The sequence below is a fragment of the Anser anser genome, assembly GCF_964211835.1.
Source record: "Anser anser genome assembly, contig: HAP1_SCAFFOLD_66, whole genome shotgun sequence".
Taxonomy (NCBI): domain Eukaryota; kingdom Metazoa; phylum Chordata; class Aves; order Anseriformes; family Anatidae; genus Anser; species Anser anser.
Window position 1 is genome coordinate 346,328 of NW_028153466.1, and position 60,948 is coordinate 407,275.

Here is a 60,948-nt window from a genome sequence, read left to right on the forward strand (position 1 = left end):
GTGCACTCTCTGGACTCACCGCACTGCATCCCCAGTGGTGCCAGTGCACTCTCTGGACTCACTGCATTGCATCCCCAGTGGTGCCAGTGCACTCTCTGGACTCACTGCAGTGCATCCCCAGTGGTGCCAGTGCACTCTCTGGAGTCTCTGCAGTGCATCCCCAGTGGTGCCAGTGCACTCTGTGGACTCACTGTACTGCATCCCCAGTGGTGCCAGTGCACTCTCTGGACTCACTGCAGTACATCCCCAATGGTGCCAGTGTACTCTCTGCACTCACTGCAGTGCATCCCCAGTGGTGCCAGTGCACTCTCTGGACTCACTGCAGTCCATCCCCAGTGGTGCCAGTGCACTCTCTGGACTCACTGCACTGCATCCCCAGTGGTGCCAGTGCACTCTCTGGACTAAGTGAACTGCATCCCCAATTGATCCAGTGCACTCTCTGGACTCACTGCACTGCATCACCAGTGGTGCCAGTGCACTCTCTGGACTCACTGCAGTGCATCCCCAGTGGTGCCAGTGCACTCTCTGGACTCACTGTACTGCATCCACAGTGGTGCCAGTGCACTCTCTGGACTCACCGCACTGCATCCAGAGTGGTGCAAGTGCACTCTCTGGACTCACTGCACTGCATTCCCAGTGGTGCCAGTGCACTCTCTGGACTCACTGCACTGCATCCCCAGTGGTGCCAGTGCACTCTCTGGACTCACTGCAGTGCATCCCCAGTGATGCCAGTGCACTCTCTGGACTCACTGCACTGCATCCCCAGTGGTGCCAGTGCACTCTCTGGACTCACTGCAGTGCATCCCCAGTGGTGCCAGTGCACTCTCTGGACTCACTGCACTGCATCCCCAGTGGTGCCAGTGCACTCTCTGGACTCACTGCACTGCATCCCCAGTGGTGCCAGTGCACTCTGTAGAGTCAATGCAGTGCATCCCCAGTGGTGCCAGTGCACTCTATGGACTCACTGTACTGCATCCCCAGTGGTGCCAGTGCACTCTCTGGACTCACTGCACTGCATCCCCAGTGGTGCCAGTGCACTCTCTGGAGTCACTGTACTGCATCCCCAGTGGTGCCAGTGCACTCTATGGACTCACTGCACTGCATCCCCAGTGGTGCCAGGTCACTCTCTGGAGTCACTGTACTGCATCCCCAGTGGTGCCAGTGCACTCTATGGACTCACTGCACTGCATACCCAGTGGTGCCAGTGCACTCTGTGGACTCACTGTACTGCATCCCCAGTGGTGCCAGTGCACTCTCTGGACTCACTGCACTGCATCCCCAGTGGTGCCAGTGCACTCTCTGGAGGCATAGCAGTGCATCCCCAGTGGTGCCAGTGCACTCTGTGGACTCACTGTACTGCATCCCCAGTGGCACCAGTGCACTCTCTGGACTCACCGCACTGCATCCAGAGTGGTGCCAGTGCACTCTCTGGACTCACTGCACTGCATCCCCAGTGGTGCCAGTGCACTCTCTGGACTCACAGCACTGCATCCCCAGTGGTGCCAGTGCACTCTCTGTAGTCATTGCGCTGCATCCCCAGTGGTGCCAGTGCAATCTCTGGACTCACTGCACTGCATCACCAGTGGGGCCAGTGCACTCTCTGGACTCACTGCAGTGCATCCCCAGTGGGGCCAGTGCACTCTATGGAGTCACTGCAGTGCATCCCCAGTGGTGCCAGTGCACTCTCTGGACTCACTGCACTGCATCCCCAGTGGTGCCAGTGCACTCTGTGGACTCACTGCACTACATCTCCAGTGGTGCCAGTGCACTATCTGGACTCACTGCACTGCATCCCCAGTGCTGACAGTGCACTCTCTGGACTCACTGCACTGCATCCCCAGTGCTGACAGTGCACTCTCTGGACACACTGCAGTGCATCCCCAGTGGTGCCAGTGTACTCTCTGGACTCACTGCACTGCATCCCCAGTGGTGCCAGTGCACTCTCTGGAGTCTCTGCAGTGCATCACCAGTGGTGCCAGTGCACTCTCTGGACTCACTGTACTGCATCCCCAGTGGTGCCAGTGCACTCTCTGGACTCACTGCAGTACATCCCCAATGGTGCCAGTGTACTCTCTGCACTCACTGCAGTGCATCCCCAGTGGTGCCAGTGCACTCTCTGGACTCACTGCAGTGCATCCCCAGTGGTGCCAGTGCACTCTCTGGACTAACTGAACTGCATCCCCTATTGATCCAGTGCACTCTCTGGAGTCACTGCACTGCATCCCCAGTGGTGCCAGTGCACTCTCTGGAGTTACTGCAGTGCATCCCCAGTGGTGCCAGTGCACTCTGTGGACTCACTGTACTGCATCCACAGTGGTGCCAGTGCACTCTCTGGACTCACCGCACTGCATCCAGAGTGGTGCCAGTGCACTCTCTGGAGTCACTGCAGTGCATCCCCAGTGGTGCCAGTGCACTCTCTGGACTAACCGCACTGCATCCCCAGTGGTGCCAGTGCACTCTCTGGACTCACTGCAGTGCATCCCCAGTGGTGCCAGTGCACTCTCTGGACTTACAGCACTGCATCCCCAGTGGTTCCAGTGCACTCTCTGGACTCACTGCGCTGAATCCCCAGTAGTGCCAGTGCACTCTGTGGACTCACTGCTCTGCATCCCCAGTGGTGCCAGTGCACTCTGTGGAGTCACTGCAGTGCTTCCCCAGTGGTGCCAGTGCACTCTCTGGACTCACTGCTCTGCATCCCCAGTGGTGCCAGTGCACTCTCTGGAGTCACTGCAGTGCTTCCCCAGTGGTGCCAGTGCACTCTCTAGAGTCACTGCAGTGCATCCACAGTGGTGCCAGCGCACTCTCTGGAGTCTCTGCAGTGCATCCCCAGTGGTGCCAGTGCACTCTGTGGACTCACTGTACTGCATCCCCAGTGGTGCCAGTGCACTCTCTGGACTCACTGCACTGCATCCCCAGTGGTGCCAGTGCACTCTCTGCACTCACTGCAGTGCATCCCCAGTGGTGCCAGTGCACTCTCTGGACTCACTGCAGTGCATCCCCAGTAGTGCCAGTTCACTCTCTGGAGTCACTGTACTGCATCCCCAGTGGTGCCAGTGCACTCTCTGGACTAACTGAACTGCATCCCCAATTGATCCAGAGCACTCTCTGGACTCACTGCACTGCATCCAGAGTGGTGCCAGTGCACTCTCTGGACTCACTGCAGTGCATCCCCAGTGGTGCCAGTGCTCTCTCTGGACTCACTGCACTGCATCCCCAGTGGTGCCAGTGCACTCTGTGGACTCACTGCACTGCATCCCCAGTGGTGCCAGTGCACTCTCTGTAGTCATTGCGCTGCATCCCCAGTGGTACCAGTGCACTCTCTGGACTCACTGCACTGCATCCCCAGTGGGGCCAGTGCACTCTCAGGAGCCATTTCAGTGCATCCCCAGTGGTGCCAGTGCACTCTATGGACTCACTGCAGTGCATCCCCAGTGGTGCCAGTGCACTCTCTGGACTCACTGCAGTGCATCCCCAGTGGTGCCAGTGCACTCTCTGGACTCACTGCACTGCATCCCCAGTGGTGCCAGTGCACTCTCTGGACTCACTGCAGTGCATCCCCAGTGGTGCCAGTGCACTCTCTGGACTCACTGCACTGCATCCCCAGTTGTTCCAGTGCACTCTCTGGAGTCTCTGCAGTGCATCCCCAGTGGTGCCAGTGCACTCTGTGGACTCACTGTACTGCATCCCCAGTGGTGCCAGTGCACTCTCTGGACTCACTGCAGTACATCACCAATGGTGCCAGTGTACTCTCTGCACTCACTGCAGTGCATCCCCAGTGGTGCCAGTGCACTCTCTGGACTCACTGCAGTGCATCCCCAGTGGTGCCAGTTCACTCTCTGGAGTCACTGTACTGCATCCCCAGTGGTGCCAGTGCACTCTCTGTGGACTCACTGCACTGCATCCCCAGTGGTGCCAGTGCACTCTCTGGACTCACTGCACTGCATCCCCAGTGGTGCCAGTGCACTCTGTGGACTCACTGTACTGCATCCACAGTGGTGCCAGTGCACTCTCTGGACTCACGGCACTGCATCCAGAGTGGTGCCAGTGCATTCTCTAGAGTCACTGCAGTGCATCCCCAGTGGTGCCAGTGCACTCTCTGGACTCACTGCAGTGCATCCCCAGTGGTGCCAGTGCACTCTCTGGAGTCACTGCAGTGCATCCCCAGTGGTGCCAGTGCACTCTCTGGACTCACTGCACTGCATCCCCAGTGGTGCCAGTGCACTCTCTGGACTCACCGCACTGCATCCAGAGTGGTGCCAGTGCACTCTCTGGACTCACTGAAGTGCATCCCCAGTGGTGCCAGTGCACTCTCTGGACTCACTGCAGTGCATCCCCCGTGGTGCCAGTTCACTCCCTGGAGTCACTGCACTGCATCCCCAGTGGTGCCAGTGCACTCTCTGGACTCACTGCACTGCATCCCTAGTGGTGCCAGTGCACTCTCTGGACTCACTGCTCTGCATCCCCAGTGGTGCCAGTGCACTCTCTGGACTCACTGCACTGCATCCCCAGTGGTGCCAGTGCACTCTCTGCACTCACTGCAGTGCATCCCCAGTGGAGCCAGTGCACTCTCTGCACTCACTGCAGTGCATCCCCAGTGGTGCCAGTGCACTCTCTGGACTCACTGCACTGCATCCCCAGTGGTGCCAGTGCACTCTCTGGAGTCTCTGCAGTGCATCCCCAATTTTGCCAGTGTACTATCTGCACTCACTGCAGTGCATCCCCAGTGGTGCCAGTGCACTCTCTGGACTCACTGCAGTGCATCCCCAGTGGTGCCAGTTCACTCTCTGGAGTCACTGTACTGCATCCCCAGTGGTGCCAGTGCACTCTCTGGACTCACTGCACTGCATCCCCAGTGGTGCCAGTGCACTCTCTGGACTCACTGCAGTGCATCCCCAGTGGTGGCAGTGCACTCTGTGGACTCACTGTACTGCATCCACAGTGGTGCAAGTGCACTCTCTGGACTCACCGCACTGCATCCAGAGTGGTGCCAGTGCACTCTCTGGACTCACTGCACTGCATCCCCAGTGGTGCCAGTGCTCTCTCTGGACTCACTGCACTGCATCCCCAGTGGTGCCAGTGCACTCTCTGGACTCACTGCACTGCATCACCAGTGGTGCCAGTGCACTCTCTGGACTCACTGCAGTGCATCCCCAGTGGTGCCAGTGCACTCTCTGGACTCACTGCACTGCATCCCCAGTGGTGCCAATGCACTCTCTAGAGTCACTGCAGTGCATCCCCAGTGGTGCCAGTGCACTCTCTGGACTCACTGCACTGCATCCCCAGTGGTGCCAGTGCACTCTCTGGAGTCACTGCACTGCATCCCCAGTGGTGCCAGTGCACTCTCTGGACTCACTGCAGTGCATCCCCAGTGGTGCCAGTGCACTCTCTGGACTTACAGCACTGCATCCCCATTTGGTGCCAGTGCACTCTCTGGACTCACTGCGCTGCATCCCCAGTGGTGCCAGTGCACTCTCTAGACTCACTGCACTGCATCCCCAGTGGTGCCAGTGCACTCTCTGTAGTCATTGCGCTGCATCCCAAGTGGTGCCAGGGCACTCTGTGGACTCACTGCACTGCATCCCCAGTGGTGCCAGTGCACTCTCTGGAGTCACTGCAGTGCTTCCCCAGTGGTGCCAGTGCACTCTCTGGACTCACTGCACTGCATCCCCATTGGTGCCGGTGCACTCTCTAGAGTCACTGCAGTGCATCCCCAGTGGTGCCAGTGCACTCTCTGGAGTCTCTGCAGTGCATCTCCAGTGGTGCCAGTGCACTCTCTGGAGTCTCTGCAGTGCATCCCCAGTGGTGCCAGTGCACTCTGTGGACTCACTGTACTGCATCCCCAGTGGTGCCAGTGCACTCTCTGGACTCACTGCACTGCATCACCAGTGGTGCCATTGCACTCTCTGGAGTCACTGCACTGCATCCCCAGTGGTGCCAGTGCACTCTCTGGACTCACTGCACTGCATCCCCAGTGGTGCCAGTGCACTCTCTGGAGTCTCTGCAGTGCATCCCCAGTGGTGCCAGTGCACTCTCTGGACTCACTGTACTGCATCCCCAGGGTGCCAGTGCACTCTCTGGACTCACCGCACTGCATCCAGAGTGGTGCCAGTGCACTCTCTGGACTCACCGCACTGCATCCAGAGTGGTGCCAGTGCACTCTCTGGACTCACTGCAGTGCTTTCCCAGTGGTGCCAGTGCACTCTCTGGACTCACTGCACTGCATCCCCATTGGTGCCGGTGCACTCTCTAGAGTCACTGCAGTGCATCCCCAGTGGTGCCAGTGCACTCTCTGGACTCTCTGCAGTGCATCTCCAGTGGTGCCAGTGCACTCTCTGGACTCGCTGCACTGCATCCCCAGTGGTGCCAGTGCACTCTGTGGACTCACTGTACTGCATCCCCAGTGGTGCCAGTGCACTCTCTGGACTCACTGCACTGCATCCCCAGTGGTGCCATTGCACTCTCTGGAGTCACTGCACTGCATCCCCAGTGGTGCCAGTGCACTCTCTGGACTCACTGCACTGCATCCCCAGTGGTGCCAGTGCACTCTCTGGAGTCTCTGCAGTGCATCCCCAGTGGTGCCAGTGCACTCTGTGGACTCACTGTACTGCATCCCCAGGGTTCCAGTGCACTCTCTGGACTCACCGCACTGCATCCAGAGTGGTGCCAGTGCACTCTCTGGACTCACCGCACTGCATCCCAAGTGGTGCCAGTGCACTCTCTGGACTCACAGCACTGCATCCCCAGTGGTGCCAGTGCACTCTCTGTAGTCATTGCGCTGCATCCCCAGTGGTGCCACTGCACTCTCTGGACTCACTGCACTGCATCCCCAGTGGGGCCAGTGCACTCTCTGGACTCACTGCACTGCATCCCCAGTGGGGCCAGTGCACTCTCTGGACTCACTGCACTGCATCCCCAGTGGGGCCAGTGCACTCTATGGACTCACTGCAGTGCATCCCCAGTGGTGCCAGTGCACTCTCTGGACTCACTGCAGTGCATCGGCAGTGGTGCCAATTCACTCTCTGGACTCACTGCACTGCATCCCCAAGGTGCAAGTGCACTCTCTGGACTCACTACACTGCATCCCCAGTGGTGCCAGTGCACTCTCTGGACTCACTGCAGTGCATCCCCAGTGGTGCCAGTGCACTCTGTGGACTCACTGTACTGCATCCCCAGTGGTGCCAGTGCACTCTCTGGACTCACTGCACTGCATCACCAGTGGTGCCAGTGCACTCTCTGGAGTCACTGCACTGCATCCCCAGTGGTTCCAGTGCACTCTCTGGACTCACTGCACTGCATCCCCAGAGGTGTCAGTGCACTCTCTGGATTCACTGCACTGCATCCCCAGTGGTGCCAGTGCACTCTCTGGAGTCTCTGCAGTGCATCCCCAGTGGTGCCAGTGCACTCTCTGGACTCACTGCACTGCATCCCCAGTGGTGCCAGTGCACTCTCTGGACTAACTGAACTGCATCCCCAATTGATCCAGTGCACTCTCTGGACTCACTGCACTGCATCCCCAGTGGTGCCAGTGCACTCTCTGGAGTCACTGCAGTGCATCCCCCGTGCTGCCAGTGCACTCTCTGGACTCACTGCACTGCATCACCAGTGGTGCCAGTGCACTCTCTGGAGTCACTGCAGTGCATCCCCAGTGGTGCCAGTGTACTCTGTGGACTCACTGCACTGCATCCACAGTGGTGCCAGTGCACTCTCTGGACTCACCGCACTGCATCCAGAGTGGTGCCAGTGCACTCTCTGGACTCACTGCACTGCATTCCCAGTGGTGCCAGTGCACTCTCTGGACTAACTGTACTGCATCCCCAATTGATCCAGTGCACTCTCTGGACTCACTGCACTGCATCCCCAGTGGTGCCAGTGCACTCTCTGGACTCACTGCACTGCATCCCCAGTGGTGCCAGTGCTCTCTCTGGACTCACTGCACTGCATCCCCAGTGGTGCCAGTGCACTCTCTGGACTCACTGCACTGCATCACCAGTGGTGCCAGTGCACTCTCTGGACTCACTGCAGTGCATCCCCAGTGGTGCCAGTGCACTCTCTGGACTCACTGCACTGCATCCCCAGTGGTGCCAGTGCACTCTCTAGAGTCACTGCAGTGCATCCCCAGTGGTGCCAGTGCACGCTCTGGACTCACTGCACTGCATCCCCAGTGGTGCCAGTGCACTCTCTGGAGTTACTCCACTGCATCCCCAGTGGTGCCAGTGCACTCTCTGGACTCACCGCACTGAATCCCCAGTGGTGCCAGTGCACTCTCTGTAGTCATTGCGCTGCATCCCCAGTGGTACCAGTGCACTCTATGGACTCACTGCACTGCATCCCCAGTGGGGCCAGTGCACTCTCAGGAGTCATTTCAGTGCATCCCCAGTGGTGCCAGTGCACTCTCTGGACTCACTGCAGTGCATCCCCAGTGGTGCCAGTGCACTCTCTGGACTCACTGCAGTGCATCCCCAGTGGTACCAATGCACTCTCTGGACTCACTGCACTGCATCCCCAGTGGTGCCAGTGCACTCTCTGCACTCACTACACTGCATCCCCAGTGGTGCCAGTGCACTCTCTGGACTCACTGCACTGCATCTCCAGTGGTGCCAGTGCACTCTCTGGACTCACTGCACTGCATCCACAGTGGTGCCAGTGCACTATCTGGACTCACTGCACTGCAACCCCAGTGCTGACAGTGCACTCTCTGGACTCACTGCACTGCATCCCCAGTGGTGTTAGTGCACTCTCTGGACTCACTGCAGTGCATCCCCAGTGGTGCCAGTGCACTCTCTGGACTCACTGCACTGCATCCCCAGTGGTGCCAGTGCACTCTCTGGAGTCTCTGCAGTGCATCCCCAGTGGTGCCAGTGCACTCTGTGGACTCACTGTACTGCATCCCCAGTGGTGCCAGTGCACTCTCTGGACTCACTGCAGTACATCCCCAATGGTGCCAGTGTACTCTCTGCACTCACTGCACTGCATCCCCAGTGGTGCCAGTGCACTCTCTGGACTCACTGCACTGCATCCCCAGTGGTGCCAGTTCACTCTCTGGAGTCACTGTACTGCATCCCCAGTGGTACCAGTGCACTCTCTGGACTCACTGCACTGCATCCCCAGTGGTGCCAGTGCACTCTCTGGACTCACTGCACTGCATCCCCAGTGGTGGCAGTGCACTCTGTGGACTCACTGTACTGCATCCACAGTGGTGCAAGTGCACTCTCTGGACTCACCGCACTGCATCCAGAGTGGTGCCAGTGCACTCTCTGGACTCACTGCACTGCATTCCCCGTGGTGCCACTGCACTCTCTGGACTCACTGCAGTGCATCCCCAGTGGTGCCAGTGCACTCTCTGGAGTCATTTCAGTGCATCCTCAGTGGTGCCAGTGCTCTCTCTGGACTCACTGCACTGCATCCCCAGTGGTGCCAGTGCACTCTCTGGACTCACTGCACTGCATCACCAGTGGTGCCAGTGCACTCTCTGGACTCACTGCAGTGCATCCCCAGTGGTGCCAGTGCACTCTCTGGACTCACTGCAGTGCATCCACAGTGGTGCCAGTGCACTCTCTGGACTTACAGCACTGCATCCCCAGTGGTGCCAGTGCACTCTCTGGACTCACTGTACTGCATCCCCAGTGGTGCCAGTGCACTCTCTGTAGTCATTGCGCTGCATCCCCAGTGGTGCCAGTGCACTCTCTGGACTCACTGCAGTGCATTCCCAGTGGTGCCAGTGCACTCTCTGGACTTACAGCACTGCATCCCCATTTGGTGCCAGTGCACTCTCTGGACTCACTGCGCTGCATCCCCAGTGGTGCCAGTGCACTCTCTGGACTCACTGCACTGCATCCCCAGTGGTGCCAGTGCACTCTCTGTAGTTTTTGCGCTGCATCCCCAGTGGTGCCAGGGCACTCTGTGGACTCACTGCACTGCATCCCCAGTGGTGCCAGTGCACTCTCTGGAGTCACTGCAGTGCTTCCCCAGTGGTGCCAGTGCACTCTCTGGACTCACTGCACTGCATCCCCATTGGTGCCGGTGCACTCTCTAGAGTCACTGCAGTGCATCCCCAGTGGTGCCAGTGCACTCTCTGGAGTCTCTGCAGTGCATCTCCAGTGGTGCCAGTGCACTCTCTGGAGTCTCTGCAGTGCATCACCAGTGGTGCCAGTGCACTCTGTGGACTCACTGTACTGCATCCCCAGTGGTGCCAGTGCACTCTCTGGACTCACTGCACTGCATCCCCAGTGGTGCCAGTGCACTCTCTGGAGTCACTGCACTGCATCCCCAGTGGTGCCAGTGCACTCTCTGGACTCACTGCACTGCATCCCCAGTGGTGCCAGTGCACTCTCTGGAGTCTCTGCAGTGCATCCCCAGTGGTGCCAGTGCACTCTGTGGACTCACTGTACTGCATCCCCAGGGTGCCAGTGCACTCTCTGGACTCACCGCACTGCATCCAGAGTGGTGCCAGTGCACTCTCTGGACTCACCGCACTGCATCCAGAGTGGTGCCAGTGCACTCTCTGGACTCACTGCAGTGCTTTCCCAGTGGTGCCAGTGCACTCTCTGGACTCACTGCACTGCATCCCCATTGGTGCCGGTGCACTCTCTAGAGTCACTGCAGTGCATCCCCAGTGGTGCCAGTGCACTCTCTGGACTCTCTGCAGTGCATCTCCAGTGGTGCCAGTACACTCTCTGGACTCGCTGCACTGCATCCCCAGTGGTGCCAGTGCACTCTGTGGACTCACTGTACTGCATCCCCAGGGTGCCAGTGCACTCTCTGGACTCACCGCACTGCATCCCCAGTGGTGCCAGTGCACTCTCTGGACTCACTGCAGTGCATCCCCAGTGGTGCCAGTGCACTCTCTGGACTCACTGCAGTGCATCCCCAGTGGTGCCAGTGCACTCTCTGGACTCACTGCACTGCATCCCCAGTGGTGCCAGTGCACTCTATGGACTCACTGCAGTGCATCCCCAGTGGTGCCAGTGCACTCTCTGGACTCACTGCAGTGCATCCCCAGTGGTGCCAATTCACTCTCTGGACTCACTGCACTGCATCCCCAAGGTGCAAGTGCACTCTCTGGACTCACTACACTGCATCCCCAGTGGTGCCAGTGCACTCTCTGGACTCACTGCAGTGCATCCCCAGTGGTGCCAGTGCACTCTCTGGACTCACTGCACTACATCCCCAGTGGTGCCAGTGCACTCTCTGGACTCACTGCACTGCATCACCAGTGGTGCCAGTGCACTCTCTGGAGTCACTGCACTGCATCCCCAGTGGTTCCAGTGCACTCTCTGGACTCACTGCACTGCATCCCCAGAGGTGTCAGTGCACTCTCTGGACTCACTGCACTACATCCCCAGTGGTGCCAGTGCACTCTCTGGAGTCTCTGCAGTGCATCCCCAGTGGTGCCAGTGCACTCTCTGGACTCACTGCACTGCATCCCCAGTGGTGCCAGTGCACTCTCTGGACTCACTGCAGTACATCCCCAATGGTGCCAGTGTACTCTCTGCACTCACTGCAGTGCATCCCCAGTGGTGCCAGTGCACTCTCTGGACTCACTGCACTGCATCCCCAGTGGTGCCAGTTCACTCTCTGGAGTCACTGTACTGCATCCCCAGTGGTGCCAGTGCACTCTCTGGACTCACTGCAGTGCATCCCCAGTGGTGCCAGTGCACTCTCTGGACTAACTGAACTGCATCCCCAGTTGATCCAGTGCACTCTCTGGACTCACTGCACTGCATCCCCAGTGGTGCCAGTGCACTCTCTGGAGTCACTGCAGTGCATCCCCCGTGCTGCCAGTGCACTCTCTGGACTCACAGCACTGCATCACCAGTGGTGACAGTGCACTCTCTGGAGTCACTGCAGTGCATCCCCAGTGGTGCCAGTGTACTCTGTGGACTCACTGTACTGCATCCACAGTGGTGCCAGTGCACTCTCTGGACTCACCGCACTGCATCCAGAGTGGTGCCAGTGCACTCTCTGGACTCACTGCACTGCATCCCCAGAGGTGCCAGTGCACTCTCTGGACTCACTGCACTACATCCCCAGTGGTGCCAGTGCACTCTCTGGAGTCTCTGCAGTGCATCCCCAGTGGTGCCAGTGCACTCTCTGGACTCACTGTACTGCATCCCCAGTGGTGCCAGTGCACTCTCTGGACTCACTGCAGTACATCCCCAATGGTGCCAGTGTACTCTCTGAACTCACTGCAGTGCATCCCCAGTGGTGCCAGTGCACTCTCTGGACTCACTGCAGTGCATCCCCAGTGGTGCCAGTTCACTCTCTGGAGTCACTGTACTGCATCCCCAGTGGTGCCAGTGCACTCTCTGGACTCACTGCAGTGCATCCCCAGTGGTGCCAGTGCACTCTCTGGACTAACTGAACTGCATCCCCAATTGATCCAGTGCACTCTCTGGACTCACTGCACTGCATCCCCAGTGGTGCCAGTGCACTCTCTGGAGTCACTGCAGTGCATCCCCAGTGCTGCCAGTGCACTCTCTGGACTCACTGCACTGCATCCCCAGTGGTGCCAGTGCACTCTCTGGAATCACTGCAGTGCATCCCCAGTGGTGCCAGTGTACTCTGTGGACTCACTGTACTGCATCCCCAGTGGTGCCAGTGCACTCTCTGGACTCACCGCACTGCATCCAGAGTGGTGCCAGTGCACTCTCTGGACTCACTGCACTGCATTCCCAGTGGTGCCAGTGCACTCTCTGGACTAACTGTACTGCATCCCCAATTGATCCAGTGCACTCTCTGGACTCACTGCACTGCATCCCCAGTGGTGCCAGTGCACTCTCTGGACTCACTGCACTGCATCCACAGTGGTGCCAGTGCTCTCTCTGGACTCACTGCACTGCATCCCCAGTGGTGCCAGTGCACTCTCTGGACTCACTGCACTGCATCACCAGTGGTGCTAGTGCACTCTCTGGACTCACTGCAGTGCATCCCCAGTGGTGCCAGTGCACTCTCTGGACTCACTGCACTGCATCCCCAGTGGTGCCAGTGCACGCTCTGGACTCACTGCACTGCATCCCCAGTGGTGCCAGTGCACTCTCTGGAGTTACTCCACCGCATCCCCAGTGGTGCCAGTGCACTCTCTGGACTCACCGCACTGCATCCCCAGTGGTGCCAGTGCACTCTCTGTAGTCATTGCGCTGCATCCCCAGTGGTACCAGTGCACTCTATGGACTCACTGCACTGCATCCCCAGTGGGGCCAGTGCACTCTCAGGAGTCATTTCAGTGCATCCCCAGTGGTGCCAGTCCACTCTCTGGACTCACTGCAGTGCATCCCCAGTGGTGCCAGTGCACTCTCTGGACTCACTGCAGTGCATCCCCTGTGGTACCATTGCACTCTCTGGACTCACTACACTGCATCCCCAGTGGTGCCAGTGCACTCTCTGGACTCACTGCACTGCATCTCCAGTGGTGCCAGTGCACTCTCTGGACTCACAGCAGTGCATTCCCAGTGGTGCCAGTGCACTCTCTGGACTCACTGCACTGCATCCACAGTGGTGCCAGTGCACTATCTGGACTCACTGCACTGCAACCCCAGTGCTGACAGTGCACTCTCTGGACTCACTGCACTGCATCCCCAGTGGTGTTAGTGCACTCTCTGGACTCACTGCAGTGCATCCCCAGTGGTGCCAGTGCACTCTCTGGACTCACTGCACTGCATCCCCAGTGGTGCCAGTGCACTCTCTGGAGTCTCTGCAGTGCATCCCCAGTGGTGCCAGTGCACTCTGTGGACTCACTGTACTGCATCCCCAGTGGTGCCAGTGCACTCTGTGGACTCACTGCAGTACATCCCCAATGGTGCCAGTGTACTCTCTGCACTCACTGCAGTGCATCCCCAGTGGTGCCAGTGCACTCTCTGGACTCACTGCACTGCATCCCCAGTGGTGCCAGTTCACTCTCTGGAGTCACTGTACTGCATCCCCAGTGGTGCCAGTGCACTCTCTGGACTCACTGCAGTGCATCCCCAGTGGTGCCAGTTCACTCTCTGGAGTCACTGTACTGCATCCCCAGTGGTGCCAGTGCACTCTCTGGACTCACTGCACTGCATCCCCAGTGGTGCCAGTGCACTCTCTGGACTCACTGCACTGCATCCCCAGTGGTGCCAGTGCACTCTGTGGACTCACTGTACTGCATTCCCAGTGGTGCCAGTGCACTCTCTGGACTCACCGCACTGCATCCAGAGTGGTGCCAGTGCACTCTCTAGAGTCACTGCAGTGCATCCCCAGTGGTGCCAGTGCACTCTCTGGACTCACTGCAGTGCATCACCAGTGGTGCCAGTGCACTCTCTGGAGTCACTGCACTGCATCCCCAGTGGTGCCAGTGCACTCTGTGGACTCACTGCAGTGCATCCCCAGTGGTGCCAGTGCACTCTCTGGACTCACCGCACTGCATCCAGAGTGGTGCCAGTGCACTCTCTGGACTCACTGCACTGCATCCCCAGTGGTGCCAGTGCACTCTCTGGACTCACTGCACTGCATCCCCAGTGGTGCCAGTGCACTCTATGTAGTCATTGCGCTGCATCCCCAGTGGTGCCAGTGCACTCTCTGGACTCACTGCATTGCATCCCCAGTGGTGCCAGTGCACTCTCTGGACTCACTGCAGTGCATCCCCAGTGCTGACAGTGCACTCTCTGGACTCACTGCACTGCATCCCCAGTGGTGCCAGTGCACTCTCTGGACTCACTGCAGTGCATCCCCAGTGGTGCCAGTGCACTCTCTGGACTCACTGCACTGCATCCCCAGTGGTGCCAGTGCACTCTCTGGAGTCTCTGCAGTGCATCCCCAGTGGTGCCAGTGCACTCTCTGGACTCACTGCACTACATCCCCAGTGGTGCCAGTGCACTCTCTGGACTCACTGCACTGCATCACCAGTGGTGCCAGTGCACTCTCTGGAGTCACTGCACTGCATCCCCAGTGGTTCCAGTGCACTCTCTGGACTCACTGCACTGCATCCCCAGAGGTGTCAGTGCACTCTCTGGACTCACTGCACTACATCCCCAGTGGTGCCAGTGCACTCTCTGGAGTCTCTGCAGTGCATCCCCAGTGGTGCCAGTGCACTCTCTGGACTCACTGCACTGCATCCCCAGTGGTGCCAGTGCACTCTCTGGACTCACTGCAGTACATCCCCAATGGTGCCAGTGTACTCTCTGCACTCACTGCAGTGCATCCCCAGTGGTGCCAGTGCACTCTCTGGACTCACTGCAGTGCATCCCCAGTGGTGCCAGTTCACTCTCTGGAGTCACTGTACTGCATCCCCAGTGGTGCCAGTGCACTCTCTGGACTCACTGCAGTGCATCCCCAGTGGTGCCAGTGCACTCTCTGGACTAACTGAACTGCATCCCCAATTGATCCAGTGCACTCTCTGGACTCACTGCACTGCATCCCCAGTGGTGCCAGTGCACTCTCTGGACTCACTGCAGTGCATCCCCCGTGCTGCCAGTGCACTCTCTGGACTCACTGCACTGCATCACCAGTGGTGCCAGTGCACTCTCTGGAGTCACTGCAGTGCATCCCCAGTGGTGCCAGTGTACTCTGTGGACTCACTGTACTGCATCCACAGTGGTGCCAGTGCACTCTCTGGACTCACCGCACTGCATCCAGAGTGGTGCCAGTGCACTCTCTGGACTCACTACACTGCATCCCCAGAGGTGCCAGTGCACTCTCTGGACTCACTGCACTACATCCCCAGTGGTGCCAGTGCACTCTCTGGAGTCTCTGCAGTGCATCCCCAGTGGTGCCAGTACACTCTCTGGACTCACTGTACTGCATCCCCAGTGGTGCCAGTGCACTCTCTGGACTCACTGCAGTACATCCCCAATGGTGCCAGTGTACTCTCTGAACTCACTGCAGTGCATCCCCAGTGGTGCCAGTGCACTCTCTGGACTCACTGCAGTGCATCCCCAGTGGTGCCAGTTCACTCTCTGGAGTCACTGTACTGCATCCCCAGTGGTGCCAGTGCACTCTCTGGACTCACTGCAGTGCATCCCCAGTGGTGCCAGTGCACTCTCTGGACTAACTGAACTGCATCCCCAATTGATCCAGTGCACTCTCTGGACTCACTGCACTGCATCCCCAGTGGTGCCAGTGCACTCTCTGGAGTCACTGCAGTGCATCCCCAGTGCTGCCAGTGCACTCTCTGGACTCACTGCACTGCATCCCCAGTGGTGCCAGTGCACTCTCTGGAATCACTGCAGTGCATCCCCAGTGGTGCCAGTGTACTCTGTGGACTCACTGTACTGCATCCCCAGTGGTGCCAGTGCACTCTCTGGACTCACCGCACTGCATCCAGGGTGGTGCCAGTGCACTCTCTGGACTCACTGCACTGCATTCCCAGTGGTGCCAGTGCACTCTCTGGACTAACTGTACTGCATCCCCAATTGATCCAGTGCACTCTCTGGACTCACTGCACTGCATCCCCAGTGGTGCCAGTGCACTCTCTGGACTCACTGCACTGCATCCCCAGTGGTGCCAGTGCTCTCTCTGGACTCACTGCACTGCATCCCCAGTGGTGCCAGTGCACTCTCTGGACTCACTGCACTGCATCCCCAGTGGTGCCAGTGCACTCTCTAGAGTCACTGCAGTGCATCCCCAGTGGTGCCAGTGCACGCTCTGGACTCACTGCACTGCATCCCCAGTGGTGCCAGTGCACTCTCTGGAGTTACTCCACTGCATCCCCAGTGGTGCCAGTGCACTCTCTGGACTCACCGCACTGCATCCCCAGTGGTGCCAGTGCACTCTCTGGAGTTACTCCACTGCATCCCCAGTGGTGCCAGTGCACTCTCTGGACTCACCGCACTGCATCCCCAGTGGTGCCAGTGCACTCTCTGTAGTCATTGCGCTGCATCCCCAGTGGTACCAGTGCACTCTATGGACTCACTGCACTGCATCCCCAGTGGGGCCAGTGCACTCTCAGGAGTCATTTCAGTGCATCCCCAGTGGTGCCAGTCCACTCTCTGGACTCACTGCAGTGCATCCCCAGTGGTGCCAGTGCACTCTCTGGACTCACTGCAGTGCATCCCCTGTGGTACCAATGCACTCTCTGGACTCACTGCACTGCATCCCCAAGGTGCCAGTGCACTCTCTGCACTCACTACACTGCATCCCCAGTGGTGCCAGTGCACTCTCTGGACTCACTGCACTGCATCTCCAGTGGTGCCAGTGCACTCTCTGGACTCACAGCAGTGCATTCCCAGTGGTGCCAGTGCACTCTCTGGACTCACTGCACTGCATCTCCAGTGGTGCCAGTGCACTCTCTGGACTCACAGCAGTGCATTCCCAGTGGTGCCAGTGCACTCTCTGGACTCACTGCACTGCATCCACAGTGGTGCCAGTGCACTATCTGGACTCACTGCACTGCAACCCCAGTGCTGACAGTGCACTCTCTGGACTCACTGCACTGCATCCCCAGTGGTGCCAGTGCTCTCTCTGGACTCACTGCAGTGCATCCCCAGTGGTGCCAGTGCACTCTCTGGACTCACTGCAGTGCATCCCCAGTGGTGCCAGTGCACTCTCTGGAGTCTCTGCAGTGCATCCCCAGTGGTGCCAGTGCACTCTGTGGACTCACTGTACTGCATCCCCAGTGGTGCCAGTGCACTCTCTGGACTCACTGCAGTACATCCCCAATGGTGCCAGTGTACTCTCTGCACTCACTGCACTGCATCCCCAGTGGTGCCAGTGCACTCTCTGGACTCACTGCACTGCATCCCCAGTGGTGCCAGTTCACTCTCTGGAGTCACTGTACTGCATCCCCAGTGGTGCCAGTGCACTCTCTGGACTCATTGCAGTGCATCCCCAGTGGTGCCAGTTCACTCTCTGGAGTCACTGTACTGCATCCCCAGTGGTGCCAGTGCACTCTCTGGACTCACTGCACTGCATCCCCAGTGGTGCCAGTGCACTCTCTGGACTCACTGCACTGCATCCCCAGTGGTGCCAGTGCACTCTGTGGACTCACTGTACTGCATTCCCAGTGGTGCCAGTGCACTCTCTGGACTCACCGCACTGCATCCAGAGTGGTGCCAGTGCACTCTCTAGAGTCACTGCAGTGCATCCCCAGTGGTGCCAGTGCACTCTCTGGACTCACTGCAGTGCATCACCAGTGGTGCCAGTGCACTCTCTGGAGTCACTGCAGTGCATCCCCAGTGGTGCCAGTGCACTCTGTGGACTCACTGCAGTGCATCCCCAGTGGTGCCAGTGCACTCTCTGGACTCACCGCACTGCATCCAGAGTGGTGCCAGTGCACTCTCTGGACTCACTGCACTGCATCCCCAGTGGTGCCAGTGCACTCTCTGGACTCACTGCACTGCATCCCCAGTGGTACCAGTGCACTCTATGTAGTCATTGCGCTGCATCCCCAGTGGTGCCAGTGCACTCTCTGGACTCACTGCATTGCATCCCCAGTGGTGCCAGTGCACTCTCTGGACTCACTGCAGTGCATCCCCAGTGGTGCCAGTGCACTCTCTGGACTCACTGCACTGCATCCCCAGTGGTGCCAGTGCACTCTCTGGACTCACTGCACTGCATCCCCAGTGGTGCCAGTGCACTCTCTGGACTCACTGCACTGCATCCCCAGTGGTGCCAGTGCACTCTCTGGAGTCTCTGCAGTGCATCCCCAGTGGTGCCAGTGCACTCTCTGGACTCACTGTACTGCATCCCCAGTGGTGCCAGTGCACTCTCTGGACTCACTGCAGTGCATCCCCAGTGGTGCCATTGCACTCTCTGGACTCACTGCAGTACATCCCCAATGGTGCCAGTGTACTCTCTGCACTCACTGCAGTGCATCTCCAGTGGTGCCAGTGCACTCTCTGGACTCACTGCAGTCCATCCCCAGTGGTGCCAGTGCACTCACTGGAGTCACTGTACTGCATCCCCAGTGGTGCCAGTGCACTCTCTGGACTCACTGCACTGCATCCCCAGTGGTGCCAGTGCACTCTCTGGACTAAGTGAACTGCATCCCCAATTGATCCAGTGCACTCTCTGGACTCACTGCACTGCATCACCAGTGGTGCCAGTGCACTCTCTGGAGTCACTGCAGTGCATCCCCAGTGGTGCCAGTGCACTCTGTGGACTCGCTGTACTGCATCCACAGTGGTGTCAGTGCACTCTCTGGACTCACCGCACTGCATCCAGAGTGGTGCCAGTGCACTCTCTGGACTCACTGCACTACATCCCCAGTGGTGCCGGTGCACTCTCTACAGTCACTGCAGTGCATTTCCAGTGGTGCCAGTGCACTCTCTGGAGTCTCTCCAGTGCATCCCCAGTGGTGCCAGTGCACTCTATGGACTCACTGTACTGCATCCCCAGTGGTGCCAGTGCACTCTCTGGACTCACTGCACTGCATCCCCAGTGGTGCCAGTGCACTCTCTGGACTCACTGCAGTACATCCCCAATGGTGCCAGTGTACTCTCTGCACTCACTGCAGTGCATCCCCAGTGGTGCCAGTGCACTCTCTGGACTCACTGCAGTGCATCCCCAGTGGTAACAGTTCACTCTCTGGACTCACTGCACTGCATCCCCAGTGGTGCCAGTGCACTCTATGGACTCACTGCAGTGCAACCCCAGTGGTGCCAGTGCACTCTGTGGACTCACTGTACTGCATCCCCAGTGGTGCCAGTGCACTCTCTGTAGTCATTGCGCTGCATCCCCAGTGGTGCCAGTGCACTCTCTGGAGGCATAGCAGTGCATCCCCAGTGGTGCCAGTGCACTCTCTGGACTCACTGCAGTGCATCCCCAGTGGTGCCAGTGCACTCTCTGGACTCACTGCAGTGCATCCCCAGTGGTGCCAGTGCACTCTCTGGACTCACTGCAGTGCATCCCCAGTGGTGCCAGTGCACTCTCTGGACTCACTGCAGTGCATCCCCAGTGGTGCCAGTGCGCTCTCTGGACTCACAGCACTGCATCCCCAGTGGTGCCAGTGCACTCTCTGTAGTCATTGCGCTGCATCCCCAGTGGTGCCAGTGCAATCTCTGGACTCACTGCACTGCATCCCCAGTGGGGCCAGTGCACTTTCTGGACTCACTGCAGTGCATCCCCAGTGGTGCCAGTGCACTCTATGGACTCACTGCAGTGCATCCCAAGTGGTGCCAGTGCACTCTCTGGACTCACTGCACTGCATCCCCAGTGCTGACAGTGCACTCTCTGGACTCACTGCACTACATCCCCAGTGGTGCCAGTGCACTATCTGGACTCACTGCACTGCATCCCCAGTGGTGCCAGTGCACTCTCTGGACTCACTGCACTGCATCCCCAGTGGTGCCAGTGCACTCTCTGGAGTCTCTGCAGTGCATCCCCAGTGGTGCCAGTGCACTCTGTGGACTCACTGTACTGCATCCCCAGTGGTGCCAGTGCACTCTCTGGACTCACTGCAGTACATCCCCAGTGGTGCCAGTGTACTCTCTGCACTCACTGCAGTGCATCCCCAGTGGTGCCAGTGCACTCTCTGGACTAACTGCACTGCATCCCCAGTGGTGCCAGTGCACTCTCTGGACTAACTGAACTGCATCCCCAATTGATCCAGTGCACTCTCTGGAGTCACTGCACTGCATCCCCAGTGGTGCCAGTGCACTCTCTGGAGTTACTGCAGTGCATCCCCAGTGGTGCCAGTGCACTCTGTGGACTCACTGTACTGCATCCACAGTGGTGCCAGTGCACTCTCTGGAGTCACCGCACTGCATCCAGAGTGGTGCCAGTGCACTCTCTGGACTCACTGCACTGCATCCCCAGTGGTGCCAGTGCACTCTCTGGACTCACTGCAGTGCATCCCCAGTGGTGCCAGTGCGCTCTCTGGACTCACTGCAGTGCATCCCCAGTGGTGCCAGTGCACTCTCTGGACTCACTGCACTGCATCCCCAGTGGTGCCAGTGCACTCTCTGCACTCACTGCACTGCATCCCTAGTGGTGCCAGTGCACTCTCTGGACTCACTCCACTGCATCCCCAGTGGTGCCAGTGCACTCTCTGGACTAACTGAACTGCATCCCCAATTGATCCAGTGCACTCTCTGGACTCACTGCACTGCATCCCCAGTGGTGCCAGTGCACTCTCTTTAGTCTCTGCAGTGCATCTCCAGTGGTGCCAGTGCACTCTCTGGACTCACTGCACTGCATCCCCAGTGGTGCCAGTGCACTCTCTGGACTAACTGAACTGCATCCCCAATTGATCCAGTGCACTCTCTGGACTCACTGCACTGCATCCCCAGTGGTGCCAGTGCACTCTCTGGAGTCACTGCAGTGCATCCCCAGTGGTCCCAGTGCACTCTGTGGACTCACTGTACTGCATCCACAGTGGTGCCAGTGCACTCTCTGGACTCACCGCACTGCATCCCCAGTGGTGCCAGTGCACTCTCTGGACTCACTGCACTGCATTCCCAGTGGTGCCAGTGCACTCTCTGGACTCACTGCAGTGCATCCCCAGTGGTGCCAGTGCACTCTCTGGACTCACTGCACTGCATCCCCAGTGGTGCCAGTACTCTCTCTGGACTCACAGCACTGCATCCCCAGTGGTGCCAGTGCACTCTCTGGACTCACTGCACTGCATCACCAGTGGTGCCAGTGCACTCTCTGGACTCACTGCACTGCATCCCCAGTGGTGCCAGTGCACTCTCTGGACTCACTGCACTGCATCACCAGTGGTGCCAGTGCACTCTCTGGAGTCACTGCACTGCATCCCCAGTGGTGCCAGTGCACTCTCTGGACTCACTGCACTGCATCCCCAGTGGTGCCAGTGCACTCTCTGGACTTACAGCACTGCATCCCCATTGGTGCCAGTGCACTCTCTGGACTCACTGCGCTGCATCCCCAGTGGTGCCAGTGCACTCTCTGGACTCACTGCAGTGCATCCCCAGTGGTGCCAGTGCACTCTCTGTAGTCATTGCGCTGCATCCCCAGTGGTGCCAGGGCACTCTCTGGACTCACTGCACTGCATCACCAGTGGTGCCAGTGCGCTCTCTGGAGTCACTGCAGTGCTTCCCCAGTGGTGCCAGTGCACTCTCTGGACTCACTGCACTGCATCCCCAGTGGTGCCGGTGCACTCTCTAGAGTCACTGCAGTGCATCCCCAGTGGTGCCAGTGCACTCTCTGCAGTCTCTGCAGTGCATCTCCAGTGGTGCCAGGGCACTCTCTGGACTCACCGCACTGCATCCAGAGTGGTGCCAGTGCACTCTCTGGACTCACTGCAGTGCATCCCCAGTGGTGCCAGTGCACTCTCTGGACTCACTGCAGTGCATCCCCAGTGGTGCCAGTGCACTCTCTGGACTCACTGCAGTACATCCCCAATGGTGCCAGTGTACTCTCTGGACTCACTGCAGTGCATCCCCAGTGGTGCCAGTGCACTCTCTGGACTCACTGCAGTGCATCCCCAGTGGTGCCAGTTCACTCTCTGGAGTCACTGCAGTGCATCCCCAGTGGTGCCAGTGCACTCTCTGGACTCACTGCACTGCATCCCCAGTGGTGCCAGTGCACTCTCTGGACTCACTGCACTGCATCCCCAGTGGTGCCAGTGCACTCTCTGGACTCACTGCACTGCATCCCCAGTGGTGCCAGTGCACTCTCTGGAGGCACTGCACTGCATCCCCAGTGGTGCCAGTGCACTCTGTGGACTCACTGAACTGCATCCCCAGTGGTGCCAGTGCACTCTCTGGACTCACCGTACTGCATCCAGAGTGGTACCAGTGCGCTCTCTGGAGTCACTGCAGTGCTTCCCCAGTGGTGCCAGTGCACTCTCTGGACTCACTGCACTGCATCCCCAGTGGTGCCGGTACACTCTCTAGAGTCACTGCAGTGCATCCCCAGTGGTGCCAGTGCACTCTCTGGACTCACTGCAGTGCATCCCCTGTGGTGCCAATGCACTCTCTGGACTCACTGCACTGCATCCCCAAGGTGCCAGTGCACTCTCTGCACTCACTACACTGCATCCCCAGTGGTGCCAGTGCACTCTCTGGACTCACTGCACTGCATCCCCAGTGGTGCCAGTGCACTCTCTGGACTGACAGCAGTGCATTCCCAGTGGTGCCAGTGCACTCTCTGGACTCACTGCACTGCATCCCCAGTGGTGCCAGTGCACTATCTGGACTCAATGCACTGCATCCCCAGTGGTGCCAGTTCACTCTCTGGACTCACTGCACTGCATCCCCAGTGGTGCCAGTGCACTCTCTGGACTCACTGCAGTGCATCCCCAGTGGTGCCAGTGCACTCTCTGGACTCATTGCACTGCATCCCCAGTGGTGCCAGTGCACTCTCTGGAGTCTCTGCAGTGCATCCCCGGTGGTTCCAGTGCACTCTGTGGACTCACTGTACTGCATACCCAGTGGTGCCAGTGCACTCTCTGGACTCACTGCAGTACATCCCCAATGGTGCCAGTGTACTCTCTGCACTCACTGCAGTGCATCCCCAGTGGTGCCAGTGCACTCTCTGGACTCACTGCAGTGCATCCCCAGTGGTGCCAGTTCACTCTCTGGAGTCACTGTACTGCATCCCCAGTGGTGCCAGTGCACTCTCTGGACTCACTGCACTGCATCCCCAGTGGTGCCAGTGCACTCTCTGGACTCACTGCACTGCATCCCCAGTGGTGCCAGTGCACTCTGTGGACTCACTGTACTGCATCCACAGTGGTGCCAGTGCACTCTCTAGAGTCACTGCAGTGCATCCCCAGTGGTGCCAGTGCACTCTCTGGACTCACTGCACTGCATCCCCAGTGCTGACAGTGCACTCTCTGGAGTCACTGCTCTGCATCCCCAGTGGTGCCAGTGCACTCTGTGGACTCACTGCACTGCATCCCCAGTGGTGCCAGTGCACTCTCTGGACTCACCGCACTGCATCCCCAGTGGTGCCAGTGCACTCTCTGGACTCACTGCAGTGCATCCCCAGTGGTGCCAGTGCACTCTCTGGACTCACTGCAGTGCATCCCCCGTGGTGCCAGTGCACTCTCTGGAGTCACTGCACTGCATCCCCAGTGGTGCCAGTGCACTCTCTGGACTCACTGCACTGCATCCCCAGTGGGGCCAGTGCACTCTATGTAGTCATTGCGCTGCATACCCAGTGGTGCCAGTGCACTCTCTGGACTCACTGCACTGCATCCCCAGTGGTGCCAGTGCACTCTCTGGACTCACTGCAGTGCATCCCCAGTGGTGCCAGTGCACTCTCTGGACTCACTGCACTGCATCCCCAGTGGTGCCAGTGCACTCTCTGGACTCACTGCAGTGCATCCCCAGTGGTGCCAGTGCACTCTCTGGACTCCCTGCACTGCATCCCCAGTGGTGCCAGTGCACTCTCTGGACTCACAGCAGTGCATCCCCAGTGGTGCCAGTGCACTCTCTGGACTCACTGCAGTGCATCCCCAGTGGTGCCAGTGCACTCTCTGGACTCACTGCACTGCATCCCCAGTGGTGCCAGTGCACTCTCTGGAGTCTCTGCAGTGCATCCCCAGTGGTGCCAGTGCACTCTGTGGACTCACTGTACTGCATCCCCAGTGGTGCCAGTGCACTCTCTGGACTCACAGCACTGCATCCCCAGTGGTGCCATTGCACTCTCTGGACTCACTGCAGTACATCCCCAATTGTGCCAGTGTACTCTCTGCACTCACTGCAGTGCATCCCCAGTGGTGCCAGTGCACTCTCTGGACTCACTGCACTGCATCCCCAGTGGTGCCAGTGCACTCTCTGGAGTCTCTGCAGTGCATCTCCAGTGGTGCCAGTGCACTCTCTGGACTCACTGCACTGCATCCCCAGTGGTGCCAGTGCACTCTCTGGACTAACTGAACTGCATCCCCAATTGATCCAGTGCACTCTCTGGACTCACTGCACTGCATCCCCAGTGGTGCCAGTGCACTCTCTGGACTCACTGCAGTGCATCCCCAGTGGTCCCAGTGCACTCTGTGGACTCACTGCACTGCATCCCCAGTGGTGCCAGTACTCTCTCTGGACTCACAGCACTGCATCCCCAGTGGTGCCAGTGCACTCTCTGGACTCACTGCACTGCATCCCCAGTGGTGCCAGTGCACTCTCTGGACTCACTGCACTGCATCCCCAGTGGTGCCAGTGCACTCTCTGTAGTCATTGCGCTGCATCCCCAGTGGTGCCAGTGCACTCTCTGGACTCACTGCACTGCATCACCAGTGGTGCCAGTGCACTCTCTGGAGTCACTGCAGTGCTTCCCCAGTGGTACCAGTGCACTCTCTGGACTCACTGCACTGCATCCCCAGTGGTGCCAGTGCACTCTCTGCAGTCTCTGCAGTGCATCTCCAGTGGTGCCAGGGCACTCTCTGGACTCACCGCACTGCATCCAGAGTGGTGCCAGTGCACTCTCTGGACTCACTGCACTGCATCCCCAGTGGTGCCAGTGCACTCTCTGGACTCACTGCAGTGCATCCCCAGTGGTGCCAGTGCACTCTCTGGACTCACTGCAGTACATCCCCAATGGTGCCAGTGTACTCTCTGGACTCACTGCAGTGCATCCCCAGTGGTGCCAGTGCACTCTCTGGACTCACTGCAGTGCATCCCCAGTGGTGCCAGTTCACTCTCTGGAGTCACTGCAGTGCATCCCCAGTGGTGCCAGTGCACTCTCTGGACTCACTGCACTGCATCCCCAGTGGTGCCAGTGCACTCTCTGGAGTCACTGCACTGCATCCCCAGTGGTGCCAGTGCACTCTCTGGACTCACTGCACTGCATCCCCAGTGGTGCCAGTGCACTCTCTGGAGGCACTGCAGTGCTTCCCCCGTGGTGCCAGTGCACTCTCTGGAGTCACTGTACTGCATCCCCAGGGTGCCAGTGCACTCTCTGGACTCACCGTACTGCATCCAGAGTGGTACCAGTGCGCTCTCTGGAGTCACTGCAGTGCTTCCCCAGTGGTGCCAGTGCACTCTCTGGACTCACTGCACTGCATCCCCAGTGGTGCCGGTACACTCTCTAGAGTTACTGCAGTGCATCCCCAGTGGTGCCAGTGCACTCTCTGGAGTCTCTGCAGTGCATCTCCAGTGGTGCCAGGGCACTCTCTGGACTCACTGCACTGCATCCCCAGTGGTGCCAGTGCACTCTCTGGACTCACTGCACTGCATCCCAAGTGGTGCCAGTGCACTCTGTGGACTCACTGTACTGCATCCCCAGTGGTGCCAGTGCACTCTCTGGACTCACTGCACTGCATCCCCAGTGGTGCCAGTGCACTCTCTGGAGTCACTGCACTGCATCCCCAGTGGTGTCAGTGCACTCTCTGGACTCACTGCACTGCATCCCCAGTGGTGCCAGTGCACTCTCTGGAGGCACTGCAGTGCATCCCCAGTGGTGCCAGTGCACTCTGTGGACTCACTGTACTGCATCCCCAGGGTGCCAGTGCACTCTCTGGACTCACCGCACTGCATCCAGAGTGGTGCCAGTGCACTCTCTGGACTCACTGCACTGCATCCCCAGTGGTGCCAGTGCACTCTCTGGACTCACTGCACTGCATCCCCAGTGGTGCCAGTGCACTCTCTGGACTCACTGCACTGCATCCCAAGTGGTGCCAGTGTACTCTCTGGACTCACAGCACTGCATCCCCAGTGGTGCCAGTGCACTCTCTGTAGTCATTGCGCTGCATCCCCAGTGGTGCCAGTGCAATCTCTGGACTCACTGCACTGCATCCCCAGTGGGGCCAGTGCACTCTCTGGAGTCACTGCACTGCATCCCCAGTGGTGCCAGTGCACTCTCTGGACTCACTGCACTGCATCCCCAGTGGTGCCAGTGCACTCTCTGGACTCACTGCAGTGCATCCCCAGTGGTGCCAATTCACTCTCTGGACTCACTGCACTGCATCCCCAGTGGTGCTAGTGCACTCTCTGCACTCACTGCAGTGCATCCCCAGTGGTGCCAGTGCACTCTCTGGACTCACTGCACTACATCCCCAGTGCTGCCAGTGCACTATCTGGACTCACTGCACTGCATCCCCAGTGCTGACAGTGCATTCTCTAGACTCACTGCACTGCATCCCCAGTGGTGCCAGTGCACTCTCTGGACTAAGTGAACTGCATCCCCAATTGATCCAGTGCACTCTCTGGACTCACTGCACTGCATTCCCAGTGGTGCCAGTGCACTCTCTGGACTCACTGCAGTGCATCCCCAGTGGTCCCAGTGCACTCTGTGGACTCACTGTACTGCATCCACAGTGGTGCCAGTGCACTCTCTGGACTCACCGCACTGCATCCAGAGTGGTGCCAGTGCACTCTCTGGACTCACTGCACTGCATCCCCACTGGTGCCTTTGCACTCTCTGGTCTCACTGCACTGCATCCCCATAAGTTCAAACGCTGCTTTATTTATTTATTTAAATGCCATTTTTCTTATTTAGAAGGATTTCCATAGGGTGACAGGCCTTTAATGACACTCACGACTCAGAAACATTTGCCGATGCAGTCAAACGGTGTCTATTAACGCGATGCACTGAAGTTAATTGGTATTAAAAATGAGCCAAAACCAAAGGCAAGTATCTGCGTGTCCAGCAGAATGACAGCGATCATCACCATTTGATCAACCTTCCCTGTGAGGTCTATCTGCAAGTTACTTTGAGGTAGTGCTAGAAAGAAGCGGTTAGTCCAGAGCATCCCTGCAAAAAGAAACATGCACGGCTTAAGTACCATTTACTCTTTTGGTATCCTTTTAAGTACTTTTTACCCGTTTCGGACTCCTGCCTTTTCCCGGCTCACTGATGACAGCATTAGTAGCCCCTCAAGCTACTGTCCTACAGCCTTTCCCATCAGTGAAGAGATAGGAAAAACCCCACTACTTCTTGGAAGAGAAAACCAGCAGGTTTTTGAATAAAAGCACTCTCTGTTGCAGCTAGGTACAACGAAAAGAGTTTATGAAATCATTACGGGACATTCTTGTAGAAAACTTCCTCAAGCTTGGAAGAAAAAAAAACATTTCAGCTAAGTAAAACAGAAAATAACTGGAAGAAGTGAAGTCTGGTGGTGTTGGAAAAGTTGCTTCAAAGACTTGTTTAATTAAAAAGAAGGAAAAAAGCAAGTTCCTACTGCAATCCCATCTTTGTCAAACTGATGGCGGGCACCAGTACGATGTGTTCAGCTAACACAGGCTGGAAGTTGTAACTGCAGCTGTGAAGTTTACCCAGTAAAAAGACTCCGCAAAGCATTGTAGCAGTTCCGATGCAATCACTGCTTCCTGAATTTGTGACTCACGGTTAACACGGCAGTACAGGAAGAAGTCTGGCATTCACTGTGCTCTTACGGTAAAGAATCTGCACTGCGCACACCATCCCAAGCCAGGTATGCGCTCCTAACAGGAAAGGACGATAGGCTGATAAGTCTCAGCAGAGGGAAAAAGACATCAGAGAACTACTTTATAACAGCAGCACGCGGGCTGCAACCAACGTTCTCTTCCTCTCATCATTTTCATTTCTGTGGACTCCAAGAGAATACACTCCCAACATTTTTCAGCTCTGGAGAACAAACAGCCCAACCAATCTCATTCACTGAACTACAAAACTGGTATTTTCACTATCTAGTCCGGAAAAGGAGGCGCACGTCTCTAACGTACAGTGTAGAGACCTTGTTAATAGGCAAAGTCTGCATAAAATAGGTGGCCACAGCCTGATTTTCTGACGTTCAGGGCCTTGGGTCACACACCACCACAGCATCAGACTTAATGAAGTCACCAATCTATGTGGGCCCCTCGTTACACAGGTCACATGTTATGGACCAACCTCTCAAAGGCCAAAAACCAGCACTGATACTGCCGGGCCAACACATATCTGTAGCATCCCATTTCTGGGTGACAACACAATGAATGTTTCCACAAAGTACTCGATGCAACCTAACTACTGTGTTTGGTGATGCAAAGCAAGCCGTGTCAAAGCAGCGTAGCACCCAGGCACATTCCTGGAAGATGTTTTGCTGCTCACGTTGAAGAAAATAGATAAAAAAATCCTGTGCAGTTTGCACTTCTGAGCTCAAGTACCACAGCTATGCACTACAATTGAAGTGGCATCAAAGCTTGTAAGGTTTTGAAGCTTCAGCACTGCCATCCAAATTCAAGGAGGCTGCATCTATTATCTTGAATTTGCCCCAGCTCAGTCCCCTGAAACAATTCCATAGACACGTACAAGCAACCCTTTTCCCACCCAGATTCTTTGCTTCATCTATTGCACCTCTACCTTGTGTCATATTCTTATTAATCTGCCCCTCAAAAGACTCCCTGGCTCACACAAAGAAGCAACCCAACAAATCCCTGTTCCCAGCCACGTTGCTTTCATGCTTTGGGAAGAGTTAACTGCAACAGCTCTAACTGTGATGCCACCTCACCCCCTCCACCTATGTGAGGTTCTTTGCCTTCTGTCTCCTCCTACGTCTACACCTGCACTAGAACCAGGAAGAATGTGCTTCCTACAATACTCCAAGAGCCTCTTCTGTTTCAGGATGTCATCATTTCAATTCAGGACTGAAAGTATTCCTAGCAAAAACCCAACAGCTAATAGCTAACAGAAGCAGTTGCTGGTGATCAGCTACAAGTAACCTGGAAGTACTGAGGAGTCACAAAAGAGAATTTGCATTACATTTAAGAACAGCATGCAGCTTAGGACCACTGCTTTCACTGACTACACTAAGCCATAAAAAAGAATTGGATTCTTACCTGCCATCACAGCAATTATGGTTTATGTTGCCCCCAAAACACACACGGCAGTACCAGAACTGTGTCAACTAGCTTTAACAGCTTCCCCAGCTATTAAGTACAGTAATTTCTGCTTCCTTTTTTTTCTTGGAGGAATATTCTTTTGTTTCCAGCCTCACTTACTTATTATACACACTGTTAATTAGCAACTATTTCTCCATACTCATAGGGTTATGGAGTCCCTATGACTGGAAAAGACTCTGTACCCTTCAAGATAAAGAACAGCATAAAGGCAGCAACTCGCAAGACTGCTCTAGCTTAAAGCAAAGCTTTCCTCATTGCTCTCATCTCCTTTGACTTGAGTACTGTCATCCTTCTACCAGAGCTTTAAAAACTTCATTACCACGAATGAAGGAAGACCAGAGCAATCAGAGAGGGTAGCAGAGGGTATAACTTAAGGAGCTGTTACTAGGATTTTTTTGTTGTTCCTGGTGGACTATTTTTCTCCTTGCCAGCAAGGAGGGAAAACCAGCAAGTTGTTTTCTCCAAGATTTTTTTTTTTTTAGGTTTAAGAACACGGATTATGTTGTAGCAATTTCTTCGCTGTAAAACGTCAGCTGAGAAGTCTAACAGTAAGAAGGGCAAGGGAAAACTGAATGCTGATGCAGAGAGTGCCAGCAGACATCATCCTCATTCCACGGGATGTTTGTAGCTATGGCAGTTGAAGTCTACACTTCCATATGCTTAACATACCCTATTTATAAGCCAATTTTAGCTGACCTAGCATGTATCAGTAGTACAGTTAGAGCCAGCAGCCTGCAGGAAAAAGTGGGCACAGGTGTTTCCATAGCAAGGCCTGTGAGTGTCTCCCATACATACTTCCAGTCTACGCAAGCACATGAAAGGCTTGGCTTGTCGCTTACCTAAGGAACCAGGAAAACAAGGGGAAGCTAGATTTTGCTTGTGTCCTAATGCCCATATAAAAATAAAGACAGATGAAATACCCTTACTACCTTGTTAAATTCCATAAGCCGGAAGAGAACGTGCTGTACACAGGTACAAGTAAAATCTCTTGCTGGCAGGTTTGCAGAAACAAATTTTTTATTTACACAGGCAAGTCTATCTTTAGACCCCATTTACCTCTTTACATTTCTCGAATATTTACATGACTTCATGATGCTCCAAGAAGGGAGTGATGAACAAAAAGATTACAGAAACTGTCAAAAGCATAGCAAAAAAAACCCAACCTATCATTGTGCTTTAAAACTTATGAGCTAGAATAATGTAGAAGAAATGTAGTTTTAGCACTTTGGTCCTAACGGTCATGCTCTAGAAGACACTTAAATAGCAGAGGGGATTTCAGAAGTGACCGTATCCAGAGGTTGCCAGTGACAATTCATGAGTGAATCGTAGAGTTCTTCGCTTGTCTCCGTGAATTGTCTGTTCATTTCATCAACATCCAAGTAGAGCTGTGGATCTGAAAATAAAAGCCTGGTAAGTCCAAGTATCAAATCTGAGGCATGCACACAAAAAAACTTCATGTGAAATGGCTAATAAAATGTATTTTAAGCTAAGTGTAATAAGCTATTAGATCTACTAATTTTAGTGAGGTATTTAGTCCTCTAAAATTTTGAGCCTCACAACTCCAACTTTTGGGAATTTGTATATTAGAAGGCTGGGACTAGAACTGTCTTTCAAGATAAAGACAAAGACAATGTTTAAGATAGTAAAGATAACGTTTAAGGATAATCAGCCATGAAACCCTCCCAAGAGTCATTTAATTCACTTCTACGGCAATACACGTTACATAGGATAGTTTCTAAACACTAACACAAAATGCCTCCACGTGAGGTACTTTGCAAACCTTCCAGGACACAAATATGTTTTGTACCGTATTTGTAAGTGCAAGCTGAATCCTCCTTTTGGAATCTGCAACATAAGCTTTTACCTCAGGGTGGAGAACAAAGCTTTTGCATATTACTGAGTTTCTAATATAAAATCTGTTTAGCGGAACCAATACAAAGAACAAAATTCTGTCTTAGACCATTTTCAAATGGGAATGAAGGCACAGGTACAAGAAACCTGCTGCGAAGCATTGACAGTGTCCCGTTTTACTTGATGCGGTCAGTGTATGCTGTATCAGCTTTAAAACCCCAGCTGATTGCAGATCAACCCCACAGAGGTTTGACCTCAGCTGAACTTTCAAGATGTTCTTCATCCAGTAGAGGTTGGCTTGTATTGTTAAAAGGCACAAGGATGGCTAAACTCAAGTGACAATGATAGAACCCTTATTACCGTCAGTAATTAGGTCATCACCGATTGCAGTCATAACTGAAGATTCCTGAAAGACAGAAAAGGCTAAGTTTAATCATAACTCATTTCAGAAAGCATCACAGATTCAAAGTGCTGCAGTCTCAACCCATTCCTTCTTCCTACAACTACAAGGATAGATGGCATTTTATCTACTTATTTTTAGAAGAAAGCCAATATTACAGTACAGGTTGGAAGGGACCTCCGGAGGTCACAACTAATACATTGACCACGATAAGACCACTTACAACAACTGTTTAATTTGCTTTAAGCAAAGCAAATCAGAAGAACAGGAACAGAAGAAGCGTACGCAATTATGCTGTCAAAACCATTCTTTGGTATGCGTGAACAAATAATGGTGTATAAATCACTAATTCTATGGATTTACTATTTAAGCACTTAAATACAAACACCTCTGAATGGAATCTGCTCTTTTAACTTCACACTAAGCAGAAAGCATGTTTTCAACTTCGGATTCTTTTTGCTGATTCACACAAATCTGTACAACATATTATCTGTGAAATATTTTCTTTACAGCAAGCGTGCACTATCTTTACCTCAAAAACAGCTGGAGCCATTAAAGAATCTCCTAAAGAGCAGTCTCCAACAGCTTGCATGCTGTCATAGGGAGCATAGGAGCTGTAGTTGTAGTCAGCGTAAGCATCGTAACTCCGCTGCGAGTAGTAGTTCTGGTAATCTTGGCAATAAGCATTATAGTTGTATGACTGGTACCGCTGCAATTCTGCTTTCAGTCTGAAACATGAGAAGTTGCATACAGTCAGAGAACAAGAGACTGTAAACCCAGTTCTGAACTTAAACAATTTGTCAGCTTACATACTTCAAAACTTAAAAGGAAGCTTTCCTAAACAGTCACCTAAGTGACAGCTTAAGTCACAGCTCAAAACCTCATTTCTATAGAAGCAAGCATCCTCACCTTTGCCAATACCAGAAGGAATTGTTCTCATGGATTAACTCCAGAGCCTTGACATGGTTACCTGTACACATCAAGTATTTTTAGCGTTGGCATAAGCAAGCTGCTGCTAAGTCTCTGTGCTTTGCTAAAGACTGATTTAAGACCAGAGACATTTATCAAGCACAGCTGCTTTAAAGATGCAGTCTTAACCCTTCTATCTTTTGTTTGGTTAATTAATAGATCTTATTTCCAGAAAGAAGTGAATGGAGTCAGATTATCCATTTCCATTGGTTCTTAAGAAGAAAGGGCCTGCTGATTAGATTTCACTACTTTCCCTTTCAAGATTTTCTCAGGGGCAGCTTCAGACTAATGACAAGAACCAAGACAAGTGCTATCTGTACTAAAACTGAGGTACACTGCATAAAGAACATTCAGATAACCCAGCTGCATATTCAAAAAAATCCGCTGTTTAGACTTGTCTTCACTGATTCTGTACAGGCAGACCTCCTGTGTCTGCAGTGCCCAGTTTCTCTCACTTGAATTGGGGATGCAGAGAAGTGAGTTCTATGCTTTTGGGGAAGAATACAAGCTGAAGGCATTCTGAAATAGCTTCCAAACTCAGCAAACATGAGGGACAAACTAATCCAATGGCTGGGTATTTCAATGCTAAGAGAGCACGGTACTCAGCCATTCAGAAACGTATTACTGATGTGTATTTTAATACCTACATTTGTTTCAATACTGCAAAGCTACACAAGTTCTAATAAAGAGGTAATCCATTGTCTTGTTACTGTAGTAAACAAACAGAAGATACATCATCTTAGGTCTTCTGCTTCCAACTGCACTCTTCCTACATACAGTTGTGTAGGGAAGGAAAATCTGAAAATACTGTTGACGTTCTTCTGGATAGCCGAAGCAAGAAAACATGTTTGTGGCTTATTCCTGTTTTCAAAATAAAACAATATTAATTTAATCAAAAAATTTTGGCAAAGAAGTTTGGACAGTGCTCTCTTGGAGAAGAGCATTTCCATTCTAAAGCAGAAGGAGGCAACATTTGCAGAATTATGCTAGGTAAACAGAAACAGAAGTGTCATTTTTTACTATTTAACAGAACACACAAGCTAACCTCATGAACATACTGAAATTGTTTATATGAAGTCCTGTTTTGTCAGTATCCTGGATCAAAGTTCATCAAATTTGGTATCAATTCTTTAACCGTTCATAGACCTGAATTGCCTTAAATAAGTGATAGAACTGAGCCGGTAGAGTAAGAAACCCTCTCAGGAAGTGCTAAGCTTTAAACTCCCCATTGCCCTAAGCTCATGAAAAGCAAAGAATAGCATTCTAAACCTGTTCTAGTAATAACGCCTTTGGCTTTCTCCCTGCGTTCCCATTTTTCCCCCCCACTTCTTTCCTGTCAACCCACTGTAAAACTAGTTATGTGCTTCTCTCAAACTAGAGGGAAAGCTCTAAGAACAAGAACTCCCTAGCATATAAAACCACTTCTTGTCCCTTCTACCTTATGCAGGCCCAAACCTGAAAATATTTACCAATGCATTCAGCTTTGCTACTGTTGAGAAACAAGGCTGGTTACAATGGCAGCTAAGCCCAAGTTGCGCTGTCTGGCTAGACTTAACAGTTGGATTCCCCCAGCCATCCTGAAGCAGGTTGATGAATCCAGGGAGTCAAAACATAGGACTTCTGCATTTCTGGTTTTGTAGACTGCATCCTGTGTACAGCCACTACAGCAAGGGCCACAGACTTTCCAAAGGCAGAGCTACAAGAATCTGATTATTTAGAATAACTGTATCAATGCACAACTCCTTGGTTACCTTTTAGAAATTCCTATGCTCAGCCGGATTCCTTTTCCCCCCAGACCTGGTGCGTTCTGGCAGTCTTGCAGTGCCCTCATCTGATCACCTTGCTCACCAAATCTGACATAGGCATACCCTCTACTATTTTCAAAAGGGAGAAAACCAATTCTAGTATGCATAACAGTTACAAAGCTAACGAATTCAGTTTCTGTCTTCTACAAAAAACAGAAGATAGCAGCTACTATAGCTTCTATTATTTAAGCAACCTCTCTGGCATGTGCACGTGCACAGAAAAGGCTTTCACCAAATTAAAAAACTTGGGCCAGAAGCAAAAAGCTTATTCCTTGGTAGCATTAAGATGCAACTCACTGAGAGCCAGCAAAACAATACATTTTAAGTGCTCTCTGCGTAAGTAATCAGATTCCATATTTCTGCATATACAGCAGTTAATCAGTTAGCACTAACCCACTCCTTTTGGAGCCACAAACTTTATTGGTCACAAACACCAAGAGCTGGCTGTAATTATCTGAACCAGTATTAACCGGTACCTCTGAACTCTTCAAACAAAAATATCTTTCAGGTGCTCTTAGAAGAACAACATCAATTGCCTGCAACAATTTGATGGCTTTGCTAAACGGAGCACTGAAAAGCACAGTGGTACAGTTTCTTTTGTAGCCTGTTCAGAAATTATAGCCCCGTGCCTACAGCTTCAAATCAGGCCAAGCTTACCAGCCCAACTCTTACAGCTTAAGTTCACTGCACTCGAATGCCTTCAAGACGTGCTTTTAGGAGCCATGGAGAAGAACCCTCTGGTAAGACCACCATTATAAAGTACTGAGTGTTGTTTTACACTTAAAATAGAACTATCTGTTACAGTCATTCATCAGCTTTCCCTAGGCTGCTGCTCTCTCACTACTGAATGTGATCCTGCTCTCAGTTTCCCACTAACTTTTTCCCCCAGCGGTTATGGCCTCTTTTCATCTATGACACTTTTAAGGGACTACACCGTGTTGAAAAATGCTGGTTAACATTTCCTTTTACACAAGGTGCCTCATCGAATTTTCCTGACTAAACCAAACCCCAGAACCTTAACTAGAAGAGGAAGCACACAAACACACACGCCTCCCTGGCCACCATATCTCCCCAAAACATATCTGTTCAGTAACAGACCAACTGTAAGAATACTGCGATTAAAATCAGTATAGCTCTATACACTGCTTTTGTTCGGGATTACTAGCTAATGTCCTTTCCCTTACCCCTTCTGGAATTAATACTGAATTCTGTACTCCAAAACGTGGTTCTTAAGTCATACAAATGACATTTAACAATCAGAATTTTTCCACACAGTGATCCTCAATAAAAACTTCAATCCTCTACTGCAGTCTTTCAACAAATTAAAGGAATACAAAACTGGCTAATAACTGTTCAGTGATTTTTGGACCTTTGTAGCACTAGAGTAACAGCAGTACACTCTGCAGCATAGTTGCAAGTACGTGGGAATAAGATACTCTCTCTCATCTCTTTTTTTCTCTGAAAAGTGTGAGGCCTCTATTTCACCCTACTAAAGATTTTACCACCAACTGTACTGCTAGCATTGAGACACTACAACTTCTGTGCTTGTATGAGATGCAGGACAGGTTCCTTAAGGTGTCGCAATTTTTTGTCTAAACCTAGTGTTGAGATCAAAAAAGGGATTGCTACTAATTGCGTACGTATCAATAACCAGGACAGAAGACATGCTGCATATAGGAATTAAACTTTTTCTAAAGCTCTAGTACATGAACATATCAAATCCCGCAGATTTTTTCTAGTATGGTTTCAGAGGTCTTACTTGATGGACATAAGCGCACAAGTGAAGACAAAAGATATTCTGTTTACCTGAAGTACTGGTTTGGACCCCAAATGAAAAAGCTGGCTTTGCTTGCTCAGGTTCCTTCTCTGATGGTTTAACGAAACTGAAGTTGAACATAGGTTTTGCTGTGCTCTCTTCTTTTGTACGCTCGGACTTCCCAACTGAAAAGATAGGCTGTGTCTTTGACTCTTCAGTGTCAGCTTTCTTTCCAAACACTAACGGAGCAGCAGTAGTGACAGAATCCTGCTTCTCTTCTGTCCTTCCCAAAGTAAACTGTGAGGCAGCTGCAGACTCTGCACCTGAACACTCTGAGTGAACACCGAATGTAAATGATGGCAAGGCAGCATTTTGTGGACGCAGTCGCAGTACCAAAACCTGCAGAAATAAGTGAATGTCAAGTCCGTAACCCACGGTGTATCTGCAGTACATGAAGGTTTGAACTACATTCTAGTCCTGATCTTTCCAGTCAAAACTGTTTAAAAAACAACCCACCAAACAGTAAAACAAACAAGAAAACCCCATGCTTCCTCTCTACATAAAACTTTTCACAATTGTGTTTTCTGCCCACCACCTGGCTTTAAAAAGTATACGAACTTCTTTGAAAGATCATGTTTTTAGTCTGAACTCCAAATGAACAACGTGTAGGGCATGTAAAGAACAAGCACGTCATTAATGAAAGCTTTTCTCTAAAAAGGATAAACTTATTCTTGGGGAAAAGTGTGGAAACAGATGTTATCTAGGCAATATTCCTACAGGAAAAACGAATAATTTTGCCACACCTCAAAGGAAAAAATAATTGTGCTTAACAGGTAAGAAATAAAAAAAATCAGAGCAAACCAAAAAATAAATCACAGAATATGCATCCTCGTTTTAATCATTAAGGATTACCTTTGAGCTCTGCTTTGGTGCTTGGCTTTGCACTTTCACAGGCTACACACTTCGTGGCCTCTGCTTTGTTTTGAACCAAGCAGGTCTCCCAATCCCAGCTTCCTTCAGGATTCTTGAATTTGTCTAAATCCAGAAATTCTCCAGAAGGAGCAGAAAATGGAGATGCACTGCTACTGGTCACAGGTGTTGGACCCTCTGTGAGACAAACAAGACAGTTAACCATCCTGTTTGAACATGAACTATAAAATGAACATTAACTTTTAAATTTGATTTGTCAAATCCCACAGAAATGTTCAAAACTACTCCGCAACTCCCACCCCGCCCCTGAAAAAAATAAAAGCCACCAAAAACCCACAAAGAAACAAACAAACAAACAAAAAAACCAGAGTGGAACTCAAAGCTTCCAAACAACACACAACTCTGTTCAGCACACAAGCTTCTGCTGCTGTTGACCACAGTGTAACCTCCATAAAGAGGCCTGACAGGTGCCTTTTAAAAAAAAGGTGCCTTTTAAGAGAGAAGCAGAAGATAACGCTTCAAATTCAAAACCGGAAAGACAAGAATGGCTCTTCCCTTCCACAGCACACGCAGAAAACTTTTATCCTAGTATTACTTGCATCGCTCTTCCTCTTGACAAGTGCAACGTAACCGTGCAATTCACTGCACCATGGTCACAGTAAACCCCTCATTTCCAAAATTCCTCCTTGCAATGGCAAGAGCCTCAGACAAAGATGCCGACTGACCGCTCAGAGGTTGGAAGTCCAAGAGAATCAACTCTGTCTGAAATCCATTATCTTACCTCAGGAAATTTCAGTCTTACCGCACAGGATGATTACAAAAGCCCGGTCTAGTCCATCTTAATTTGTTTCTTCCACGATATATTTGCACAGGTGTTTTTCGATGTAATGGCATGTTAAATGACATTTAGAGTCAAAGTTAGAATTAGAATCGTATTTTAAAAACAATACAACCACGCTCAAAATCAATTACGGTCACACACAATGGGAAACAACCCAGTACTGCCCTGAAGAAGTTACCCAGCGGGTCACTCGCTTTCTTGAAGCCTACCACTGACCTTCATAGGCATCTCTCTGCTTTAGCTTAAGACTAGTTAAGACTACACTGTCTTGAAATCTGGCTTCACATCTCCCCTCAATTACATACAAACGGTGAGTAGAGGCATTTTGGACACATTCTGTAATTTTTTTTACTTATTTTTTGAAAGAGAAAAACACTAATTTTTAACTCTTTCTATGGAGTTCTCATTTTCGCCAGTGAAAAATCACTATGTTGTTTTTAAATTAAGTCACCCACTTCAGCCATCTTCCCTCACCAGCTGCAAAGCCGGGGGTATCTGCATTGATCCAGCTCCGTACTAATACATTTCACAATCAGTTCAATTTATGCGACAGGCTGGAACCTGGGCTGAGACCTCTGAAGTGCCTGTAAACCAATCCTGCAGACAGCCGCTAATCCATCAACCGTACCTGGGAATCGTGTTGCTTAAAATATTCCATATATGCAACGTACTTTTATTCTGTACAAGATTCACAGAGGCTAGGATGGAAACAACAGGAAAAAAAGGACCATACCTGGTTTCTCAGACTGACAGGCTACACATTTGTTATCTTCCGTCTTATTTGGTACAAGGCATATTCCACAGTCCCAAGAGCCTTTCGCCTTCTTAAATTTGTCTCCAAAGCCCAGAGTGGCTGTTGTGTCAGTGCTGCTCGAGGAGGATGTCACTGTCACCGAGCTGTCTGTGACCACTGGTCATGTCAGAGCAGGCATTACTCCCGTTCCAGGTTTTGGTGTCTCACATGCTATACATTTTGTAGCTTCCGGTTTGTTTTGGACAAGACATGTATCGCAATCCCACGTTCCAGGTACTGTTTTGAATTTGTCTCCAAAGCCCAGCATCCCTGCTGGGGGCGCTGCTGGCTTTGAGGTGTCGCATTGACTTGAACTTACTGTCTGTTTCATACTCTCAACTGTTGACGCTTTAGTAGCTTGACAAGTTACACATTTGTCCTTTATGTCTTTGTTTTGCAGAAAAGGGTCACATGTATCAGATTGCCAGTACGATGCTTGTTTAGAAGTCTCTTTACCTGCAGAAAAAGTTGTTATTGCAGGCCTAGTATAAACCACTGTGCTTGTTGTAGGTTGTGCAGACGTAGAAGAGCGTGTTTTCAACAATCCAAAGTCTAGGAAGCAAGAAAAAAAAGTCTTCCTGTTAGCGCAGCACCTCACTACATGTAACTAAGTGACTTTACTAGAGGGCAAAAATTTCAACTCAGGTGCCAATGGTTACAACTAGACATTCAGACCGAGCGCAACAGGAAGTCCCCAGAAATCTTATCTAAACGGATGAAATTTCATCTGCTGCACTGGGTCACAACAGAACATTTCGTTAAAGCTTCATTTAACTCTTTGTTTCCAAGCAAGCTTTAAATCAACATTTTCACTGGTCGATACAAGTACAAACAGACAGTAGCTGACTGAAATCTGACAGTCCAACGTGGAATGGAAATAATATAATTTGATTAAGACGCGATGCCCAATCGAATCAAATTTCTAAAGCTCCTCCTTCCGTAGCAGATGACTCAAATCTACTCCAGTAACTGTACAGAAGTTTGTACTCGGAGCAGCAATCCGTACGGTATTTTCCCACAGATGCTGAATATTAATTAAATAATAAAAACTCAAGACAATTGAACAACTGTCTAATTTTCTATAATCTTTTTCAAAATGCATCGGACACAGGACAACTCCTTATTTAAAAGGTGGCAATTTTAACAGAAAAGACAAGCTACTAATACAGAAAGACTAAAGGAAATGCATCTTAAACAGCAGCTCAAGTTGCTTGTAAATCTACCTTGAACATAGTTGTTTTGTGGTTTGTTTGTTGGTTTTTTTTTAGTCAAAAATGAAGTCTTTGAACAATGTGGATTTCGATTCTGCTTCTTTTAAACCGATAAAGAAAGTGAATGTCACTTCACTCAGAGGTCTTTCCTTAAACAAAATGCACAATGTATTTTCTCTCACTTAGCTCTTTCCAGTAGAGAAATGTGCTGCCTTCTTCACAAGTATGTAAGTTAGAAGACTTTTGGGAAAAGATCAAATTCAATAAAGCCCTTTTTCTTAAAAGATATCTTTTCCACAGACACACTTTATGAAACTGTTGAAAACAATTGCAATTGCTTAAAAACAAAATTCAGAAAAGGGTTTTTAACGTAAAACACTCCACTTCTGTTTGCAGTTTAAATTTTAATCCACAGGAGCCATTGTAAGCTAAGGCCCAAAGATTCGCAGCTTTCGCCATGTATTTGGAACTGAAGCTCTTTCCTATTCTTTCTTCACCTGGGCTGAAGGTGGGACAGGAGTGTTGAGCTTTACAAACATTTCCTTTTCAATTCCACAAATTGTATTTACTTAAAATGAAACGCCGATTATCTGGCTAATTCTCTTAGTACCTCATTTACAATTACATCCTAACACGTAAAGGAGATGCAACCCATCTGCTTTTCATCTTGCAGTTTTACTTCCAGCAACAAACACCACTTAGAATAGAAGGGGGCAGATGCACCCTAACAAACGCAGCGCTTAATGTAATGCTCTCCTACATTCATATTTATAGCAGATACTCTATTAACCATAAGTCGTGTGTTGGTTTTTTTTTAATAAAAAATGCTAGCGTATTTTTTGCAGCATCTTTTTAAAAGGAGTTCATTATCTCACCAGGATTTTTTAGAACGTCTAAGACGCTTCCTTCCTTTAAGACGTGGGCAGTGGTGAAGGGACCACCAGCAAAATCTTTGACCTCCTCTTTCTGTGTGTTGATGTTGGTTGAGGTGGTGGTGTCTTTTGAAACAAAAGAAAACAAAACCAGCTTTCACAATGTGACCTAGTTAGAGCAGATTATACTCACTTTTGTTAGAAACAAGAATTTCCAGCTTTCATGCTTCTCACATAAGAATCTTCACAAATTCTACTTACTTTGCAATGCTTTATGATTACAAGCAAAACAAAAAGCAACAAAACAAAACAAAAATTATAAAAGCAGATCTGTCACTGGAAAAATACTGCAGAAGTCCAACACTGCCTGGAATTGCTAGCATGCGCAGACAGGACAGATTGAAGATTTAATAAAGAAAAAAAGGAAAATCAGCACTTCAGATCTGAAGTGCTAAAGTTTCAGTTACCTAGGGTAAGAAAGGGCGTCACTGGAGTACCACTGGGTCCAGAAAGTTCTGCCGATTTTACAACGGGAACACTAAATGTAAACCCAATCTGCTATGAACAAGAGAGGTTTTTCAGATTCTCAAGCCACAGGAACTTCAATCGAATGCACACACAAAACCAAATCTGAAAGCTGCTCTTCACATTTGTAGCACGCATGCTGAATGACAAATTATAAGCCAGAAGCCTACATACTTTTCTCCATCAAGGCAGATTCTGCTTTAGTGTTCTGCAACAGCCTACTAAATGCCTAAGAAAAAAAGTCAAGCTCCTTTATTATTTTACTTACAGAAGACGTAGGTAGCACTTCTGCCTCAGTAGATTTCACAACTGGAGATGAAAACGCGAACTCAGGACTGCTAACAGTACTTGTTGGTCGTATCTGTATTTTCAAAAGAATTAAAGGTTTATATTTAAGAGCAACAACTACCTGAATTCACTACCCAACAGAAGTCCCGCAGTGACGTCGAAAAACCTGATGTTTGAGTTATTTTGCAGATAAAAGTAATAATAAAACACAGGGAAGTTTCCAAGTGGGTATAGGACAATATCTTCAAAACCAAATTCCAGAAACTGAGAGGAAAAGCTGGAGATGCTACTTAGGTCTAAATGCACGGAAAAGCAAGCCAGGAAGCTGAAGAACGGCAAACTCAGCCCAATGATACTCCAAGAACTTCAGCAAACACCTCAACATGTTAAAGCAGCTGTCTACTTCAAACCGTACAAAAAATATTTCAAGTACTCTGGAACAGATTAATGTTTATTTTATTGCAATAATATGCCAATTATTGCACCCTAGGCTCATTCTATGTGAGGCTCATATGACCACGTTACCTCTAATTTAATAACTTAAATAAAGTTGTGGTTTAACCATTGCAGGCAACTAAGCACCACACAGCCACTCGCTCACTCCCTCCAAGTGGAACAGGGAAAAGAACTGGAAATAAAGAAGTAAAGTTGTTAAATTTGAGGTAGCATTAATGACTCATCGCATGTAATGGCTACCTGGAAAGACAAATGCCATAACCCTGTACATACTCCCCACTCCTTCCCCTTCTTTCCCCCAGCATTTATTGCTGAGCACGATGCTAAATGGTGTGGAATATCCCTTCGGTCCTCTGGGCTCCGCTGTCCTGGCTGAGTGCCCTCCCAGCCTCTTGTGCATCCCCGACCTCCTCGCTGGCAGGGCAGCGTGAGACACAGAAAAGGACTTGTCACTGTGTAAGCACTGCTCAGCAACAGCTAAAACACCAGTGCCTTACCAACACTGTTTTGCTCACAAATCTGCAACACAGCATCATCTACTACGAAGAAAATTAACTCTACCCCTGCCCAAACCACTATAAATAACTTGGCATAAAGTCCACACCCCCCTTCCCCCGCAGACTTCCACAGCATTTGAAGCAGTTATACAATCACGTTAAATGGGAGTTGGCAGGCTCTAAGACTGAGAGAAGCAGAATCAAAACATTTATGCCTTTTTCCCCAAACTGGCATACAACCCCAATTCATTCAGCTGCGTAGAAACTAATATTTGTTAGTTTCATGAGCACCACAGAAAAAGTCAACTCGCAATAAAGCAGTATACTCATTGTAAACATTATTTATAGCATAAAGATTTACCTTGCCCGCCGCCGTCGCTGCTGCATCTGCCATGCCTGCCGCCTCCGTTGAATTTGCCACGCTTGTCGTTGCCACTGTTGACTTTGCCTTGTCCTTTGTCATCAGCAGATATGGCATGCCCGCCGCCATTATTGGATATGTCAAGCCTGAGGGCACTGTTGAACACGTTATGCCTGACGTCGCCGTTGTATATATCATGTCCTCCACCTCCTCCTCTGATAGATCTGTCAAGTCCTCCACCTCCGATGGATCTGTCATGCCCTCCACCTCTGATGGATCTGTCATGCCCTCCACCTCTGATGGATTTGCCATGCCCGTCGCAGCTGCTGGAGTTGCCGTGCTCATTGCTGCTGTTGAAACAGCGCTCGGTGACGCTGAGACAGCGCTACTACCAACGAAACTAGAATTGAACTGAGGCAGCGATGCAGCACTGATGGGTAGGGGTATGTTCGGTAGCACTGGTTCCTCCACTTCCTAAAGTTGCAAATTTTAATTTTTCTTATACAAGACATACTACTTTCTCACCCCATCCCACCCAATTTATTAACAAAATTAAATAGAACAAAAATCCATACAAATTAAGAGAAAGCAAGTTTCCAGAAGAAATCCCGATCTCCCCACCTCTGTCTACCACGTCATTTTAATTTATGGCAGGCCTGCTTCCACATTATACTCTATTCAACAACTGTACAGCAAGAACACTGAAAGTTAACTCAAAACCTGTGCAGAACAGAGACGCACAGATCACATTTTTTTTCTTTCTTTTCTATACTTTAGTCATCAAAGCTCTAGAGAAGCATCATCCTTTCTAACTACCCTCGCATGGCTTCAATTAAGAGTACACTCTCAAGACAAGTGAGAAAGTGTTCCTCTTGCAAAATTAGGCAGGATAGCTGCCAAAGTTTCTAAAGTCATTACAGCAGTGAACGTGGAAAAAGGTAATGTTTAAAGAAGCAGGTAGGTTCAACAACCAAACTAAACACAAAAAGCACCAAAGAAAGTCAGACTAGCAGCACTGAAGATTGTGTTCTGGTAAATACAGTCTATACCATGTATCAGGATGCAAATATAAAAATCAGAAAACAGCCTCTTAACAACTTCAATTTTCATCCCTGCCACTTACTTTATTTGATTACTAAGATTGGATGAGTTATGTTTTAAATGGCATAGAAAATCTGACCAAAATTTGTACAGTACTATCATGATCTACTTAGAAATGACTAGGCAGGGATGTAAGTTGGTACTACTGATATTCAGTGCATCCTGTAGCTTACATCTGTTTCACAGTTTTGATTTGAAAAGTTTATGGAACTTTTGATATTTGGACCATTATTTTATTTGCGTTACAGGAATAAACAACAGTGTTTACGATTTCTTTATATTGCATCATCCAGAAGTCCCATTTAATGATTTGAAACTTAAATTAACTTAAATACTTAATATTAACTTAATATTAATTAAATACTTAATGTTAACGTAAATACTTAAATTAACTTACAGGCAGCTTATATAACATCCAATAAAAGAAAAAATAATCTGAATATTCATGGTCATAGTTTTATGGAATAGATTTTTCCTATTAAAATGAGAAAAAAACTCTCTCACAATGAGTTTGGTGAGTATCAAAAACTGAGTCATCGTTAGCAGACATGCAGAATGCTCTCTTCTACTACTCTTTTTCACACTCTTGGCCTGTATCTTTCTGTATGACTCAAATATGAAACCAAAAATTAAGCTTTTTTTTTTCTTTTTATACTTGGCACTCGTTTCAAGTATCATTCCTGTAGAAAAACTATACAAACCTTCACCAAAACATTACTTCTCTTCTTAGGACTCATTCATTCAATTGCTAACGAGAAATGTTATAGTTTGAAGAATCTCCAAGGTAAGAGAATTAAAAATTTCAAAATTACATAAGCAAAGTTCAGGTATTCAAACACAGGAAATCAATTGGAGCCTGCTCTGAAACCCACAAGAAAACAAAAACAATGCAAAAATAAAGCGGTATTGTTATAATTTACTATGATGCAATAAAACTGACACACTTAGCTAGTTACTTCAGTAAGCTCAGTGACAGCAATTAATTTAAGAGTCACTTACCTGTTCTTGTACAGCTCTTGATAAATAGTGTATTCCTCTTTCCCTTCTCATTTTGCCGCCTCCGCTACTCACTCCTGAAGACAGACCACTGGACGCAGCAGTACTGAATTTGTAGCTGGTCACATTGCTAGCACACGACAGTACAGAAGTTGGGGGAAACAAGAGAAAAAAAACTTACCAGCCAAATTTTTTTTTCAAGATATTAGAGCTGTTATTAGTCCTAGAATTGAAACCTGCTGATCAGAAAAAAACTAAAGCTGTCTCACAAGTTGCTAAACGCTGGTAAATACTTGATGTTCTAAATAGGAAAAACTTTATTAACAGCAGCAATGAAAAGGACATACATAAGTGCACCGTTCACATGGGAACAATGACTAAGCCAGAAGACCTGAAATAGAAGAGCTGATTTAGATTGTTATTTTCCAGTGCTTCCTTTAAATAGGACTGGTTCTCTGATTCTGCGATGCACGTGTATCTTTTGCAGGGATATAAAAGAACAGCTCACAAAAATACAGAAAGAGTGCACATATGCACACATACACATGGGAAACACTGCCAACAGCTCTGATAGAATAGGGACGCCTCAGACTTGTGTGGCAAGGTAATATGGCCTAAGCTTCAGAAGCAGCTCTGGCTTTCATGTGGCCATCAGCAGGAACAGCAGAGGTGTTTGGGTATGCCAACATTCCAGAAGTCTTTTCAGACATGAATACAGATCCCTTTTGTAAGGCATACAAAGGCGTTTTTCTGGTACTTAAAAAAGCCTAGCTCAAAACCAGAAAGATATCCTAATCCAAGAGCAAATGGGGAAAAAATAACCCAAACCAGAAGTGGAATAGGGAATAACTCTAACAAAAGTACTATGGCAAGAAAATGAAGTATGCCTGGAAAAACCGTGACATCAAAGCTTATCTTGCAGCCAATCAGTCAGTCAGTACAGAAGTGCATTAGATCGCACTGGAAGACACCAGGTCAAACTCCCACAATACTGAGGAGGAGAACTGGTCTAAACTTGTCAAATACTTGACAACAGCCTGCTTAGCACTGTAACTGCATAGAGGAAGACAGATCCCTAAGGCATATGCTCAGACTTTTCACTAATCCGAACTGTCAATCCATTAGAATTCTGAAAAAAGTCTTACATCAAAATAGATCTTCATTCAGACAACTATCGCTTGCCCATAACAGCCCATATTCCTCTTTCTGTTAACACCTGTGAGCTTCAAGGGGGCAAAGACAGTTGTCAGCCTTCAAGCAAGTCTAATCTACAATTGGACTCAGGATATAAAATATATATATATATACACACACACGCATAGATATATAGCATTGGTGGGCCAGAGATTTACTGAGTATTCCAACTCAACTGTCCAAAGGGACTCTTGCCAGCAGATCAGTGTGGTGCTCCTGCTCCAGAACATGGCACCCAACAGAGACCAGCATCACAAAAAACACTACCACCACTACCTACTCTACAAACAAAAGGTAGGGCACTGCAATAAACTTTGTGAACGAAATCAAAAGCAGTATGAGTTTGCTCTATCTCCTTCCTAAATGGAGAAGTAGAAAGGAGTTCTAACAGAGACAATTTAGAACAGTTTGAAAAAAACATAATTAAAACCCAGCACCTGATTGCACCTGTACCAGAACCTTAAAGCCAGTCGCTTCCACCCCTAAAAAGGTGGTTGTTGTGAAGTCCAACTTTTAGATGCCAAAACAAAGTGTTGAGTTCTTTCTGCAAGCCAAAGAATGCCCATGGTCACATAAGAATTGCTTGGCAGATGAGCATAGAGTCAACAAAATTCCCTGCTACTGTTCTTTGAAAAGAGCGACCCCCTAAAAACCGAGTGCAAAGTCTCTTAACTCAAGCATTATTACCCAAAACACCATTTGCCCAGAAGGAAAAGCCATCAATATTATCTGGAGGATAACTCATTTGACCTAATCCAAGAAAGCAGTGTAACACAAAGCAGTCTCCTCAAGAAGAAATTCAATTAATTCTGCTGGATTTTTTTTATTTTAGAGATGAGTTAGCATTTGGCCTCAAATGATTCTAAAGAACACATGGTCTTCATGTGAACTCAAAGCAGACAATTAACTTCATCATGAAAGGAGTATTAAAAAAAAGAATAATAAATCATAAATCTTCCTCCATGTTTTTGCTTAAAAAATAAAGAAAAAAACACATCAATAAACATCCTCCTGAACTGTAACTCACTTCCCCTACTTCACCTTCTAAAGAATGCTTCAGAAAGAATCATCCCATTAGGACAGAGCTTTCAAACTGCAAGCAATTAAATAGCTAAAACTAATAGCTTTTCCCCTAGGGAACATTAGGAGGGACAAATTATTTTGTTATAAGTAAACTGAGTTATAAACCATGAAATATCTGTCAAAGCAAAATTTGTAACGCTACAGATTTAGTCAAACTACAAAATGAGCCATATTTCCTGTAGAAGGAAAAAATTAGGCCTCCAATAGCAAAGATCCTTTCTGTGGATACAGCATTATAACGTGCCTCGTTTCCCATCTTCGTATCCTACTCAGAAGATAAACTTGGGATAAAAAGTGGTGTATCAGTACTTTTATTCTTGCTCATCTTCCTTCCTTTCATAAAAACAACAATTTTCTCAAAGTTATATTGATCTTCAAACACAATCCAGACTTTGCAGCTGCCTCAAAATACAAAATTTTCATTGGATTTCCCATTCCTTTTACTGAGAACTGTCACCACCTTTCAGGTGCAGACCATACTGAAAAAGGAGATGTCTTTCTTCCTTCAAGTAAGTTTTAAATTAATAGATGTCATACCTTTCAGATGGTTCTGCTCGCTGTTCTGCAGGCAAAGTCTTCTCTCTCATCCCCTGCAAGTTAAGTTTAGTTCAAGACTTAGCTGAATATGTACAGAATACACAAAGTACCAACAACCACTTCATGTGGTTTTTTGTGGTTTTTATTTTATTTATTTATTTTTAATTTTATAGCACTGAATACACCTCACCTACTTAACGTTGTTCCCTAATTCAGCATTGTGGGTACAGTTCAGTTAAATTTTGGGGCTAAAGTAAGCACACTGGTTCACTCAGCATTGAGGACAAACTGATAGAACACTAAATCAAATTTGTCAAATCCTCTAACAAAGAAAGTAATTATTTTAAACAAAATGACAAAAATTGTGTGTGGGGGGGAGTTTTCATCAAAACTTGTGTTTACCAACCCCGTAAAAGGGACATACTTTTCTGTTTTCTGTCATTTATGAACAAACAAGGAAAAAAAAAAACTCTACCCCCCTAAAAACTAAGCAGTTGCTGCTACATTCATTTTAGAACTTTACCAAATGGAGATTGTGCTGGCTAAACAATACAGAGATTGAAAGAGTTAAAAGCAATAAGCAACCAGTATTACTGTCCACTTTGATTTCCAGCCTAAGAAGCCCATACACTTAACACGTGGTCATTTGTACACTCAGACTGATACTGGAAACACAGATGTTTTCGCAGAAAGAGATGCCCATTTAATTTTATGGAAAATTTATCAGACTCCATCTACTCCAAAGCAATCAAAACCGATAACTCAGCACATTGTCAGAACTCTCACTTGGAGCACATAGCTCACCTGGAATAGTTTACACAGAACACGAGCATGTTTCATCAGTGACAGCTTTGTGTACATGAGAATATAAAAGGAAAACATTTCTGTCTTTTAATATTCTTTCACTGAGAACAGGATGACTCAATAGCACATCATGACATCGTGAAAACAACCACAAGACACTGAGTGTTCCAAAAACAGAATTAAATCCATAAAAGCTCAATCTATTTCACAATGGTTCCCACTGCCTTAAAGCTCGCCTCAAACATACTATCAGTACTTTTTGCAAAGATAGGATAACAATTGGTTTGAGAAACATTCCAAGACTGGAAAAAAAAAACAGGCACATAAGGACTCAAAAATGTACTCACTTGGTACTTTGTGTCTACTCTCTGGCAAATTTTGCTGGACTGAGTAGTTGAAGTCGGTGATGGTTCAGAATACCGCGTATAACGCATCGGTTGACGGTTTACCGTTGGTGTCACAAGTCTCTTAACAGGTGGAGGCTGGAATGCATTCTGGGATTCCAGCTTTGAAAGGGAAACAGCAATCAATTTATCCTTACGTCCACCCAAATTAATTCCAATATTTATTGATGAAAACAAATTACAGAACTATAAACCTCCCCCCATCGGTCTTGGCACTCAGTGAATACAATTTGAAAATTCTGAAGACCGTTCAACTTGTAGAGGGAAATCACCAGAAAACCAGTAACGAAATCCATAAAGCTATATATAAGTAGCCAAAGTCTGACTGAATTCCATTTCAAAATTTGGCAGTTAGCTTCATAGACAAAATAATTCATGCTACCATAATTAAAATAACCCATGTTCCTAGAATATGCTCCTATCTTTTCCTCTGCCCACACTGTGATTTTTTTTTTTTAGTAGCTTAATTCATTAATTTAACATTTGAAGTGTTAAGCAACTAATTATACAGGCTTCTGGGCTTCACATTCCCTACATTTTCCCTCTTCAAAGTTACACAAACAATAGAACACACTCAAAAAAACCAACTTGTCAGTCTTACAATAATCTCATTCATTAAAATATGATCCAATGCTTTACATGTACATTAGATGCACTTCAAGTAGTGGGTTTGACTTCCCTTTTCAAAGCATTTTCACAGACCAGAGTTAATTTTTAACACAGACCACTGCGTGTTCTGCAAAACTGACTTAACTGAACTGTCAGACAGAAAACAAACCCTAAAGGCTACAAGATTTACCGATGGCTCCGCCTGCGGTCTTAAGGATCAGAAAATACAGTCTTAGGAAGCATGCTATTGTTCAAATCAATACCAACAGGAAATTTTTGTTTACGCTGCAGCTTTAATTTCACAGTATCTCCCAGCTCTTAGTAATAGAATTCACACTATCTCTAAAGTATATAAAAATACATCTTTCTAAAAAATATTACATTCAGTTTGAAACCTTGAATAAGACATGTTTTATGTAAGTTCACAAATCTACTTCGAGTGAACGATGGTTCATTGCTGGTTTTAAAGGTAAAAAAGAAAAATATTAATTCCCCCAGTTAGGCATTCAATACACCAAGAGCTATTCTGCCTGGTACAGCTCCTTGAAATAAGAAAAATACCACATCACTGCTACCCACTGCAGAAGTTTAGCCTGAGTGCACAAGTGTTCCGTCAACCGCATGTTCACTTTAGCAGGAAAACACACGATCGTCTCCTCAGCAAATAATTGCTTCTCATCACGGGCTACCCTTCTCCCGCCACCATTATGAATTCTAGTATTATGAATAGACAATCTATCTCCTTTCACCCACTGACAGCTGCGTGCAACATTCATTTAGTGGCTGACAATTTCAGGCTCTCTGTTGCAAATCTGGCAGATCTTTCTTAATGCCTTATCACAGGTGTATTGCTATAATATAACTGAGAATTCACACCAGATTTGGTTTTAGTTATTTGGATAATATTTATGATATACTTCACTTCTCCATGCCCTTGTAATTTGGCAGATGGTGAAAAGATGGTCCAGGAAATCTGAGATGTTTGTAAACTCTGAAGTGATTGTAAACTTAATTATACATCCATCCAATCAAGGAATTAGCACAGAAACTTCTTGAGACACTGTCCCTTTGCTCATTAGAACAGAAGATGAAAAGTTTGCACATCTTGTTATTTCCTTCAGTCACCTGATCTTCAAGTGGTCATCTAAGGGTTTTGTAATTTAATAAGCCCAAGGATACCCCTAACTAAAGTCATCAAAAAAAGATGACTAGTTTTCATTTTTTAAAGAAAATGAAAGGAAATCATGCTTTACCACAGCATTATCACCAGTTCTGTGCTACCTCCAAATAGGAATTTAGGAGCGTAAGATTTATAGCGTCGGAAAAGAAAAAGAAAAAAAAAAACCTCTACCCCCCTAAAAACTAAGCAGTTGCTGCTACATTCATTTTAGAACTTTACCAAATGGAGATTGTGCTGGCTAAACAATACAGAGATTGAAAGAGTTAAAAGCAATAAGCAACCAGTATTACTGTCCACTTTGATTTCCAGCCTAAGAAGCCCATACACTTAACAAGTGGTCATTTGTACACTCAGACTGATACTGGAAACACAGATGTTTTCGCAGAAAGAGATGCCCATTTAATTTTATGGAAAATTTATCAGACTCCAACGATGGTTCATCGCTGGTTTTAAAGGTAAAAATGAAAAATATTAATTCCCCCAGTTAGGCATTTAATACACCAAGAGCTATTCTGCCTGGTACAGTTTTGCAATTTAATGATACCCCTAACTAAAGTCATCAAAAAAAGATGACTAGTTTTCATTTTTTAAACAAAATGAAAGGAAATCATGCTTTACCACAGCATTCTCACCAGTTCTGTGCTACCTCCAAATAGGAATTTAGGAGCGTAAGATTTATAGCGTCGGAAATTAACAATTTTCCTCCTCTTTACTTTGAATGGTGATAAAAAGCACAAAAACTAGTTTTCTGTGCCCGAATGAACACGGAAGTCTGTACAAAGTCTATATGACCACTCAAGCAGTATTTTTCTATTTGTGATCATTTCTTCAAGAGAAAACTTGCCTCAACAGGAATTTTAATATGCAGCTTCACCCCAAGTTGGGGGACAAGATAAAACGACTTGGTGTGTTCTAGAGTTGGTGCTCTCAACTTACAAAGATAACATAATTCTTAACCTGAGTAATCTTCACAGCCCATCATCTACTGTGGATACATGCCAATATTAACTTGATTTGATGTCTATGTTGTCACTGAGGTTTGAGAAAATTTTTCTAATAGTGATAAAGCATTGAAAAAGTTATCTACCTCAGCTTAAGACATTATTGGTTCTTACCTTTCTTCGTTTGGACTGGAAGTCAGTAATATCCGGTTTATCTATGTCCGGAGGCTGAGGAAAAAACAAAGCATAACTATTAGAGGGCAATTTTTTTCTCCTGAGAGAGAGGGTTCCCTGCAACAAAAATGTGGGGGTTCATGGTCAACTTACACAACACAGCAGCAAAACAGATGCCATTCTTTTAGCATCCTGTTGAAAAAACAGCGCAATAAATTAAACCGGCCACAACGTAAGGAAGAATAGTTTTATCTTTATCCTTTGATGGCACATTTACTAAGTTTTATAAACACATGAAGCAAAAACAGATTAAAAGAAGTGCTATTTACCAACAAAGGGCTTGACAGCTTCTCCATTGCCTCCAAGATGCGCCGTGCTGAGGTACTTAACGTAGCGCGGGACCACACAGTTTCTTGTCTAGCTTTCGCTCTCCTTTGTGCCTGAAAAATTAGCATTTTAAGTGTTACAATGGTCAATTCTGAGCTAAAGAGGCATGTATTTTACGTCCCAAGGCTACACTGATGATACAATCAATATATTCTGATGACAGAGAAAAATGCAGTCACTGGGAGTTTAAGCCATAAAGAAGAGAATACATTCGGAGTTTAATGAAGTTTACCTTGGGCCTCAGTGCATCTTGCACGTGCTTGTTGCACGAGCAATAAAAGAACTCCGTACTTGTAAAAGGTCAAGACGGATGATGCTAGGACTGCTAAGGCCTCCGAAGCAGTAATCAGGGAAACAGAACTCAAGAAAAGGCTTGTGGTACAGAAAGCATTTTCAGTAACAACACAGACCTCAGAGTTTCACGATGGTCTAAGTGTACCATCTTAAAATCAGTGTATACAATCATAACCAGGAACTAGTTTTACTTCTCTCTTGCTTCCTCCCTTCCCCCAAGATTAAAGTTGGCTGCAAATCTTTGTCTTAAAAGATAAAGATCTGATTTAAACTGTAACAGATCTAAACATTACACTGAAAAAGTAAACTGTTTATTTGCACCACCCAACTTCAAATATCAGTCAAAAACTTCCTTTGGTGTGACTTTTTTTCTTCCCAGGTTAAACCCCTCATATAACCACACTGTGCTTATCACACGATGTGAAGACAGGAAGCAGACCACGCAGCATGTAAAAACACAAGTGAGACTCACAGAACCACAGAATGGTTAAGGTTGGAAGTGACCTCTAGAGATCGCCTGGTCTACCCCCCCGCTCGAGCAGGGCCACCCCGAGCAGGTTGCCCAGGACCATGTCAAGTCAGCTCTTGAAGACCTCCAAAGAGGGAGACTCCACAGCCTCTCCAGGCAACCCGTGCCAGGGCTCCATCACCCGCACAGTGCAAAAGCATTTCCTGATGCTCAGACAGAGCCTCACGTTTCAGTTTGTGCCTGTTGCCTCTTGACCTGGCACTGGGCACCGCTGAAAACACAATGGCTCTCTATGCTCTTTGCACCATCCATTCAGGTATTTATATACACCAATAAGATCCCCCCAAACCTCCTCTCCTCCATGCTAAACAGGCCCAGCAGTCCCTGCCTCTCCTCAGAGGAGAGGTGCTCCCAGTCCCTTGATCTTCTTGGTGGCCCTTCGCTGGACTCTCTAGTACCTTGCTGTCATTCACAGCAAGCAGCAAGAAGCAAGCTACTCTCTCCTTTAAAAGCCTAGTATTTTGGTTCCTCTTTTTACCATAATGCAGTAATATTGTAAAAAACAAAAATAGCCGACCAAAGAGGGTTCCCAGCTTTGCACCACAAGGTTTCAAGGTTTCCCGTAAGTGAGGTACTTGTACTGCCCTTTTTCCGTTGCACAAATGGACTGTCAGAACAGAGCCAGCAAACCCGCGTTTTCATTTTCTTCAAATTCCTTTTGATTTATCGATAAAAGTCACTTTCATTTAAATACATTCCTACCAAACCTGATTTGACTTTCCTTTTCGATTCAGCTCTAGCTAATCAGAGTTGTCAGCAGTTTTTATTTGCTATTTCCAAGAACTCTTGGGGGCAAATAACTCTCTCCAAGAACTATATGAATCGTTCAAAACAGAAAGCATGTTACTGCTTATCTTGGGACTGCATTTAGTCCTGCATGCCTCTGTGTACCAGAAGAACAAAGGATCAGCAAAGTTGATTTTAGATATTTTCAAAGACTGCAGGTTTATACAACATATCCATAGCATGAATGTAGGCATGCTTGGAAAAGAAGATCCACAGATAAATATTAGCCAGGTTTATCTACTGTAGCTTTTGCTACCATAAACACAAGTTTTCAAAGTTATGCTGTCATTGGCTTTTTTGCATCAAGTTATTTTAACGTAATGTAGTCAGAGGCAGACAATGGCACTTAAATGGAATTTTTTGAAAGACCTAACAACAGAGGAAACCCCAACTACCAACAACTAGCCCAAACTGTCATTCTTGTTCTTTCTGACAAGTATTACCTGTGGTAAAAACTGTCATTAAAGAATTTAAACAGAAATCAATCTCAGACGTCTATTTTTGTAGACCAAGAGGGCAGAAGAGCAACTGTTACCACATATTCAGCTCCCTGCTCAAAGCTCCTTTGGCAGTGCTGCTTTTTTTATTTCCATCACTATTTCCCACTACACTACTTTTCTCATACCTGATAAGGTTCCGTCTTTGGCTGCCTTGATCTTACAGCTGCACCACCGGCATAGGCCGTCTTTCCGGGGTAAAATGGAGAAAACCCAAGCTGGTTTTGCTTAAAAACAGACGTGCTTCCACGTACCTACGGAAACACAGTATGAGAAGTGGATAGAAAAGCAGGTACACATTCAAACTGATTAAAAGAAATACTGTGCAGTACTTACAGGACACAGTCCTCCAAAAACAAATAAACTGAATGCAGGTTTCTTAGAGCTAGCTGCAGAATGCTGCGAGAGGGAATGAGTTCTTTCATCTTGTGTGGGCCAGAGCAGTGACGATGAAGTATTTTTTAAAACTGCAACATCTGCCAAAATGACGTATGCTAGATGTAAATGCCTCTCGTACGTACAGAACTTTAACAATAAAGATCACACTAATTCAAGTTCTTCAATACAGAAAAATAAGCATGACTTCAGCTTCTTTAAATAGATCAACTTCACGTACAGACTGAAAACCAAGTATCACCTACAAACTTGAAAACTGTTCACAGAGCTGCAAGTAGTTTTCAAGCAATCTTACCAAGTTAATACTGTGCTTCCAATGCAGATATTTTTTTCCTTCAGGCTAAGATAAAAGAGGACCGCATAAACATCAGTGCATTTGTACGGACAAAGCTTTTTTCTGTGTTGGTAAAAGGCTGGAGGCCAGCACAGATCATAATCGCACAGGTTTTAAACCTGGAAGATTCCCCAAAGGCTGCTCTAAGAGTTAACGATCTTCTGCCCATGTATGTTTTACGAAGACACACCAGAAAGTTCTAGTGCACTCAGGTTATATTGCTAAAGCCCAGCAACTCTACTCTCAGCTGTACAAAAGTTCTCTGCAAAACCTGCTGAGCACACGTCAGTCCCTGTCTGCTGTTCGCCCTTTCAGCGAGAAGACCTACGTACCAACCTACATCGACACGATGCTTATTTTTTATTTTAAAATGGTGTGCTTTCCTCAATGAATTTGGCAAAAGACATGAAAGTATTGACAGCTGAAGCCTTCTACCAAGAAAGGTCAAAAAACAGCCTATAGCTTATGACAGAGTAGTTTCTTTATCTTCTCTTGCTGAAACACAGGAAAACATCTCGTGTTCCTATTTGTCACCTGCACTTATTCACATTTAACCAGCTGTCTGTTAGATATTCTGAGTCACTCTTCCTTCTAGACAATCAGCCTAGTTGTCAAGTTACGGCAAGTCAGCCTGATTTCCTACCGTCCCAGTTCAAAATTTACATATAACCTAGCTGAATGTGTATATTTCAGCATTGACTCTTTCTAACATCAGGGTATCATAAACGTATTCCAAAGCACGCTTCTATTAAAAAGGTGATAGGATTATATACTTCTAAAACACTAAAAATTCAATTTAATTCTCGCATCCAAAGTTGACATTCACCTATTTTATTTACTAAGGTGATGTGGAATATTAAAGAACGCAAGGTACTTCACATTAAAAAAAAAGTCAATTAAACAGAGAACACAAAAATCACCTTCATCAGATGCTCTAGAGGAGGAATCACTGGTTGTTGAGATGTTATCATCGTCTTGTTGAGAGGTAGAATCTTCTATTTCTTTTATCAAGGACAGCCTAGGACTGCCAATGCCAAATACAGAAGATGTCGAGGGCTGACGAGGTGGGACAGGAGAATCCAGCATGGTATAATTCAGACGGCTCCGACGAAGAGAGGGCCTTGTTAACACAACTGGGAAGTTCAGTGCTGATCTACTTGTGGATGGTTCTAGACAAGAACAGGGAGATAATTAGCTTTGCTATAGACAAGCTCACAGAAGCCAAAACCTGTTTCCTATCGACAGCCATGCTATTGCCAAGTTCTAAGCACAAAAAGAGAGAAGCCAAATTTAACTTCTTCCTCACCCAGATACGGTTGCATCTAACTGTCTGGCTACAACAACAACACTGCTTGCGATACACAGTATTAATGTTGCATCCAGAAGTAGTTAACTATGAGGTTTTACAACACCACATTCTGACCCCGTGCTCAAATGCTCTAACGCTGACTTGGCCATTCACTAAATCAAACATATATACTCCTTCTCCCATGTACAGCTTGCAATAAGCTTTACAAAATTTGAGATTACACGGTAAATTACAGATAACACTGCAGCTTCCATAATATTGGAACAAAGGTTACATTAATCTGAATACACAACATGAAAATGAACGTTTGCAGTACTTTTTTCCCAAGTTCTTCCATATCAGCTCATGTTAGAGGCAAAACATCATCTCCTACCCATTAACTATTGGGATTTTGACCCAAGGGACAAGGATGTTGACCCAAGTAACCAGACGAGCATTTTTCCCTCTTGAAGCAAAGGGTCTGCAAACAATGCTAGTGGCCTGGAATAGGTGGCCTTGAAGTCTATCTTGCTAAATGAATGGAACTATTCATGGGTATTTTGCCTGATGAAAGCCTACTGTCTCTCCCAGGAATCTGGGCAATTCAAATGACTTTGAGCCACTATCCTCTTGATACTTGAACTGAAGCTTAAACTAGTTAGTTCAATCTTCATAACCACTGCAGTACCACTAATTAGCTCTCCAAACCATGAGCAGATTTTTAGGACAGCACCGTTTGAGATACAGAAAGGTATTCAGGCGGAAGGCCACCCAATATAGGCTCCAGCACACTGATACCTCAGAACTGAAGAAACACATTGGTTTCAAAATGTAGTAATAATTAAAAAAAAAAATCTTATTCTTAAGCATAGTAAGCGACACCCACGGACAGCAACATAAGCTGCAAAAGGTTCCAGGGTGTCCACCTGCTCCTGATCTCCTGGAGTTAGCAAGCTTGCAGTGCAGCTGTTCTTACTGAAAGCTCCTTTCACGCAGTTACATAGGAAAGCCAACATGTGTTCCTCAGTCACGAAGACCTTCTCTATTCTTTTCTCCAAACTCATTCCCAAGCTACAGCTACACAGAAAGCCATCAATCTCCTTGTTTACAATTAGATGAGATTGGAGGCAAAGATATTTCCTCCTTATTTTTTGATTCTGCCAACAACAGAAGCAACTGACTTTCCACATTATCTATGGTTACCTACGCACGCTCAGACAAAACTTCTTCACTTATTAAAAGCTGACTTCCCCAAAACAGCTAATTTAAGAGAAACTCAAATAAGAATAGATGCAAATTTATACAACAGGACTACAGGAACAGTGAGAGGCACTGGATATAAGACAAATTAATCTTTCATGAGGTAAAGGAGTTGCAAACCTCGTTGCCAACGGTCAAATACCTTTTCAAAGACACCCCCTCCCCCCGCGTAGACCTTAAAGTTATTGAATATTTTAAGGATAATAATCTCATAAACCACATCCGTGCACAAGTTCCCCAGTTCACCATCAAGTTAACGAGGAACTTTACTAAATTGATCAAAGCCCAAAACAAAAAAAAAAACAAAACAAAACAAACAAAGTCGGGACACGAGACGGAATTTTCCTCTGCCATTCTAGCATCTAGTCTTTTGTTTCGAAGACTGCAAAACAAATTAATTTTTTTAATTGCCTTAGGCAATTAGACAGATTTTCATTCCATATCTTTTAAAAGATGGAAAATGCAACCCAGCACACTTGCAAATGACTTATTTTCAGCATTTAGCACCTGGCTAATAGAGTACCTAAAGTTAACTGATGCCTTCCAAGAGCATAAGATGTATGCTTCGTAACTGTGTATACAGTTTAAAGCTAAGACGGTTTCACAAACAGTTGTTTCGACTTTTTTGATTGTTTGTTTTTTTTTTTCATTCTGTCAAAACCCTCATTCCAATTTCCTTTTGAAATTCAGATTCAAAACTAGAAATCTGTGAATAAATACAGATGGCCAGAATTCCAAATGATTTTTCACATACCTCGTCTACTAATGCCTGCTGGTTCAGGCGTGAATCTCTCATCGATTATGGTATCTTCATCTGAATAATCGTGATGATAGTTTACCGGAGTCTCCTCCTGGTTTGCAGATTCATTTCTGTCTACACACTCCTCCTCACGCTTATTGAAATACTTCTGCAGCCAGGCCGGTACAATATTTTTCACAGTTTCTGTCATTCTGCTAATTATTCCCTGCTTGAAAGAAAAAACACTTGTTTAATTACAGAAACGCAGTCAACAGCATATGCTGCGATACCACCTTCCACGGACCTTGAAGACAGATATTATACAGCAAATATTCAGAAGACGACGACGAGGTTGATCCCTGGCATAGGATCGCTACACTTCTGGTAAACCTAAAATTCACCTAAGATTGATTTACAACTACCTATCACTGTCTGCACTTCCAAGTGACCTTGGCAAGGTTCAAAGTTTTGAAACCTCTGCCAAAATTCACCAGCAGGTCGTCAATCTGCAAGGCTATCACGAAACTCTACGCCTGAACAGCTCCTGACCTACAGACTTGTTCCAGGACTCTTCCTCTTCGCACCCTCCCGTGAAAACCAACTAAACCAGAAGTTCAGCAATTATCTACTGCGACAGTCAGGACCATACTACCCATTAAAATCAGTGAATCTAAATATTTTCAATTTTAGTAATGCTGAATTGCAGTGACTATACGCACAAAAAACAGTTCTGCTCTCAACAGTCAGGCTAACCCAGAAGATGTCCTGCAAGAAACACAGCTATAGCTATAGCACCAGCACCTCCTCTTGCAAGAGCCTTCTAAAGCTGTTGCTGTATTTTGTAGAAGACTGACTCTGCGGCATACATCGGGTACGATCGGAGAATTCCCACCTGACCGAAAGCCCCAGGAACTACGGTTAAATAAAAGATAAATTAATATAAATGAATATAATTAATAATAAAAATTAATAATAAAAATTAATATCCAGAAAGCTGACAATCATGAGCTAGGCATCCTGCTAATCATCCCTCCTGCAGGCAGGGGGAAAAAAAAAAGGTAAATTAGATCCAGGACTAGTTCCCAGGAACTTTGAAGCTGCTAACTATACTGCCTACAGTGCCCAGGCACCTTCAGAGCTTAATGGTAAGAGACAGAGGGTTTGGTGGGCTGTAATTATGATCACAAGCACACAAAACACATCTATTTAAGTATTTCTAAGAATCGACTTATCGACTAAAGTTGTAGGGGGAAGGATGAGAAAAACAGCGGGGTAGGGATCAGAACCAGAGGTATAACCTCACAAAATCGCATCGGTCGCTTTCGTGCCTCCCCAACTGCATCACTGAGAGACAATTAACATTAAGCCACAGAACCTTCTGCAGAGTGGACATGATATTGAAAATAAACTGAAATTAATTGACAAATGCTCTAAGCAAGCTATCTGCTCAAAGCTCGTCCTTTTACGTTATGAACATTTGCACGATTCGTCTGGTTACAAAGCTAACTGCTATAATAAATGCACACATGTAACACCTATCAGTTTGTCTATTTATCAAATCATTAAAACTCTTCCCCGATAAGTTACTGTTAATTTGATCTGCGCTGGATGTGCAGCAGCCATTCTCTGTGCAGAATCCCCCAGATATCCCCACGCACGTGTTTGCTCTGGCACACTCTTTAAATAAACCTACTGGAAAACACGCAGAGATAACAGACAATGGAAAAGTTAGAAAACCATCTCCACTGATTATTTTCAATCCACGTGTAAGGTTTATCAGTTAGCTACACAGTGTCGGCACACGCAAGCTATGGCACTTTCAACATTAATGCACTGTTCAAGCCAGAGGTTTCAACGGTTGCTCTGTAAGCGTGGGGAATGTTTGCATTGCCCTTCCAGGCCAGCTTTAGATGGACAAGATTGATTGTCAATATGTGGTATAAGGGACTTGGCATTTCTGCAAGTGATAAAAACCTAATTGAGCAGCTATCCATGCGTAGCGCTCCCTTGGTTTTGCATATGATAATCAATCCCCTCAGCTACGTTGCTCATTTAATAGCGGAGAGGTTTTGGCTGAACAAACATGTGCAGAGGGCATCTCCAGAGCATCTCTCTGGGCGTCCTGACATTTCTTAGCAAAGAGCTGCTGGGAGGGATCTCGGCGCGTCCCCCCTCCAGCACGGGGATTTTCACACCCCGA

At 48.3% G+C, this 60,948-nt stretch overlaps 1 long non-coding RNA gene across 2 annotated transcripts; it reads right to left on the reverse strand.

The window, feature by feature from the left end:
* Positions 1–32,620: 32,620 nt before the first annotated feature.
* Positions 32,621–38,252, reverse strand: LOC310892100. Of its 2 annotated transcripts, none has more exons than XR_014577871.1 (4): positions 38,153–38,252; positions 37,354–37,548; positions 36,492–36,840; positions 32,621–32,639 (listed from the first exon to the last, which is right to left on the reverse strand). It is a non-coding gene; the product is annotated as an uncharacterized lncRNA (long non-coding RNA). The 2 variants fall into 2 exon arrangements; XR_014577872.1 differs by lacking the exon at positions 32,621–32,639 and adding an exon at positions 33,633–33,741.
* Positions 38,253–60,948: the final 22,696 nt, after the last annotated feature.